The sequence below is a fragment of the Poecile atricapillus genome, chromosome W, assembly GCF_030490865.1.
Source record: "Poecile atricapillus isolate bPoeAtr1 chromosome W, bPoeAtr1.hap1, whole genome shotgun sequence".
Lineage (NCBI taxonomy): Eukaryota > Metazoa > Chordata > Aves > Passeriformes > Paridae > Poecile > Poecile atricapillus.
The window spans coordinates 76,344,958-76,416,106 of NC_081288.1; the positions used below are offsets into that span (position 1 = coordinate 76,344,958).

General features: G+C 47.0%; 2 long non-coding RNA genes across 2 annotated transcripts; both read right to left on the reverse strand.

The window, feature by feature from the left end:
* Nucleotides 1–38,360: 38,360 nt before the first annotated feature.
* LOC131591847 (uncharacterized) lies at nt 38,361–43,514 on the reverse strand. The gene is made up of 3 exons (XR_009280467.1): nt 43,469–43,514; nt 42,934–43,025; nt 38,361–38,444 (listed from the first exon to the last, which is right to left on the reverse strand). It is a non-coding gene; the product is annotated as an uncharacterized LOC131591847 (long non-coding RNA).
* A 6,612-nt stretch (nt 43,515–50,126) lies between these two features.
* Nucleotides 50,127–55,280, reverse strand: LOC131591848 (uncharacterized). The gene is made up of 3 exons (XR_009280468.1): nt 55,235–55,280; nt 54,700–54,791; nt 50,127–50,210 (listed from the first exon to the last, which is right to left on the reverse strand). It is a non-coding gene; the product is annotated as an uncharacterized LOC131591848 (long non-coding RNA).
* Nucleotides 55,281–71,149: the final 15,869 nt, after the last annotated feature.

Consider the following 71,149-nt stretch of genomic DNA (forward strand, 5'->3'; position numbering starts at 1 on the left):
TGAAAGCTTAGGAGAGTAGAGAAGAAAAGAAAAGTGCCAATAGCAGGGTGTGTGTTCATTGTTTGATGGGTGAAGCTGAAATTGTAGGCAGCAAAGAACTTTCTCTCTCCGCTGGCACATTTGTTGAGCGGATGTCTTTGAGTTTGTTACCGGACTCTGCGAGAGTGAAAATGTTTGTTAGGGCAGAGGATTTCGTGTTGCCCTTTGAGTGTGGTGCAAAAGTGTTTGCACACTTGGAGGGGGAAGATCAGCAAAGTCTTTTTTTCCTGGCACAGTTAATTTGAGAGCAGGGACGTTTCCAACTGGGCTCTGTCCTTTGGAGCTGGCCTTGGTGCGTTTCCTTCTTTTGTTAGTCGACAGCGCCATCGTGTGGTTATTTTGATGAGCGCTGGCAGACGGTGCCAGGGAAAAAGCCAAGCTGTTTGCGGCTCCGGCCTCATTGGTGTAGGAGCAGCGCAGGGAAGAGCTCCGCTGGGGGTCCTGGCTCTTAGAGACTGAGAGAATGTGATCCTGTATGTAGCACAGAAGGAAGTGGAATTGTTTCATTGTGGGCTGTGCAGTTTATAAGCTGCAAATGAAAAGGCAATTGCAGCGCAGCCTCTTCTTTTCTGTGTGATCAGCTGCTCAACATGTAACTCACACACACTGAACTGCATCCACCTCCCTGGAGTCATAAAATGTGTATATCACTTTCCTCAAACTCTATGTATTACCTTGCACTCTAGCAGATCCCAAACCGCTTCAAAACATCCAGCAGCTACTCAAAAACAAAAAGTCCAACAAAAAGCTAGTGCTGGCCTTTATAGTGCCTTTGCAGTCCGTAAAATAGACGAAACGCACTAGGGCTTTGAATGCTTCTTCCCAACTATATAAATTCTCTCCAAGTGGCAAAGTCCATCATTACAGCAAAATTTTTCAGCTGGAGTTCTGACTGAGAGATGTGCCAGGACAGAAGGCATTTGCTGACCTAGCCTTTTTCCCTGTGTAACTTGGTATTTGCAGTACAATTATTTTCAGTGTCGCTGTGTCCAAGCAGCTAGAGATTACACAGATAGAAGTGTCAAGAGAGATGCTGCTAAAGTACGCCCTTCTTATAGCAGCATTTAAATGGCACACGACGCCTTGCTGCTTTTTCTTTCCCAGAGAGACCTGCTGTCAATTTTTTCACTCTGGCTTCTTGATCAAAAATGTCCACCTGAAATGTCTTACAGAAATAGGCTCCAGGTGTAAAAACCAGTACGGGGCTACATTTTCTGCGTGCTCCACATAAGTCACATCAAACTCACTCATCAAACTTCACTCTCTCCTTCCATTCTCCACTGCCTCTACCATTGTGTTCTCTGGATCTCAGAGTCTAAAGGCAGGCGCAATAGTTTCCACTGAGGGGTTGGAAGAGGTGTACAAGCAGCACAAATAGCTTCTGCGCTGCGCAGGCCATTTCTCTGCATTTTAGAGTCTAAGGGAAAGCGCTAGTGTTCCTGCGGAGAGCTGCAACAGCTGCAGAATATGTGTTGTCTTGGCACATGTTTGCAATCCACCATGATGGATCCTTAGTGAAGCCAAACTGTGGTTCTGCTTCAAACATCTCACCCTGCTTGGCCACAAAGCTTTCGCTGACATGTCCCATTGCCTTTTTATTGCTGCGTTTCATTTTCAGAGTTTGTACGGAATCATTGCACTTTGCTTCTAAGCTGAACGTCGATACTGCTGGAGTCTCATATGTCCATTTTCTTCTCACACAAAAAAACTGCTTCCTTTAAAACATGCTGATGCGACCTGCTTTCTTGCTCAGCTGTAATTTTAGGGGTGTTCTCTGTCCCGCTTACAGTCTGAATCTAAACTAAGAAGTTTATGGGACACAGATGTGCCAAGACAAATAGTTTGCTTGGACCTTGCCACGTGTATTCAAAAGCATCCTTTCACTCCACCATCAAGTCTCTGCTTTACATCCTGCAAACTTCACACACACATACATACATACATACTGGAATGAGGCACTTTCTTTCTTTCTTTCTTTCTCAGCTACACTCACCTATCCCCCACGCTAACTTCTTTACCGCTTTTCTCTTGGCCTTGCTATGCATACTTTTCCTCTTAAGACACCCATTGTCTGGCCTACCCCTTCCCTACATTGCCTTGCCTTTCCTTTCCTATCCAACCTTGCATTTCTTTGTCATTTTATGGCCATTGCTTTCCTCTTCCTTCCTGACCCATCCATGTCTTTCCCTTGCCCTTCCTACCAGTCCAGTGCCTTGCACCACCCATCCCCCTTGCCACTTTGTTTGGTTTCCCTTCCCCTTTGTCCAGCTCCAATCTTTCATTTCCTTCTCCTTCTAGGACTCTCATTGCCTTGCTTGCCTCTCCTTTGTCTTGCCTGGCAAAGCCACCACTTTTCTTGGTGTTCCCTTTGAACCTCTCCTCTCCCTTGCCTTGCATTCCCTTGCTCACTCGTCCCCCACCTGGAATTCAATACGCCTCTTTTTGCTGCATTTCTTCATCTTGCCTTGCCCTGCCTGCTTCTCCTAGGACTCTCAAGGCTTTCACGTACCTCCAGCGTTTCAGGAGCATGTGAGAGGAAGCCCAAAAGAGGTCACGTGCAAGCACACCCATCTGTCCTGGCAGCTTGCTTCTGGCACCTATCCTTACATGTCTTGAATTTTGGACATAAAATTCACATTTCACCTTTGCGCTTCAGGACCAGAATGACAGTTCTTTTGTATACCAAGGAAAGCAGGTAATCCAAGTGTATTAGGTGCAGATTAGAGATGGCCCATGTGAGATCAAGGCCAGACAGAGAAGTCTGTCCTAGCCCCTTTTGTGTACCAGCAGTCTTTGAATGTACCTCTCATTTGTCTTGCCTTGGTGACCCAAAAGTTTCCTTGCCTTGCCCTGCCTTGCCTCCCTAGTCTTGCACTCCCTCCAGTGCCTACGCCCACACTTGACCTGCCTACTGCTTTCCTCCAGGGAAACCTAGCCTTGCCTAGCCCCTCCTGTTTCTGCCTGGCCTTCCTATGCCCATCCTTGCCTAGAAGTTCTGGGCCTTCTCTCACCTACCACTCCATTTGCTTGCCCCTCATGGCTCCAGCCTTGTCAGCTTCTCCCTTGACTTGCCTACAATTGCGCCTACACTTGGTTTGCATTGCAAAGAGCGGTAGGCAAGGCAAAGCAAAGCAAAGAAGGTCTTTCTAGGTCTTGCCAGGCAAGGCACACATAAGCAAGCAAGCAAAACAAGAGTAGACTAGCCACAGCATCAAAGGCAAGGCAAGGCCAAGTGACTCTGAGTGCCTTTCCTTGGCAAGTAAAAGATATAGTGACAATGTAATAGGGCAGGCGTTAAAGGTACCATGAGGAGGTATAGTCCAGCAAGATATTTATGTCGTAGACCCTTCTGTGCAGGAGCCATTGTTGGACATAGTACAGGACATGGCATACAGCTTGGCTTGGTAAGTTCCTGAAGGAGAATGGCAATGCTTTCTCATGGGAAGGAAAGCACGTAGCCCCAGAGTTGGAGGTGCAGATAAGAAGCTGTGTCGCGCAGCTCAAGGACGACAGCAGCTTCTTGTGCCGGCATATTTGGAAGCACTCCCTCAATTTGTACAGTCATTGAGTCAGTATCCATCTTTGGAAGGCTGTCTGCCTCTAGTAAGAGTGTTCTGCCACCATTGTATGGGATCAGTCACTGGATGTTTTGGATTTTGGAGGAGGGGATGCCATTTCTCTTGAAATGAGCTTCTTGTTCTTCTCTTTGGCAAAGAAATTAAGTTTGGATGGGCACTTTGGGTGGTCTCAGTGAATTTAAAGGTTTTTCCCAAGAGGTTTCCCTGTGGGTTAGAGCTGTTGAACTGACAGTGGGAATCTAGACACCAAGTTGTTGAGCTTTTTGTCCTTGTAGCTTTAGTGTGTGAGTAGTCCCTGTTGCCATGCTGCTTGGATCTTGACTCTGAGACTGAAAGCTTAGGAGAGTAGAGAAGAAAAGAAAAGTGCCAATAGCAGGGTGTGTGTTCATTGTTTGATGGGTGAAGCTGAAATTGTAGGCAGCAAAGAACTTTCTCTCTCCGCTGGCACATTTGTTGAGCGGATGTCTTTGAGTTTGTTACCGGACTCTGCGAGAGTGAAAATGTTTGTTAGGGCAGAGGATTTCGTGTTGCCCTTTGAGTGTGGTGCAAAAGTGTTTGCACACTTGGAGGGGGAAGATCAGCAAAGTCTTTTTTTCCTGGCACAGTTAATTTGAGAGCAGGGACGTTTCCAACTCGGCTCTGTCCTTTGGAGCTGGCCTCGGTGCGTTTCCTTCTTTTGTTAGTCGACAGCGCCATCGTGTGGTTATTTTGATGAGCGCTGGCAGACGGTGCCAGGGAAAAAGCCAAGCTGTTTGCGGCTCCGGCCTCATTGGTGTAGGAGCAGCGCAGGGAAGAGCTCCGCTGGGGGTCCTGGCTCTTAGAGACTGAGAGAATGTGATCCTGTATGTAGCACAGAAGGAAGTGGAATTGTTTCATTGTGGGCTGTGCAGTTTATAAGCTGCAAATGAAAAGGCAATTGCAGCGCAGCCTCTTCTTTTCTGTGTGATCAGCTGCTCAACATGTAACTCGCACACACTGAACTGCATCCACCTCCCTGGAGATATAAAATGTGTATATCACTTTGCTCAAACTCTATGTATTACCTTGCACTCTAGCAGATCCCAAACCGCTTCAAAACGTCCAGCAGCTACTCAAAAACAAAAAGTCCAACAAAAAGCTAGTGCTGGCCTTTAGAGTGCCTTTGCAGTCCATAAAATAGACGAAATGCACTAGGGCTTTGAATGCTTCTTCCCAACTATATAAATTCTCTCCAAGTGGCAAAGTCCATCATTACAGCAAAATTTTTCAGCTGGAGTTCTGACTGAGAGATGTGCCAGGACAGAAGGCATTTGCTGACCTAGCCTTTTTCCCTGTGTAACTTGGTATTTGCAGTACAATTATTTTCAGTGTCGCTGTGTCCAAGCAGCTAGAGATTACACAGATAGAAGTGTCAAGAGAGATGCTGCTAAAGTACGCCCTTCTTATAGCAGCATTTAAATGGCACACGACGCCTTGCTGCTTTTTCTTTCCCAGAGACACCTGCTGTCAATTTTTTCACTCTGGCTTCTTGATCAAAAATGTCCACCTGAAATGTCTTACAGAAATAGGCTCCAGGTGTAAAAACCAGTACGGGGCTACATTTTCTGCGTGCTCCACATAAGTCACATCAAACTCACTCATCAAACTTCACTCTCTCCTTCCATTCTCCACTGCCTCTACCATTGTGTTCTCTGGATCTCAGAGTCTAAAGGTAGGCGCAATAGTTTCCACTGAGGGGTTGGAAGAGGTGTACAAGCAGCACAAATAGCTTCTGCGCTTCACAGGCCATTTCTCTGCATTTTAGAGTCTAAGGGAAAGCGCTAGTGTTCCTGCGGAGAGCTGCAACAGCTGCAGAATATGTGTTGTCTTGGAACATGTTTGCAATCCACCATGATGGATCCTTAGTGAAACCAAACTGTGGTTCTGCTTCAAACATCTCACCCTGCTTGGCCACAAAGCTTTCGCTGACATGTCCCATTGCCTTTTTATTGCTGCGTTTCATTTTCAGAGTTTGTACGGAATCATTGCACTTTGCTTCTAAGCTGAACGTCGATACTGCTGGAGTCTCATATGTCCATTTTCTTCTCACACAAAAAAACTGCTTCCTTTAAAACATGCTGATGCGACCTGCTTTCTTGCTCAGCTGTAATTTTAGGGGTGTTCTCTGTCCCGCTTACAGTCTGAATCTAAACTAAGAAGTTTATGGGACACAGATGTGCCAAGACAAATAGTTTGCTTGGACCTTGCCACGTGTATTCAAAAGCATCCTTTCACTCCACCATCAAGTCTCTGCTTTACATCCTGCAAACTTCACACACACATACATACATACATACATACTGGAATGAGGCACTTTCTTTCTTTCTTTCTTTCTCAGCTACACTCACCTATCCCCCACGCTAACTTCTTTACCGCTTTTCTCTTGGCCTTGCTATGCATACTTTTCCTCTTAAGACACCCATTGTCTGGCCTACCCCTTCCCTACATTGCCTTGCCTTTCCTTTCCTATCCAACCTTGCATTTCTTTGTCATTCCTGGCCATTGTTTTCCTCTTCCTCCCTGAGCCATCCATGTCTTTCCCTTGCCCTTCCTACCAGTCCAGTGCCTTGCACCACCCATCCCCCTTGCCACTTTGTCCAGTTTCCCTTCCCCTTTGTCCAGCTCCAATCTTTCATTTCCTTCTCCTTCTAGGATTCTCATTGCCTTGCTTGCCTCTCCTTTGTCTTGCCTGGCAAAGCCACCACTTTTCTTGGCGTTACCTTTGAACCTCTCCTCTCCCTTGCCTTGCATTCCCTTGCTCACTCGTCCCCCACCTGGAATTCAATACGCCTCTTTTTGCTGCATTTCTTCATCTTGCCTTGCCCTGCCTGCTTCTCCTAGGACTCTCAAGGCTTTCACGTACCTCCAGCGTTTCAGGAGCATGTGAGAGGAAGCCCAAAAGAGGTCACGTGCAAGCACACCCATCTGTCCTGGCAGCTTGCTTCTGGCACCTATCCTTACATGTCTTGAATTTTGGACATAAAATTCACATTTCACCTTTGCGCTTCAGGACCAGAATGACAGTTCTTTTGTATACCAAGGAAAGCAGGTAATCCAAGTGTTTTAGGTGCCGATTAGAGATGGCCCATGTGAGATCAAGGCCAGCCAGAGAAGTCTGTCCTAGCCCCTTTTGTGTACCAGCAGTCTTTGAATGTACCTCTCATTTGTCTCGCCTTGGTGACCCCAAAGTTTCCTTGCCTTGCCCTGCCTTGCCTCCCTAGCCTTGCACTCCCTCCAGTGCCTACGCCCACACTTGACCTGCCTACTGCTTTCCTCCAGGGAAACCTAGCCTTGCCTAGGCCTTCCTGTTTCTGCCTGGCCTTCCTATGCCCATCCTTGCCTAGAAGTTCTGGGCCTTCTCTCACCTACCACTCCATTTGCTTGCCCCTCATGGCTCCAGCCTTGTCAGCTTCTCCCTTGACTTGCCTACAATTGCGCCTACACTTGGTTTGCATTGCAAAGAGCGGTAGGCAAGGCAAAGCAAAGCAAGAAAGGTCTTTCTAGGTCTTGCCAGGCAAGGCACACATAAGCAAGCAAGCAAAACAAGAGTAGACTAGCCACAGCATCAAAGGCAAGGCAAGGCCAAGTGACTCTGAGTGCCTTTCCTTGGCAAGTAAAAGATATAGTGACAATGTAATAGGGCAGGCGTTAAAGGTACCATGAGGAGGTATAGTCCAGCAAGATATTTATGTCGTAGACCCTTCTGTACAGGAGCCATTGTTGGACATAGTACAGGACATGGCATACAGTTTGGCTTGGTAAGTTCCTGAAGGAGAATGGCAATGCTTTCTCATGGGAAGGAAAGCACGTAGCCCCAGAGTTGGAGGTGCAGATAAGAAGCTGTGTCGCGCAGCTCAAGGACGACAGCAGCTTCTTGTGCCGGCATATTTGGAAGCACTCCCCCAATTTGTACAGTCATTGAGTCAGTATCCATCTTTGGAAGGCTGTCTGCCTCTAGTAAGAGTGTTCTGACACCATTGTATGGGATCAGTCACTGGATGTTTTGGATTTTGGAGGAGGGGATGCCCTTTCTCTTGAAATGAGCTTCTTGTTCTTCTCTTTGGCAAAGAAATTAAGTTTGGATGGGCACTTTGGGTGGTCTCAGTGAATTTAAAGGTTTTTCCCAAGAGGTTTCCCTGTGGGTTAGAGCTGTTGAACTGACAGTGGGAATCTAGACACCAAGTTGTTGAGCTTTTTGTCCTTGTAGCTTTAGTGTGTGAGTAGTCCCTGTTGCCATGCTGCTTGGATCTTGACTCTGAGACTGAAAGCTTAGGAGAGTAGAGAAGAAAAGAAAAGTGCCAATAGCAGGGTGTGTGTTCATTGTTTGATGGGTGAAGCTGAAATTGTAGGCAGCAAAGAACTTTCTCTCTCCGCTGGCACATTTGTTGAGCGGATGTCTTTGAGTTTGTTACCAGACTCTGCGAGAGTGAAAATGTTTGTTAGGGCAGAGGATTTCGTGTTGCCCTTTGAGTGTGGTGCAAAAGTGTTTGCACACTTGGAGGGGGAAGATCAGCAAAGTCTTTTTTTCCTGGCACAGTTAATTTGAGAGCAGGGACGTTTCCAACTCGGCTCTGTCCTTTGGAGCTGGCCTCGGTGCGTTTCCTTCTTTTGTTAGTCGACAGCGCCATCGTGTGGTTATTTTGATGAGCGCTGGCAGACGGTGCCAGGGAAAAAGCCAAGCTGTTTGCGGCTCCGGCCTCATTGGTGTAGGAGCAGCGCAGGGAAGAGCTCCGCTGGGGGTCCTGGCTCTTAGAGACTGAGAGAATGTGATCCTGTATGTAGCACAGAAGGAAGTGGAATTGTTTCATTGTGGGCTGTGCAGTTTATAAGCTGCAAATGAAAAGGCAATTGCAGCGCAGCCTCTTCTTTTCTGTGTGATCAGCTGCTCAACATGTAACTCACACACACTGAACTGCATCCACCTCCCTGGAGATATAAAATGTGTATATCACTTTCCTCAAACTCTATGTATTACCTTGCACTCTAGCAGATCCCAAACCGCTTCAAAACGTCCAGCAGCTACTCAAAAAGAAAAAGTCCAACAAAAAGCTAGTGCTGGCCTTTATAGTGCCTTTGCAGTCCGTAAAATAGACGAAATGCACTAGGGCTTTGAATGCTTCTTCCCAACTATATAAATTCTCTCCAAGTGGCAAAGTCCATCATTACAGCAAAATTTTTCAGCTGGAGTTCTGACTGAGAGATGTGCCAGGACAGAAGGCATTTGCTGACCTAGCCTTTTTCCCTGTGTAACTTGGTATTTGCAGTACAATTATTTTCAGTGTCGCTGTGTCCAAGCAGCTAGAGATTACACAGATAGAAGTGTCAAGAGAGATGCTGCTAAAGTACGCCCTTCTTATAGCAGCATTTAAATGGCACACGACGCCTTGCTGCTTTTTCTTTCCCAGAGAGACCTGCTGTCAATTTTTTCACTCTGGCTTCTTGATCAAAAATGTCCACCTGAAATGTCTTACAGAAATAGGCTCCAGGTGTAAAAACCAGTACGGGGCTACATTTTCTGCGTGCTCCACATAAGTCACATCAAACTCACTCGTCAAACTTCACTCTCTCCTTCCATTCTCCACTGCCTCTACCATTGTGTTCTCTGGATCTCAGAGTCTAAAGGCAGGCGCAATAGTTTCCACTGAGGGGTTGGAAGAGGTGTACAAGCAGCACAAATAGCTTCTGCGCTGCGCAGGCCATTTCTCTGCATTTTAGAGTCTAAGGGAAAGCGCTAGTGTTCCTGCGGAGAGCTGCAACAGCTGCAGAATATGTGTTGTCTTGGCACATGTTTGCAATCCACCATGATGGATCCTTAGTGAAACCAAACTGTGGTTCTGCTTCAAACATCTCACCCTGCTTGGCCACAAAGCTTTCGCTGACATGTCCCATTGCCTTTTTATTGCCGCGTTTCATTTTCAGAGTTTGTACGGAATCATTGCACTTTGCTTCTAAGCTGAACGTCGATACTGCTGGATACTGCTAATGTCTCATATGTCCATTTTCTTCTCACACAAAAAAACTGCTTCCTTTAAAACATGCTGATGCAACCTGCTTTCTTGCTCAGCTGTAATTTTAGGGGTGTTCTCTGTCCCGCTTACAGTCTGAATCTAAACTAAGAAGTTTATGGGACACAGATGTGCCAAGACAAATAGTTTGCTTGGACCTTGCCACGTGTATTCAAAAGCATCCTTTCACTCCACCATCAAGTCTCTGCTTTACATCCTGCAAACTTCACACACACATACATACATACATACTGGAATGAGGCACTTTCTTTCTTTCTTTCTTTCTCAGCTACACTCACCTATCCCCCACGCTAACTTCTTTACCGCTTTTCTCTTGGCCTTGCTATGCATACTTTTCCTCTTAAGACACCCATTGTCTGGCCTACCCCTTCCCTATGTCGTTCTAATTAGGAAAGGCGGAAAGAACGACACGGACTCTCAAAGGAGTCAGAACAGGAGAGAATCTCTCAGTTTATTGCTCCAGGCCTGTTTTTTAGACAGATACGTGGATAGTACGGAATGGAAACTTTTATTGGTTAGTAAACTACTACATCACCATCATTGGTCAGTGGGGCTCACCATCCCCCTGCCCTTCTCCTGCAAGGAAAACAAGGAGACCAAAACAACACCTGCAAGACTGTTTTGTTTCCTTGAGGATTGTTTTAATTCTTTCTCATGTTTTTCCCAGGCTACTTTCTCAGGCAAGCCTGAGGAGCTATGCGGCCTGTAATTTGTACAGGCACTCTGATTCAGATTTAGCATCCATAATTCACCCCTTTTGTTAAAAAAAAAATAAAAGGGCAGTGTTTGTCACGTCCTGCTGGGCCCTTGCAGGAGAGAGAACAAACACAGCACAAGAGGTTTATTTCAATAGAACTTGGAATGGATGCTGATTTAGAATCTTGACTTATGTTTTGATGTTTAAGGATTGTTCTCCTTGCAAGGATCTGATGGCTGACTCTAACAGAACCGGTTCAGTGAACTAACACACACGCACACACAACAAAAACTATTGTTAGTCTGTTCCAACTGACGGTCTAACTTATCGACAAGTAAGAATGTTCAGTCTCTGCTTGTAGAAGGACCATCTGAGTGATGATCGGTATCTTGGTCATCATCTGAGGGTCGCCTGTTGATTGCTTTCTGCCTTTGGTGTCGCAGATCAGGGCGGACGCACCTTGCGGGTACCCACCGTACCCCAGTGTCTGTGGAAATGCATGCATACCCGCGACCCCAAGCGATGAGTTCACACGGGCCTTGCCACTTGTTGGTGGTTAGGTCTTTCACCCAGACTTTCGCTCGGGGCAGGTGCACCTGGCCTGAGGACTGCAATGAAAGAAAATGATTCAAAATGACAGGGTTATCAGAATTTTTTTGCACTGTGAGGTGATTGATTGTATACAAGGCTTTCTCCAGCCGGCTGTGTGGAGTTTCTTCAACCATCCCCGTTTTTTGTTTTTCTAGAACACGTTTTAGGGTACCATGAGCGCGTTCGACAATAGCCTGCCCAGTGGGAGAATGTGGAATACCGAATGTGTGTGAAACTCCCCATAACTGTCTTCTGTGAGGTGTAGGCAGGGCCATTGTCAGTTTTCACAGAAGAAGGTATGCCCAAGACTGCAAATGCAATTTTCCAATGGGCAATAACATCACGACCTTTTTCCCCGGTGTGAGCAGATGCCCACATAGCAGATGAAAAGGTGTCAACAGACACATGCACATACTTAAGTCTGCCAAATTCCGCAATGTGAGTAACATCTGTCTGCCAAAGCTGTAGGGCTTTCAACCCTCTGGGGTTCACCCCCGCTGGCAGAGGTGCTGCAAGTCCATGACAGTCAGCACAAGAACTGACAATGTCACGAGCTTCGGTCGGTGTCAGGTGAAACTGTTTTTGCAAAGTATGTGCACTTTGGTGGAAAAAATCATGCGATGCCTTGGCTTGTGCAATTTTGTCAGGCTGAGGTGCTACCCATGCAGGGTTAGCTAACCTATCAGCCCTGGCATTACCTTCTGCTATGAAACCTGGTAGATTGGTATGACTCCGAATATGCAGGATATAATATGGGTGAACTCGAGCTTGGATTACACACCACAAAGACTTCAGCAGCTGAAATAGATGCTCATTATCAACTTCTTTCAGGAGCACACAATCTAAACGCTTAGCAAGATCTGCTACATAAGCAGAATCAGTAACTAGATTCAATGGTACCTGAGAAAACCGCTGGAATGCCATGGTTGCAGCCCTTAGTTCGACTAACTGGGCTGAGCCTGACTCATGGCCTTCCAGCACTTGCCACTCAGACTCATCCTTCCATGTAACAATGGCTTTTCCCGTCCTTCCTGAACCATCAGTGAAGACGGTGGGTCCCTGCACCGGCACCCGACTACTCTTTTGTCGAAAGGACAATTCAGCTGACCCTGCTAATTGCAACAGTTTGTGGCTGGGCAGATGATAAGCAACCTGCCCTGAAAAGTTTTGCAGCGCACTCTGTAAGGAGGCACTGTTAGTCAGACTCCATTCAAATTCCTCCCGCCGTATTGGGAGGATAATTTTCCCAGGGTCGGCTGCCATCAGCTGCAAACACCATTGACGGCATTTAATTATCAATTGAGCAACCAATTCAAATACCGTGGGCGCCGTCTTTTTCGGTTGATGGGGCAGAAAAATCCATTCCAAAATGTGCAAAGGATCAGACCATTGTTCACTCCATTGGCCAATGATACCTGTAGGATGAGACTCTGGACAAGTAATAAAAACAGTGATATCAATGGATGGATCCACCCGGTAAACCTGCCGAGCAGAAACAGCCTGTTGAACATCCTCCAGCGCTCGCTGCGCTTCAGGAGTCAGCTCCCGAGGGGAGTTCAGATCAGGGTCCCCCTTCAAAAGATTGAACAATGGGGACAACTGTGCCGTGGTCAGCCCTAAGTAAGGACGCAACCACGTGATGATACCCATCAATTTTTGGGCATCATTCAGAGTTTTGATAGAATCCACAAATTGCACCTCTTGATGGCAAATGGTTCGATCTAAGATTTTGACCCCTAGATATTTCCAAGGAGGATGCTGCTGAACCTTTTCCGGAGCTACCTGCAGGCCATGAGAACGCAGAGCTCCGAACAGCTGGGGCTGTATCCTCAGCAGTTCATCCTGGGTGGATGCTGCCACCAGGATGTCATCCATGTAATGATAACAATAAGCTTCAGGAAACTGCTCACGGACTCCTGATAAAGCCTGAGCCACATACCACTGACAAATAGTCGGGCTGTTCTTGCAGCCCTGTGGCAAAACCTTCCATTGATACCTCTGCACGGGTTCAGCGTTGTTGATCGCAGGCACTGTGAAAGCAAACTTGCATTTGTCCTCAGCATGCAACGGAATAGTAAAAAAACAATCCTTTAGATCAAGGATCAGGATTTTCCACCCCGTGGGAAGCATGGTAGGTGACGGCATGCCAGGCTGCAGTGCCCCCATGCTTTCCATGACTGCATTGATCTTGCGGAGATCCTGCAACAATCTCCATTTCCCAGACTTTTTCCTGATCACAAAAACGGGACTGTTCCAGGGACTAGTGGAAGGCTCAATGTGTCCCTGCTGTAACTGTTCTTGGACTAATTCACGAAGGGCAACCAATTTCTCTTTAGCCAGGGGCCACTGGTTTTCCCAGATGGGTTTGGTCACCAGCCACCGCAAAGGCAGCGTGGAAAACTGTGTGCCCTTCGTCACAGTGGCCCCTATCAAAAATGTGTCCCAATCCGCACTCCCCATGCTGCCAAGACATCCCGCCCCCAGAGGTTAAGTGGAGCTGCAGTGACATAAGGCCGGACCGTAGCTGTTTGCCCTTCTGGGTTTTTGATCAGCACGGGCCGCTGGCTCACAAATGTCTGCGTGGTACCTCCCAGTCCCTCAATGGCCGAACCCATAGGAGTCAAGGGCCAGGATGGAGGCCACGCAGAGAAGGAGACGATCGTCACATCTGCCCCGGTGTCGATGAGACCTCGAAGCTGAATTTGCGGCGGGCTGGCAGTCGGCAGACTCAGGGTGCACGTCATTTGAGGACGCTGAGTAGAGATACAGGCAGACCAAAGGACTTGGGGCAATCCGGTAGATCCAAAGCCACCATCCCCACGGGTCCGATCAGCAGTCCTAGGAACACAGGACTTAAAAGGCACAAGTTGAGCAATGCGAGTCTTCTCAGGGATGGTAACAGGGGGGGAAGGAGTAGAAACCAGGGCACAAATCTGTCCCATAAAGTCAGCATCAATGACTCCCGGGTGTACAAAAATTCCTTGTAGGGTCGCACTAGATCTTCCCACAAGCAGTGCACTCAAACCGTGACCCAGAGGACCAAAAGCATCCAGGGGAACCTTATGCACATGACTAGAATCTAATGTAACTGTTGTTGCGGTGTATACATCCACTCCTGCCGCCCCCTGGGTGCTGCCTCTAAGCTGGCTGAGTAGGCCTGTGGGGGGGCTGTGCCCTGGGAACTCACTTGTGTCAGAGCGCAGGTCCCCTGTGCGCTCCTGTACACGTTTCCCGAATCCCCCAAAGGCTGACCATTGGCATGATATCTAGATCTACATTGATCAGCAAAATGACCTGGCTTGTGACATCTAGCACACAAGAACTTTCCTTTCCCTTTATTATTCTGCTGCACCTGCCGAGCCTTGCCCTGAGCATTCTTTTGCTTCCTGGAACCACCCTGGCAGCCTGGTTGTTTTGATGCTAGAGCTGCTGCCAGAGCAGACATTTTGTGCCCGACAGAGCCCACCTTGGCACAGGCTCGGACCATTTCTGGTATGGAGGGGTCCCCTGGAAGAGCTTCTATGATCTTCCTACAGTCCTCATTAGCATTATCCCTTGCCAGCTGTTTACACAAGAGCTGTCTCAGGTTATCATCTTCAACCTGCTTCTCCAAGGCTGCAGCAATTTTTTCAACAAAGGGTAAGAAAGGTTCCTTTAGACCATGAGTAATCGTTACATATCGTGCCCTGGGAGCAGCCGCTTCTATAGTTTTTAGCAATGCTCCCATACCAATCTTCTGCCCTTGCTCAAGGACTCTGATGTCCCAACGGGCCTGGAGGTCAGGATTGGAAAAGTCACCAATACCCATAAGGGCCTCTACTCTGACCCCCTGTCTGGGATCATGTGCAGGCAGACGCGCATTCCCGTCTGCAGCCCTTTGAGCCATCTGCCTCCAATTGTCTTCAAAAACTTTAAACTGCACAGGCTGAAACAAGACTTGAGCCAGGTGCCTAATATCAAACGGAGCAAGCACATCAGTGTCTAACACCCTAATAATCTGCATAACCTCGGGAGATCCGAGCCCGTATTGTGCCACCTTACTCTGTATATCCTGCACCACTCTCCATGCTATCACATTATGCTTGTCGGCCTGTCCCGTATTCGGGGCGGCCTTAAACACAGGGAAGGCTTGGGCCGCCCCTTGGGGCGCCCCTTGGACGTCCCATCCCAGCTGGACCCAGTCATCAGGAGCCGAAGCGGTTTCCAGTCCTCCCGCCGTCTCCCCCGCTCCAGCCCCTACGGTGTTAAAAATCCCGGTCCCGGGTGTCCCCAGCCTCTCGAGCAACTCCCAATCCCCCACTTCCAAAGCTTGCTGTTTCACCACGTCCCAAAAATGCCCCCGATGCATCGGAGACGCGGTCACCGGACAGGGTGGGGATGGGCCGAGACGGTCCCAGGGCGGGCTCGCTGCCGGGTCGTTGCGGGCAGCAGAAGAGGTGGACGGGCCGGCCACGTCAGGCGGTGCAGATCTTCGCTCGGAGGCCAAAGCAGGTACAACAGCAGAACAGCCGCACCGGGCTCGAGGGAGGGGCGGCGCCGGCCCCGGCACGGGCCCCGCCGAAGGCAGCGGGGGGGCGGGAGAAGCACCCGCCGCCGCTGGCGGCAGAGCCCGCAGCGGCGGTCCTAGGGGGGGGGATTTCTGGCACGCAGCCCGCCTCCGCCCTCGGCCCAAATCTTCCGGGGACCCGGGCCGCTCCGAGGAAGCCCTACGCCACTCATCTTCCACCCTGGCCTCACTGTCCTCAGACTGGCTCTGTTCCAGCGCCTTAAAAAGCGCCCCCCAGGTGACTGCCAGGCTGCTAACACTGGTATCCCCATCAGTCAGTTCAGACCATAGACGGTCTCCTACCGACAGCCAAACCTCAAGATCAAAGGCATTATCCATAGTCACAGCAAAACCTTGCTCTTTTATCCACTGAAATAAGGCACGCATGGCATCTTCAGAAACACAGAGTCCCATACGGGGCAGGGCATCCTGCCAAGCGAGGTAGGCAAGCTGTTCATCAGCTGAATTACAGTTCCCCATTATGAGAACTTTATCTTGGTGGCTCCGCGAATGTAATTACACAACCGCTATCGGCTTGGACCCGGGATTTCAAGCTCTGCTTCACCAAGATAGGCCGTTCCAAGCCCGCTCTCTGGCAGGCTCCACTATCCCGTTGGTTAGAAACCAGCTTCCACTTGGGAAGCCCGGGAGAATTCCACTTTCCCCTCTAGGGGGAAGGGCTGGTGTTTTTCCCGCTCGCTGCTTACCCTCAGGGGTTCAGCGTCACGTAGGTTGTCTTCAGACCTCGGGGGTCAGTAGATACAGTTCACGTCGGGTTACCAGACTTCGCAGGGTCGGTTCATCCTCACGCGGGGTCACCAGATGTCGTTCTAATTAGGAACGGCGGAAAGAACGACACGGACTCTCAAAGGAGTCAGAACAGGAGAGAATCTCTCAGTTTATTCCTCCAGGCCTGTTTTATAGACAGATACGTGGAAAGTACAGAAAGGAAACTCTTATTGGTTAGTAAACTACTACATCACCATCATTGGTCAGTGGGGCTCACCATCCCCCTGACCTTCTCCTGCAAGGAAAACAAGGAGAGAAAAACAACACCTGCAAGACTGTTTTGTTTCCCTGAGGATTGTTTTAATTCTTTCTCATGTTTTTCCCAGGCTACTTTCTCAGGCAAGCCTGAGGAGCTATGCGGCCTGTAATTTGCACAGGCACTCTGATTCAGATTTAGCATCCATATCCCTACATTGCCTTGCCTTTCCTTTCCTATCCAACCTTGCATTTCTTTGTCATTCCTGGCCATTGCTTTCCTCTTCCTTCCTGACCCATCCATGTCTTTCCCTTGCCCTTCCTACCAGTCCAGTGCCTTGCACCACCCATCCCCCTTGCCACTTTGTTTGGTTTCCCTTCCCCTTTGTCCAGCTCCAATCTTTCATTTCCTTCTCCTTCTAGGACTCTCATTGCCTTGCTTGCCTCTCCTTTGTCTTGCCTGGCAAAGCCACCACTTTTCTTGGCGTTCCCTTTGAACCTCTCCTCTCCCTTGCCTTGCATTCCCTTGCTCACTCGTCCCCCACCTGGAATTCAATACGCCTCTTTTTGCTGCATTTCTTCATCTTGCCTTGCCCTGCCTGCTTCTCCTAGGACTCTCAAGGCTTTCACGTACCTCCAGCGTTTCAGGAGCATGTGAGAGGAAGCCCAAAAGAGGTCACGTGCAAGCACACCCATCTGTCCTGGCAGCTTGCTTCTGGCACCTATCCTTACATGTCTTGAATTTTGGACATAAAATTCACATTTCACCTTTGCGCTTCAGGACCAGAATGACAGTTCTTTTGTATACCAAGGAAAGCAGGTAATCCAAGTGTTTTAGGTGCCGATTAGAGATGGCCCATGTGAGATCAAGGCCAGCCAGAGAAGTCTGTCCTAGCCCCTTTTGTGTACCAGCAGTCTTTGAATGTACCTCTCATTTGTCTTGCCTTGGTGACCCAAAAGTTTCCTTGCCTTGCCCTGCCTTGCCTCCCTAGCCTTGCACTCCCTCCAGTGCCTACGCCCACACTTGACCTGCCTACTGCTTTCCTCCAGGGAAACCTAGCCTTGCCTAGGCCTTCCTGTTTCTGCCTGGCCTTCCTATGCCCATCCTTGCCTAGAAGTTCTGGGCCTTCTCTCACCTACCACTCCATTTGCTTGCCCCTCATGGCTCCAGCCTTGTCAGCTTCTCCCTTGACTTGCCTACAATTGCGCCTACACTTGGTTTGCATTGCAAAGAGCGGTAGGCAAGGCAAAGCAAAGCAAGAAAGGTCTTTCTAGGTCTTGCCAGGCAAGGCACACATAAGCAAGCAAGCAAAACAAGAGTAGACTAGCCACAGCATCAAAGGCAAGGCAAAGCCAAGTGACTCTGAGTGCCTTTCCTTGGCAAGTAAAAGATATAGTGACAATGTAATAGGGCAGGCGTTAAAGATACCATGAGGAGGTGTAGTCCAGAGAGATATTTATGTCGTAGACCCTTCTGTGCAGGAGCCATTGTTGGACATAGTACAGGACATGGCATACAGCTTGGCTTGGTAAGTTCCTGAAGGAGAATGGCAATGCTTTCTCATGGGAAAGAAAGCACGTAGCCCCAGAGTTGGAGGTGCAGATAAGAAGCTGTGTCGCGCAGCTCAAGGATGACAGCAGCTTCTTGTGCCGGCATATTTGGAAGCACTCCCTCAATTTGTACAGTCATTGAGTCAGTATCCATCTTTGGAAGGCTGTCTGCCTCTAGTAAGAGTGTTTTGACACCATTGTATGGGATCAGTCACTGGATGTTTTGGATTTTGGAGGAGGGGATGCCATTTCTCTTGAAATGAGCTTCTTGTTCTTCTCTTTGGCAAAGAAATTAAGTTTGGATGGGCACTTTGGGTGGTCTCAGTGAATTTAAAGGTTTTTCCCAAGAGGTTTCCCTGTGGGTTAGAGCTGTTGAACTGACAGTGGGAATCTAGACACCAAGTTGTTGAGCTTTTTGTCCTTGTAGCTTTAGTGTGTGAGTAGTCCCTGTTGCCGTGCTGCTTGGATCTTGACTCTGAGACTGAAAGCTTAGGAGCGTAGAGCTGAAAAGAAAAGTGCCAATAGCAGGGTGTGTGTTCATTGTTTGATGGGTGAAGTTGAAATTGTAGGCAGCAAAGAACTTTCTCTCTCCGCTGGCACATTTGTTGAGCGGATGTCTTTGAGTTTGTTACCGGACTCTGCGAGAGTGAAAATGTTTGTTAGGGCAGAGGATTTCGTGTTGCCCTTTGAGTGTGGTGCAAAAGTGTTTGCACACTTGGAGGGGGAAGATCAGCAAAGTCTTTTTTTCCTGGCACAGTTAATTTGAGAGCAGGGACGTTTCCAACTCGGCTCTGTCCTTTGGAGCTGGCCTCGGTGCGTTTCCTTCTTTTGTTAGTCGACAGCGCCATCGTGTGGTTATTTTGATGAGCGCTGGCAGACGGTGCCAGGGAAAAAGCCAAGCTGTTTGCGGCTCCAGCCTCATTGGTGTAGGAGCAGCGCAGGGAAGAGCTCCGCTGGGGGTCCTGGCTCTTAGAGACTGAGGGAATGGGATCCTGTATGTAGCACAGAAGGAAGTGGAATTGTTTCATTGTGGGCTGTGCAGTTTATAAGCTGCAAATGAAAAGGCAATTGCAGCGCAGCCTCTTCTTTTCTGTGTGATCAGCTGCTCAACATGTAACTCGCACACACTGAACTGCATCCACCTCCCTGGAGATATAAAATGTGTATATCACTTTCCTCAAACTCTATGTATTACCTTGCACTCTAGCAGATCCCAAACCGCTTCAAAACGTCCAGCAGCTACTCAAAAAGAAAAAGTCCAACAAAAAGCTAGTGCTGGCCTTTATAGTGCCTTTGCAGTCCGTAAAATAGACGAAATGCACTAGGGCTTTGAATGCTTCTTCCCAACTATATAAATTCTCTCCAAGTGGCAAAGTCCATCATTACAGCAAAATTTTTCAGCTGGAGTTCTTACTGAGAGATGTGCCAGGACAGAAGGCATTTGCTGACCTAGCCTTTTTCCCTGTGTAACTTGGTATTTGCAGTACAATTATTTTCAGTGTCGCTGTGTCCAAGCAGCTAGAGATTACACAGATAGAAGTGTCAAGAGAGATGCTGCTAAAGTACGCCCTTCTTATAGCAGCATTTAAATGGCACACGACGCCTTGCTGCTTTTTCTTTCCCAGAGACACCTGCTGTCAATTTTTTCACTCTGGCTTCTTGATCAAACATGTCCACCTGAAATGTCTTACAGAAATAGGCTCCAGGTGTAAAAACCAGTACGGGGCTACATTTTCTGCGTGCTCCACATAAGTCACATCAAACTCACTCATCAAACTTCACTCTCTCCTTCCATTCTCCACTGCCTCTACCATTGTGTTCTCTGGATCTCAGAGTCTAAAGGCAGGCGCAATAGTTTCCACTGAGGGGTTGGAAGAGGTGTACAAGCAGCACAAATAGCTTCTGCGCTGCGCAGGCCATTTCTCTGCATTTTAGAGTCTAAGGGAAAGCGCTAGTGTTCCTGCGGAGAGCTGCAACAGCTGCAGAATATGTGTTGTCTTGGAACATGTTTGCAATCCACCATGATGGATCCTTAGTGAAACCAAACTGTGGTTCTGCTTCAAACATCTCACCCTGCTTGGCCACAAAGCTTTCGCTGACATGTCCCATTGCCTTTTTATTGCTGCGTTTCATTTTCAGAGTTTGTACGGAATCATTGCACTTTGCTTCTAAGCTGAACGTCGATACTGCTGGAGTCTCATATGTCCATTTTCTTCTCACACAAAAAAACTGCTTCCTTTAAAACATGCTGATGCGACCTGCTTTCTTGCTCAGCTGTAATTTTAGGGGTGTTCTCTGTCCCGCTTACAGTCTGAATCTAAACTAAGAAGTTTATGGGACACAGATGTGCCAAGACAAATAGTTTGCTTGGACCTTGCCACGTGTATTCAAAAGCATCCTTTCACTCCACCATCAAGTCTCTGCTTTACATCCTGCAAACTTCACACACACATACATACATACATACATACTGGAATGAGGCACTTTCTTTCTTTCTTTCTCAGCTACACTCACCTATCCCCCACGCTAACTTCTTTACCGCTTTTCTCTTGGCCTTGCTATGCATACTTTTCCTCTTAAGACACCCATTGTCTGGCCTACCCCTTCCCTACATTGCCTTGCCTTTCCTTTCCTATCCAACCTTGCATTTCTTTGTCATTCCTGGCCATTGTTTCCCTCTTCCTTCCTGACCCATCCATGTCTTTCCCTTGCCCTTCCTACCAGTCCAGTGCCTTGCACCACCCATCCCCCTTGCCACTTTGTCCAGTTTCCCTTCCCCTTTGTCCAGCTCCAATCTTTCATTTCCTTCTCCTTCTAGGATTCTCATTGCCTTGCTTGCCTCTCCTTTGTCTTGCCTGGCAAAGCCACCACTTTTCTTGGCGTTACCTTTGAACCTCTCCTCTCCCTTGCCTTGCATTCCCTTGCTCACTCGTCCCCCACCTGGAATTCAATACGCCTCTTTTTGCTGCATTTCTTCATCTTGCCTTGCCCTGCCTGCTTCTCCTAGGACTCTCAAGGCTTTCACGTACCTCCAGCGTTTCAGGAGCATGTGAGAGGAAGCCCAAAAGAGGTCACGTGCAAGCACACCCATCTGTCCTGGCAGCTTGCTTCTGGCACCTATCCTTACATGTCTTGAATTTTGGACATAAAATTCACATTTCACCTTTGCGCTTCAGGACCAGAATGACAGTTCTTTTGTATACCAAGGAAAGCAGGTAATCCAAGTGTTTTAGGTGCCGATTAGAGATGGCCCATGTGAGATCAAGGCCAGACAGAGAAGTCTGTCCTAGCCCCTTTTGTGTACCAGCAGTCTTTGAATGTACCTCTCATTTGTCTCGCCTTGGTGACCCCAAAGTTTCCTTGCCTTGCCCTGCCTTGCCTCCCTAGCCTTGCACTCCCTCCAGTGCCTACGCCCACACTTGACCTGCCTACTGCTTTCCTCCAGGGAAACCTAGCCTTGCCTAGGCCTTCCTGTTTCTGCCTGGCCTTCCTATGCCCATCCTTGCCTAGAAGTTCTGGGCCTTCTCTCACCTACCACTCCATTTGCTTGCCCCTCATGGCTCCAGCCTTGTCAGCTTCTCCCTTGACTTGCCTACAATTGCGCCTACACTTGGTTTGCATTGCAAAGAGCGGTAGGCAAGGCAAAGCAAAGCAAGAAAGGTCTTTCTAGGTCTTGCCAGGCAAGGCACACATAAGCAAGCAAGCAAAACAAGAGTAGACTAGCCACAGCATCAAAGGCAAGGCAAGGCCAAGTGACTCTGAGTGCCTTTCCTTGGCAAGTAAAAGATATAGTGACAATGTAATAGGGCAGGCGTTAAAGGTACCATGAGGAGGTATAGTCCAGCAAGATATTTATGTCGTAGACCCTTCTGTACAGGAGCCATTGTTGGACATAGTACAGGACATGGCATACAGTTTGGCTTGGTAAGTTCCTGAAGGAGAATGGCAATGCTTTCTCATGGGAAGGAAAGCACGTAGCCCCAGAGTTGGAGGTGCAGATAAGAAGCTGTGTCGCGCAGCTCAAGGACGACAGCAGCTTCTTGTGCCGGCATATTTGGAAGCACTCCCCCAATTTGTACAGTCATTGAGTCAGTATCCATCTTTGGAAGGCTGTCTGCCTCTAGTAAGAGTGTTCTGACACCATTGTATGGGATCAGTCACTGGATGTTTTGGATTTTGGAGGAGGGGATGCCATTTCTCTTGAAATGAGCTTCTTGTTCTTCTCTTTGGCAAAGAAATTAAGTTTGGATGGGCACTTTGGGTGGTCTCAGTGAATTTAAAGGTTTTTCCCAAGAGGTTTCCCTGTGGGTTAGAGCTGTTGAACTGACAGTGGGAATCTAGACACCAAGTTGTTGAGCTTTTTGTCCTTGTAGCTTTAGTGTGTGAGTAGTCCCTGTTGCCATGCTGCTTGGATCTTGACTCTGAGACTGAAAGCTTAGGAGCGCAGAGCTGAAAAGAAAAGTGCCAATAGCAGGGTGTGTGTTCATTGTTTGATGGGTGAAGTTGAAATTGTAGGCAGCAAAGAACTTTCTCTCTCCGCTGGCACATTTGTTGAGCGGATGTCTTTGAGTTTGTTACCAGACTCTGCGAGAGTGAAAATGTTTGTTAGGGCAGAGGATTTCGTGTTGCCCTTTGAGTGTGGTGCAAAAGTGTTTGCACACTTGGAGGGGGAAGATCAGCAAAGTCTTTTTTTCCTGGCACAGTTAATTTGAGAGCAGGGACGTTTCCAACTCGGCTCTGTCCTTTGGAGCTGGCCTCGGTGCGTTTCCTTCTTTTGTTAGTCGACAGCGCCATCGTGTGGTTATTTTGATGAGCGCTGGCAGACGGTGCCAGGGAAAAAGCCAAGCTGTTTGCGGCTCCGGCCTCATTGGTGTAGGAGCAGCGCAGGGAAGAGCTCCGCTGGGGGTCCTGGCTCTTAGAGACTGAGAGAATGGGATCCTGTATGTAGCACAGAAAGAAGTGGAATTGTTTCATTGTGGGCTGTGCAGTTTATAAGCTGCAAATGAAAAGGCAATTGCAGCGCAGCCTCTTCTTTTCTGTGTGATCAGCTGCTCAACATGTAACTCACACACACTGAACTGCATCCACCTCCCTGGAGATATAAAATGTGTATATCACTTTCCTCAAACTCTATGTATTACCTTGCACTCTAGCAGATCCCAAACCGCTTCAAAACGTCCAGCAGCTACTCAAAAAGAAAAAGTCCAACAAAAAGCTAGTGCTGGCCTTTATAGTGCCTTTGCAGTCCGTAAAATAGACGAAATGCACTAGGGCTTTGAATGCTTCTTCCCAACTATATAAATTCTCTCCAAGTGGCAAAGTCCATCATTACAGCAAAATTTTTCAGCTGGAGTTCTGACTGAGAGATGTGCCAGGACAGAAGGCATTTGCTGACCTAGCCTTTTTCCCTGTGTAACTTGGTATTTGCAGTACAATTATTTTCAGTGTCGCTGTGTCCAAGCAGCTAGAGATTACACAGATAGAAGTGTCAAGAGAGATGCTGCTAAAGTACGCCCTTCTTATAGCAGCATTTAAATGGCACACGACGCCTTGCTGCTTTTTCTTTCCCAGAGAGACCTGCTGTCAATTTTTTCACTCTGGCTTCTTGATCAAAAATGTCCACCTGAAATGTCTTACAGAAATAGGCTCCAGGTGTAAAAACCAGTACGGGGCTACATTTTCTGCGTGCTCCACATAAGTCACATCAAACTCACTCGTCAAACTTCACTCTCTCCTTCCATTCTCCACTGCCTCTACCATTGTGTTCTCTGGATCTCAGAGTCTAAAGGCAGGCGCAATAGTTTCCACTGAGGGGTTGGAAGAGGTGTACAAGCAGCACAAATAGCTTCTGCGCTGCGCAGGCCATTTCTCTGCATTTTAGAGTCTAAGGGAAAGCGCTAGTGTTCCTGCGGAGAGCTGCAACAGCTGCAGAATATGTGTTGTCTTGGCACATGTTTGCAATCCACCATGATGGATCCTTAGTGAAACCAAACTGTGGTTCTGCTTCAAACATCTCACCCTGCTTGGCCACAAAGCTTTCGCTGACATGTCCCATTGCCTTTTTATTGCCGCGTTTCATTTTCAGAGTTTGTACGGAATCATTGCACTTTGCTTCTAAGCTGAACGTCGATACTGCTGGATACTGCTAATGTCTCATATGTCCATTTTCTTCTCACACAAAAAAACTGCTTCCTTTAAAACATGCTGATGCAACCTGCTTTCTTGCTCAGCTGTAATTTTAGGGGTGTTCTCTGTCCCGCTTACAGTCTGAATCTAAACTAAGAAGTTTATGGGACACAGATGTGCCAAGACAAATAGTTTGCTTGGACCTTGCCACGTGTATTCAAAAGCATCCTTTCACTCCACCATCAAGTCTCTGCTTTCTTCTGCTTTACATCCTGCAAACTTCACACACACATACATACATACAAACTGGAATGAGGCATTTTCTTTCTTTCTCAGCTACACTCACCTATCCCCCACGCTAACTTCTTTACCGCTTTTCTCTTGGCCTTGCTATGCATACTTTTCCTCTTAAGACACCCATTGTCTGGCCTACCCCTTCCCTACATTGCCTTTCCTTTCCTTTCCTATCCAACCTTGCATTTCTTTGTCATTCCTGGCCATTGTTTTCCTCTTCCTTCCTGACCTATCCATGTCTTTCCCTTGCCCTTCCTACCAGTCCAGTGCCTTGCACCACCCATCCCCCTTGCCACTTTGTCCAGTTTCCCTTCCCCTTTGTCCAGCTCCAATCTTTCATTTCCTTCTCCTTCTAGGACTCTCATTGCCTTGCTTGCCTCTCCTTTGTCTTGCCTGGAAAAGCCACCACTTTTCTTGGCGTTACCTTTGAACCTCTCCTCTCCCTTGCCTTGCATTCCCTTGCTCACTCGTCCCCCACCTGGAATTCAATACCCCTCTTTTTGCGGAATTTCTTCATCTTGCCTTGCCCTGCCTGCTTCTCCTAGGACTCTCAAGGCTTTCACGTACCTCCAGCGTTTCAGGAGCATGTGAGAGGAAGCCTAAAAGAGGTCACGTGCAAGCACACCCATCTGTCCTGGCAGCTTGCTTCTGGCACCTATCCTTACATGTCTTGAATTTTGGACATAAAATTCACATTTCACCTTTGCGCTTCAGGACCAGAATGACAGTTCTTTTGTATACCAAGGAAAGCAGGTAATCCAAGTGTATTAGGTGCAGATTAGAGATGGCCCATATGAGATCAAGGCCAGACAGAGAAGTCTGTCCTAGCCCCTTTTGTGTACCAGCAGTCTTTGAATGTACCTCTCATTTGTCTCGCCTTGGTGACCCCAAAGTTTCTTTGCCTTGCCCTGCCTTGCCTCCCTAGCCTTGCACTCCCTCCAGTGCCTACGCCCACACTTGACCTGCCCACACTTGACTGCTTTCCTCCAGGGAAACCTAGCCTTGTCTAGGCCTTCCTGTTTCTGCCTGGCCTTCCTATGCCCATCCTTGCCTAGAAGTTCTGGGCCTTCTCTCACCTACCACTCCATTTGCTTGCCCCTCATGGCTCCAGCCTTGTCAGCTTCTCCCTTGACTCGCCTACAATTGCGCCTACACTTGGTTTGCATTGCAAAGAGCGGTAGGCAAGGCAAAGCAAAGCAAGGAAGGTCTTTCTAGGTCTAGCCAGGCAAGGCACACATAAGCAAGCAAGCAAAACAAGAGTAGACTAGCCACAGCATCAAAGGCAAGGCAAGGCCAAGTGACTCTGAGTGCCTTTCCTTGGCAAGTAAAAGATATAGTGACAATGTAATAGGGCAGGCGTTAAAGGTACCATGAGGAGGTATAGTCCAGCAAGATATTTATGTCGTAGACCCTTCTGTGCAGGAGCCATTGTTGGACATAGTACAGGACATGGCATACAGTTTGGCTTGGTAAGTTCCTGAAGGAGAATGGCAATGCTTTCTCATGGGAAGGAAAGCACGTAGCCCCAGAGTTGGAGGTGCAGATAAGAAGCTGTGTCGCGCAGCTCAAGGACGACAGCAGCTTCTTGTGCCGGCATATTTGGAAGCACTCCCTCAATTTGTACAATCATTGAGTCAGTATCCATCTTTGGAAGGCTGTCTGCCTCTAGTAAGAGTGTTCTGACACCATTGTATGGGATCAGTCACTGGATGTTTTGGATTTTGGAGGAGGGGACGCCATTTCTCTTGAAATGAGCTTCTTGTTATTCGCTTTGGCAAAGAAATTAAGTTTGGATGGGCACTTTGGGTGGTCTCAGTGAATTTAAAGGTTTTTCCCAAGAGGTTTCCCTGTGGGTTAGAGCTGTTGAACTGACAGTGGGAATCTAGACACCAAGTTGTTGAGCTTTTTGTCCTTGTAGCTTTAGTGTGTGAGTAGTCCCTGTTGCCATGCTGCTTGGATCTTGACTCTGAGACTGAAAGCTTAGGAGCGTAGAGCAGAAAAGAAAAGTGCTAATAGCAGGGTGTGTGTTCATTGTTTGATGGGTGAAGTTGAAATTGTAGGCAGCAAAGAACTTTCTCTCTCAGCTGGCACATTTGTTGAGCGGATGTCTTTGAGTTTGTTACCGGACTCTGCGAGAGTGAAAATGTTTGTTAGGGCAGAGGATTTTGTGTTGCCCTTTGAGTGTGGTGCAAAAGTGTTTGCACACTTGGAGGGGGAAGATCAGCAAAGTCTTTTTTTCCTGGCACAGTTAATTTGAGAGCAGGGACGTTTCCAACTCGGCTCTGTCCTTTGGAGCTGGCCTTGGTGCGTTTCCTTCTTTTGTTAGTCGACAGCGCCATCGTGTGGTTATTTTGATGAGCGCTGGCAGCCGGTGCCAGGGAAAAAGCCAAGCTGTTTGCGGCTCCGGCCTCATTGGTGTAGGAGCAGCGCAGGGAAGAGCTCCGCTGGGGGTCCTGGCTCTTAGAGACTGAGAGAATGTGATCCTGTATGTAGCACAGAAGGAAGTGGAATTGTTTCATTGTGGGCTGTGCAGTTTATAAGCTGCAAATGAAAAGGCAATTGCAGCGCAGCCTCATCTTTTCTGTGTGATCAGCTGCTCAACATGTAACTCGCACACAGTGAACTACATCCACCTCCCTGGAGATATAAAATGTGTATATCACTTTCCTCAAACTCTATGTATTACCTTGCACTCTAGCAGATCCCAAACCGCTTCAAAACGTCCAGCAGCTACTCAAAAAGAAAAAGTCCAACAAAAAGCTAGGGCTGGCCTTCATAGTGCCTTTGCAGTCCGTAAAATAGACGAAATGCACTAGGGCTTTGAATGTTTCTTCCCAACTATATAAATTCTCTCCAAGTGGCAAAGTCCATCATTACAGCAAAATTTTTCAGCTGGAGTTCTGACTGAGAGATGTGCCAGGACAGAAGGCATTTGCTGACCTAGCCTTTTTCCCTGTGTAACTTGGTATTTGCAGTACAATTATTTTCAGTGTCGCTGTGTCCAAGCAGCTAGAGATTACACAGATAGAAGTGTCAAGAGAGATGCTGCTAAAGTATGCCCTTCTTATAGCAGCATTTAAATGGCACACGACGCCTTGCTGCTTTTTCTTTCCCAGAGAGACCTGCTGTCAATTTTTTCACTCTGGCTTCTTGATCAAAAATGTCCACCTGAAATGTCTTACAGAAATAGGCTCCAGGTGTAAAAACCAGTACGGGGCTACATTTTCTGCGTGCTCCACATAAGTCACATCAAACTCACTCATCAAACTTCACTCTCTCCTTCCATTCTCCACTGCCTCTACCATTGTGTTCTCTGGATCTCAGAGTCTAAAGGCAGGCGCAATAGTTTCCACTGAGGGGTTGGAAGTGGTGTACAAGCAGCACAAATAGCTTCTGCGCTGCGCAGGCCATTTCTCTGCATTTTAGAGTCTAAGGGAAAGCGCTAGTGTTCCTGCGGAGAGCTGCAACAGCTGCAGAATATGTGTTGTCTTGGCACATGTTTGCAATCCACCATGATGGATCCTTAGTGAAACCAAACTGTGGTTCTGCTTCAAACATCTCACCCTGCTTGGCCACAAAGCTTTCGCTGACATGTCCCATTGCCTTTTTATTGCTGCGTTTCATTTTCAGAGTTTGTACGGAATCATTGCACTTTGCTTCTAAGTTGAACGTCGATACTGCTGGAGTCTCATATGTCCATTTTCTTCTCACACAAAAAAACTGCTTCCTTTAAAACATGCTGATGCGACCTGCTTTCTTGCTCAGCTGTAATTTTAGGGGTGTTCTCTGTCCCGCTTACAGTCTGAATCTAAACTAAGAAGTTTATGGGACACAGATGTGCCAAGACAAATAGTTTGCTTGGACCTTGCCACGTGTATTCAAAAGCATCCATTCACTCCACCATCAAGTCACTGCTTTCTTCTGCTTTACATCCTGCAAACTTCACACACACATACATACATACAAACTGGAATGAGGCATTTTCTTTCTTTCTCAGCTACACTCACCTATCCCCCACGCTAACTTCTTTACCGCTTTTCTCTTGGCCTTGCTATGCATACTTTTCCTCTTAAGACACCCATTGTCTGGCCTACCCCTTCCCTACATTGCCTTGCCTTTCCTTTCCTATCCAACCTTGCATTTCTTTGTCATTCCTGGCCATTGTTTTCCTCTTCCTTCCTGACCTATCCATGTCTTTCCCTTGCCCTTCCTACCAGTCCAGTGCCTTGCACCACCCATCCCCCTTGCCACTTTGTCCAGTTTCCCTTCCCCTTTGTCCAGCTCCAATATTTCATTTCCTTCTCCTTCTAGGACTCTCATTGCCTTGCTTGCCTCTCCTTTGTCTTGCCTGGAAAAGCCACCACTTTTCTTGGCGTTACCTTTGAACCTCTCCTCTCCCTTGCCTTGCATTCCCTTGCTCACTCGTCCCCCACCTGGAATTCAATACCCCTCTTTTTGCGGAATTTCTTCATCTTGCCTTGCCCTGCCTGCTTCTCCTAGGACTCTCAAGGCTTTCACGTACCTCCAGCGTTTCAGGAGCATGTGAGAGGAAGCCCAAAAGAGGTCACGTGCAAGCACACCCATCTGTCCTGGCAGCTTGCTTCTGGCACCTATCCTTACATGTCTTGAATTTTGGACATAAAATTCACATTTCACCTTTGCGCTTCAGGACCAGAATGACAGTTCTTTTGTATACCAAGGAAAGCAGGTAATCCAAGTGTATTAGGTGCAGATTAGAGATGGCCCATATGAGATCAAGGCCAGACAGAGAAGTCTGTCCTAGCCCCTTTTGTGTACCAGCAGTCTTTGAATGTACCTCTCATTTGTCTTGCCTTGGTGACCCCAAAGTTTCCTTGCCTTGCCCTGCCTTGCCTCCCTAGCCTTGCACTCCCTCCAGTGCCTACGCCCACACTTGACCTGCCCACACTTGACTGCTTTCCTCCAGGGAAACCTAGCCTTGTCTAGGCCTTCCTGTTTCTGCCTGGCCTTCCTATGCCCATCCTTGCCTAGAAGTTCTGGGCCTTCTCTCACCTACCACTCCATTTGCTTGCCCCTCATGGCTCCAGCCTTGTCAGCTTCTCCCTTGACTTGCCTACAATTGCGCCTACACTTGGTTTGCATTGCAAAGAGCGGTAGGCAAGGCAAAGCAAAGCAAGGAAGGTCTTTCTAGGTCTTGCCAGGCAAGGCACACATAAGCAAGCAAGCAAAACAAGAGTAGACTAGCCACAGCATCAAAGGCAAGGCAAGGCCAAGTGACTCTGAGTGCCTTTCCTTGGCAAGTAAAAGATATAGTGACAATGTAATAGGGCAGGCGTTAAAGGTACCATGAGGAGGTATAGTCCAGCAAGATATTTATGTCGTAGACCCTTCTGTGCAGGAGCCATTGTTGGACATAGTACAGGACATGGCATACAGTTTGGCTTGGTAAGTTCCTGAAGGAGAATGGCAATGCTTTCTCATGGGAAGGAAAGCACGTAGCCCCAGAGTTGGAGGTGCAGATAAGAAGCTGTGTCGCGCAGCTCAAGGACGACAGCAGCTTCTTGTGCCGGCATATTTGGAAGCACTCCCTCAATTTGTACAGTCATTGAGTCAGTATCCATCTTTGGAAGGCTGTCTGCCTCTAGTAAGAGTGTTCTGACACAATTGTATGGGATCAGTCACTGGATGTTTTGGATTTTGGAGGAGGGGACTCCATTTCTCCTGAAATGAGCTTCTTGTTATTCGCTTTGGCAAAGAAATTAAGTTTGGATGGGCACTTTGGGTGGTCTCAGTGAATTTAAAGGTTTTTCCCAAGAGGTTTCCCTGTGGGTTAGAGCTGTTGAACTGACAGTGGGAATCTAGACAGCAAGTTGTTGAGCTTTTTGTCCTTGTAGCTTTAGTGTGTGAGTAGTCCCTGTTGCCATGCTGCTTGGATCTTGACTCTGAGACTGAAAGCTTAGGAGCGTAGAGCAGAAAAGAAAAGTGCTAATAGCAGGGTGTGTGTTCATTGTTTGATGGGTGAAGTTGAAATTGTAGGCAGCAAAGAACTTTCTCTCTCAGCTGGCACATTTGTTGAGCGGATGTCTTTGAGTTTGTTACCGGACTCTGCGAGAGTGAAAATGTTTGTTAGGGCAGAGGATTTCGTGTTGCCCTTTGAGTGTGGTGCAAAAGTGTTTGCACACTTGGAGGGGGAAGATCAGCAAAGTCTTTTTTTCCTGGCACAGTTAATTTGAGAGCAGGGACGTTTCCAACTCGGCTCTGTCCTTTGGAGCTGGCCTTGGTGCGTTTCCTTCTTTTGTTAGTCGACAGCGCCATCGTGTGGTTATTTTGATGAGCGCTGGCAGCCGGTGCCAGGGAAAAAGCCAAGCTGTTTGCGGCTCCGGCCTCATTGGTGTAGGAGCAGCGCAGGGAAGAGCTCCGCTGGGGGTCCTGGCTCTTAGAGACTGAGAGAATGTGATCCTGTATGTAGCACAGAAGGAAGTGGAATTGTTTCATTGTGGGCTGTGCAGTTTATAAGCTGCAAATGAAAAGGCAATTGCAGCGCAGCCTCTTCTTTTCTGTGTGATCAGCTGCTCAACATGTAACTCGCACACACTGAACTACATCCACCTCCCTGGAGATATAAAATGTGTATATCACTTTCCTCAAACTCTATGTATTACCTTGCACTCTAGCAGATCCCAAACCGCTTCAAAACGTCCAGCAGCTACTCAAAAAGAAAAAGTCCAACAAAAAGCTAGGGCTGGCCTTCATAGTGCCTTTGCAGTCCGTAAAATAGACGAAATGCACTAGGGCTTTGAATGTTTCTTCCCAACTATATAAATTCTCTCCAAGTGGCAAAGTCCATCATTACAGCAAAATTTTTCAGCTGGAGTTCTGACTGAGAGATGTGCCAGGACAGAAGGCATTTGCTGACCTACCCTTTTTCCCTGTGTAACTTGGTATTTGCAGTACAATTATTTTCAGTGTCGCTGTGTCCAAGCAGCTAGAGATTACACAGATAGAAGTGTCAAGAGAGATGCTGCTAAAGTATGCCCTTCTTATAGCAGCATTTAAATGGCACACGACGCCTTGCTGCTTTTTCTTTCCCAGAGAGACCTGCTGTCAATTTTTTCACTCTGGCTTCTTGATCAAAAATGTCCACCTGAAATGTCTTACAGAAATAGGCTCCAGGTGTAAAAACCAGTACGGGGCTACATTTTCTGCGTGCTCCACATAAGTCACATCAAACTCACTCATCAAACTTCACTCTCTCCTTCCATTCTCCACTGCCTCTACCATTGTGTTCTCTGGATCTCAGAGTCTAAAGGCAGGCGCAATAGTTTCCACTGAGGGGTTGGAAGAGGTGTACAAGCAGCACAAATAGCTTCTGCGCTGCGCAGGCCATTTCTCTGCATTTTAGAGTCTAAGGGAAAGCGGAGAGCTGCAACAGCTGCAGAATATGTGTTGTCTTGGCACATGTTTGCAATCCACCATGATGGATCCTTAGTGAAACCAAACTGTGGTTCTGCTTCAAACATCTCACCCTGCTTGGCCACAAAGCTTTCGCTGACATGTCCCATTGCCTTTTTATTGCTGCGTTTCATTTTCAGAGTTTGTACGGAATCATTGCACTTTGCTTCTAAGCTGAACGTCGATACTGCTGGAGTCTCATATGTCCATTTTCTTCTCACACAAAAAAACTGCTTCCTTTAAAACATGCTGATGCGACCTGCTTTCTTGCTCAGCTGTAATTTTAGGGGTGTTCTCTGTCCCGCTTACAGTCTGAATCTAAACTAAGAAGTTTATGGGACACAGATGTGCCAAGACAAATAGTTTGCTTGGACCTTGCCACGTGTATTCAAAAGCATCCATTCACTCCACCATCAAGTCACTGCTTTCTTCTGCTTTACATCCTGCAAACTTCACACACACATACATACATACAAACTGGAATGAGGCATTTTCTTTCTTTCTCAGCTACACTCACCTATCCCCCACGCTAACATCTTTACCGCTTTTCTCTTGGCCTTGCTATGCATACTTTTCCTCTTAAGACACCCATTGTCTGGCCTACCCCTTCCCTACATTGCCTTGCCTTTCCTTTCCTATCCAACCTTGCATTTCTTTGTCATTCCTGGCCATTGTTTTCCTCTTCCTTCCTGACCTATCCATGTCTTTCCCTTGCCCTTCCTACCAGTCCAGTGCCTTGCACCACCCATCCCCCTTGCCACTTTGTCCAGTTTCCCTTCCCCTTTGTCCAGCTCCAATCTTTCATTTCCTTCTCCTTCTAGGACTCTCATTGCCTTGCTTGCCTCTCCTTTGTCTTGCCTGGAAAAGCCACCACTTTTCTTGGCGTTACCTTTGAACCTCTCCTCTCCCTTGCCTTGCATTCCCTTGCTCACTCGTCCCCCACCTGGAATACAATACCCCTCTTTTTGCGGAATTTCTTCATCTTGCCTTGCCCTGCCTGCTTCTCCTAGGACTCTCAAGGCTTTCACGTACCTCCAGCGTTTCAGGAGCATGTGAGAGGAAGCCCAAAAGAGGTCACGTGCAAGCACACCCATCTGTCCTGGCAGCTTGCTTCTGGCACCTATCCTTACATGTCTTGAATTTTGGACATAAAATTCACATTTCACCTTTGCGCTTCAGGACCAGAATGACAGTTCTTTTGTATACCAAGGAAAGCAGGTAATCCAAGTGTATTAGGTGCAGATTAGAGATGGCCCATATGAGATCAAGGCCAGACAGAGAAGTCTGTCCTAGCCCCTTTTGTGTACCAGCAGTCTTTGAATGTACCTCTCATTTGTCTTGCCTTGGTGACCCCAAAGTTTCCTTGCCTTGCCCTGCCTTGCCTCCCTAGCCTTGCACTCCCTCCAGTGCCTACGCCCACACTTGACCTGCCCACACTTGACTGCTTTCCTCCAGGGAAACCTAGCCTTGCCTAGGCCTTCCTGTTTCTGCCTGGCCTTCCTATGCCCATCCTTGCCTAGAAGTTCTGGGCCTTCTCTCACCTACCACTCCATTTGCTTGCCCCTCATGGCTCCAGCCTTGTCAGTTTCTCCCTTGACTCGCCTACAATTGCGCCTACACTTGGTTTGCATTGCAAAGAGCGGTAGGCAAGGCAAAGCAAAGCAAGGAAGGTCTTTCTAGGTCTTGCCAGGCAAGGCACACATAAGCAAGCAAGCAAAACAAGAGTAGACTAGCCACAGCATCAAAGGCAAGGCAAGGCCAAGTGACTCTGAGTGCCTTTCCTTGGCAAGTAAAAGATATAGTGACAATGTAATAGGGCAGGCGTTAAAGGTACCATGAGGAGGTATAGTCCAGCAAGATATTTATGTCGTAGACCCTTCTGTGCAGGAGCCATTGTTGGACATAGTACAGGACATGGCATACAGCTTGGCTTGGTAAGTTCCTGAAGGAGAATGGCAATGCTTTCTCATGGGAAGGAAAGCACGTAGCCCCAGAGTTGGAGGTGCAGATAAGAAGCTGTGTCGCGCAGCTCAAGGACGACAGCAGCTTCTTGTGCCGGCATATTTGGAAGCACTCCCTCAATTTGTACAGTCATTGAGTCAGTATCCATCTTTGGAAGGCTGTCTGCCTCTAGTAAGAGTGTTCTGACACCATTGTATGGGATCAGTCACTGGATGTTTTGGATTTTGGAGGAGGGGATGCCATTTCTCTTGAAATGAGCTTCTTGTTATTCGCTTTGGCAAAGAAATTAAGTTTGGATGGGCACTTTGGGTGGTCTCAGTGAATTTAAAGGTTTTTCCCAAGAGGTTTCCCTGTGGGTTAGAGCTGTTGAACTGACAGTGGGAATCTAGACACCAAGTTGTTGAGCTTTTTGTCCTTGTAGCTTTAGTGTGTGAGTAGTCCCTGTTGCCATGCTGCTTGGATCTTGACTCTGAGACTGAAAGCTTAGGAGCGTAGAGCAGAAAAGAAAAGTGCTAATAGCAGGGTGTGTGTTCATTGTTTGATGGGTGAAGTTGAAATTGTAGGCAGCAAAGAACTTTCTCTCTCAGCTGGCACATTTGTTGAGCGGATGTCTTTGAGTTTGTTACCGGACTCTGCGAGAGTGAAAATGTTTGTTAGGGCAGAGGATTTCGTGTTGCCCTTTGAGTGTGGTGCAAAAGTGTTTGCACACTTGGAGGGGGAAGATCAGCAAAGTCTTTTTTTCCTGGCACAGTTAATTTGAGAGCAGGGACGTTTCCAACTCGGCTCTGTCCTTTGGAGCTGGCCTCGGTGTGTTTCCTTCTTTTGTTAGTCGACAGCGCCATCGTGTGGTTATTTTGATGAGCGCTGGCAGCCGGTGCCAGGGAAAAAGCCAAGCTGTTTGCGGCTCCGGCCTCATTGGTGTAGGAGCAGCGCAGGGAAGAGCTCCGCTGGGGGTCCTGGCTCTTAGAGACTGAGAGAATGTGATCCTGTATGTAGCACAGAAGGAAGTGGAATTGTTTCATTGTGGGCTGTGCAGTTTATAAGCTGCAAATGAAAAGGCAATTGCAGCGCAGCCTCTTCTTTTCTGTGTGATCAGCTGCTCAACATGTAACTCGCACACACTGAACTACATCCACCTCCCTGGAGATATAAAATGTGTATATCACTTTCCTCAAACTCTATGTATTACCTTGCACTCTAGCAGATCCCAAACCGCTTCAAAACGTCCAGCAGCTACTCAAAAAGAAAAAGTCCAACAAAAAGCTAGGGCTGGCCTTCATAGTGCCTTTGCAGTCCGTAAAATAGACGAAATGCACTAGGGCTTTGAATGTTTCTTCCCAACTATATAAATTCTCTCCAAGTGGCAAAGTCCATCATTACAGCAAAATTTTTCAGCTGGAGTTCTGACTGAGAGATGTGCCAGGACAGAAGGCATTTGCTGACCTAGCCTTTTTCCCTGTGTAACTTGGTATTTGCAGTACAATTATTTTCAGTGTCGCTGTGTCCAAGCAGCTAGAGATTACACAGATAGAAGTGTCAAGAGAGATGCTGCTAAAGTATGCCCTTCTTATAGCAGCATTTAAATGGCACACGACGCCTTGCTGCTTTTTCTTTCCCAGAGAGACCTGCTGTCAATTTTTTCACTCTGGCTTCTTGATCAAAAATGTCCACCTGAAATGTCTTACAGAAATAGGCTCCAGGTGTAAAAACCAGTACGGGGCTACATTTTCTGCGTGCTCCACATAAGTCACATCAAACTCACTCATCAAACTTCACTCTCTCCTTCCATTCTCCACTGCCTCTACCATTGTGTTCTCTGGATCTCAGAGTCTAAAGGCAGGCGCAATAGTTTCCACTGAGGGGTTGGAAGAGGTGTACAAGCAGCACAAATAGCTTCTGCGCTGCGCAGGCCATTTCTCTGCATTTTAGAGTCTAAGGGAAAGCGGAGAGCTGCAACAGCTGCAGAATATGTGTTGTCTTGGCACATGTTTGCAATCCACCATGATGGATCCTTAGTGAAACCAAACTGTGGTTCTGCTTCAAACATCTCACCCTGCTTGGCCACAAAGCTTTCGCTGACATGTCCCATTGCCTTTTTATTGCTGCGTTTCATTTTCAGAGTTTGTACGGAATCATTGCACTTTGCTTCTAAGCTGAACGTCGATACTGCTGGAGTCTCATATGTCCATTTTCTTCTCACACAAAAAAACTGCTTCCTTTAAAACATGCTGATGCGACCTGCTTTCTTGCTCAGCTGTAATTTTAGGGGTGTTCTCTGTCCCGCTTACAGTCTGAATCTAAACTAAGAAGTTTATGGGACACAGATGTGCCAAGACAAATAGTTTGCTTGGACCTTGCCACGTGTATTCAAAAGCATCCATTCACTCCACCATCAAGTCACTGCTTTCTTCTGCTTTACATCCTGCAAACTTCACACACACATACATACATACAAACTGGAATGAGGCATTTTCTTTCTTTCTCAGCTACACTCACCTATCCCCCACGCTAACTTCTTTACCGCTTTTCTCTTGGCCTTGCTATGCATACTTTTCCTCTTATGATGCCGAATTTTTCCCCAAAAGGCGATAAATAACTGTCTAAGAGACGCAGTTTAAGTCAGATAGACAGGAGGTATTTTATTAGCAACGTGCACGTTGGGGAAATCTCTAAAGGGAGTTTTCCAAAGTCTTACAACAAAAGCATGCCTTTTATACAGTTTAGGTTTGGAATTACATCATATCAATGCATATTCATATGGGGCGTGCCGTAGGCGGGGCGTGGGCGGAAACTTCTATTTTGAGGATCTTTTCGGGGGTCGTTCCGGTCGGCCTTCATCGTGGGCGAGGGTCTCCGAGGAGTCTTCCTCCTTAAACTTTTGAACTTCTTTCCAAATTTGGTCCTTTCCCGGTGTAGTTGGCCGAGTTCCCAACCTCCTAGGGCCAACTTATCATATTGACATTAGGCATGCTTTAGCTTCGGCTTAAATTACGCTTAGTCCGGTGATTTTTTTATCCTTCTCTTTCCCTCCTGTCGTTGTGTTTATTACTTCCAGATGTTCCCTTCATATTCTATGTTTTAACCCATTATTTCTCGAAGGCTATCTATTTTATGGCTTCATTCCCCCCTTTTCTTATGACTTACGAATTCTTTCGTCAAGGTCTGATCCTAAGAGTGCTGATGTCTAATCCTAAGAGCGCTGATGCGCTCGTACCATAGCCCAAACCATTTGGGTCCTTTTCATTATGATCCTTAGCTTCCACCACATAAAAATATTTGTAAAAGTTAAAACCAACAAGGCTCTAACTACCAATATCATTGGGGGCACCAGGTAATTGAAAACCTGTGTGGCTGTTGGGGAAAATCCTGTGAAGATATCCCACCAATGATGCTGGCCTACTTGTTCTACTTCGGTGAGGACATTCTTTATTCTTTCTGAATCATGTTCTACCTGCCATACCATCCGTGTAGTTGTTTGATTCACTCTTTGCACCAATTCCTTTACTTTGGGGTGTGCGAGCATTGCTTTGAGAATTTTGACATCCATCCCTATTTGCAATTCTGGTATTTCTCGATACAGGTTAAAATCTGTGTTAATTAGCTGTTGAGTAGTTATTGGGACAGTATAATGAAAATCGCAACCCACTATTTTGGTAAAGTTGCATACACAAAAGTTAGTATTGTTAGTTTCCTCTTGGCAATTATCTATAGTGACATTGTCACAGGCTGTCCGTACGCAAGCACACCCATTCCCTATATAGTAAACTTGTGACTGTGTTCGATTACGCAAAAGCACTTCAAAGGTGCACACTCTATTCTCAGCATCTAAGCATAAATCTTCTGCCTCTACTACAGCGTTTTCGCAAACATAACCTAGCTGTCCTCTAGGAATACATGCTTCTGTGCTAACCGATTGCCACTTATTTTTGATATAATCATAACTGGCCCAAACATTGTTTGCATTCCGCTGGTGGAGTGGTTTCTTGGGGCAAGTCTTTGGGGCTGTGATCCGGTTGGATCTTCCCGGAAATCACTCCACCGACATGAAATTGGGCCCTTTTGCTGCCTCCAAATAGTGGGCTTACCCATTTTTACCGGACTAAAGGTAATTAAGTTATGTTCGGATGCTGACTTCCCCAAGGATCGAATTGTCAATACTAGCTGCTTTGTTCTTCCTTCCACTGAGTCAAGCTCTCGACACCCAATTTGGATTTGGTCTCCCTTGTATGCTACCATGGAAGATTGATGCCATAATTTACTTGCGTATGGCTGATTGTTACGTAGGGCATATACCTCGAAATAGGGTCCCTTCTCTCCCCATTCCGGGTGGATACACTGGTGTGCGTGAGACTATGGATCTATCGGGTCAGAGTCTCGGGGAAGAGCTATACTTATCGAGAGTCCAATGATCAGGGTTGAAAGGGCTTGAGGTGAAGTCAAGGTCATGATGTCCGTTCCTCTTGTTTACTCTCTGGAGCTTTCTTGACCCGCGAGTAATGAATCCACGTAGGTCGCTCCTTGATCCGGACCGCGGTGAAGGTAGTCAGCAGCACTTGGAAAGGTCCTTCCCACTTCTCTTGTAGGGGTTTTCCTAAAAGATTCTTAACATACACCCAATCACCGGGGTTAAACGGATGCAATTTACAATCAGGTTATTTAGGTTGGTGCTCTATTACCACGGTAGCATTCTTATCCAATTGTTTCCCCACTGTAATTACATAATCATAAATGTACTGGTTACCGATTTGGCCTATGGCATCCCCGTTTACAACTTGCATAGCATAAGGTCTACCATACAGGATTTCGAATGGGCTTAGCTTCTCTTTTGACCTTGGTTTGACTCTCAGCCTCAGCAGAGCAATAGGCAAGGCTTGATACCATAATGCTTTGCTTATTGCTCTCACCACTTTCGCACAGAAGTGTGTACCCCTATCCGAGGAAATACTCTTCGGTACCCCAAACCGCGGAATGATTTCATTCAACAGTATTTCGGTCACTTCTCTTTCCTTGTTTGTCCTGCAAGGGAATGCTTCAGGCCACCCAGAAAATGTATCAGTTAATACCAACAAATATCGGAGCCCCCCCTTTTCTTGGGAGCTCAGAAAAATCAATTTGCCATACTTCACCTGGGAATTTACCTCGACTTATGGCTCCTTGGTGTATCTTGGTTCCCGTATTCGGGTTATTTCTCAGGCACCGTTCGCACTGGGATGTTACGTGCTTTATAGTAGTAAATAATTTCGGTCCTGCTATCCTGGTTTGCAAATATTGGTAAAGCGGATCCAAACCCCAATGGGCCTTCTCATGTTCTGCTTTTACAAACTGCCACATCACATTTCCTGGTACTACTAACTGTCCTGTTTCAAATTGACCCCAACCATTTTCTAATATTTTGCCCTTATTTCTTTGAATCCATTTATGGTCTGATTCCTGGTAATCTGGCTTGATACTGATATCCAGGTCTCCTGGTATTAGGGCCATTATTCCCACTTCCCTAGACTTTGTGGCAGCCAATTTGGCCTCTGTATCTGCCTTTCTATTTCCTATTTCTGGAATAGTATTGCCTTTCAGATGTCCCTTACAATGCATTATGGCCACTTGAGCTGGGAGTTGGACCGCCTCTAGCAATCGCAGAACCTCCTCTGCATGTTTAACTGTTTTTTCTTGTGTAGTCAACAGTCCTCTTTCTTTCCAGATGGCCCCATGAGCATGTACAACAGAAAAGGCATATTTAGAGTCTGTCCATATATTGATTTGCATGTTCTCTGCCAATTCCAGAGCTCGAGTCAGAGCTATCAGTTCTGCCTTCTGGGCTGAAGTTCCTGTGGGTAAGGGGTTCGACTCAATTACCCTTTCTGTAGTAGTGACCGCATAACCAGCCATTCTTACTCCTTGCTTCACGAAGCTGCTGCCATCCGAGAACCAGTTGTCCGCATCTTCGAACGGCTCTTCTTTGAGGTCCGGGCGACTGGAATAGACAGCTTCAATTGTCTCCAGGTAGTCGTGTTCGATGGGTTCTGCCGGGGCTCTTCCTTCTAGAAATGAAGCTGGGTTCACAATGTTAGTTACCTGAATGGTTACGTCATCTGATTCAGCCAGAACGGCCTGGTATTTTAGGAATCTGGAAGGCGACAACCAATGGTTGCCTTTCTGTTCCAGCACAGCTGACACGGTGTGGGATACTAGTACAGTCACCTTTTGGCCCAGCGTGAGCTTCCTGGCCTCTTCTATGTTAGAGAAGTAGGCCACAGCTCTCTTGTGCGGTCCCAGCTGCTGTGCTAGGACTCCTAAGGCCATCCCTTGTCGTTCGTGGGAGAACAGCCAGAATGGTTTTGATACGTCTGGGAGACCTAAGGCTGGTGCTCTCATTAGTTCCATCTTCAGCTTCTTGAAGGCTTCTTCTGCCTCGGGAGTCCAAACTAGGATGCTCTTAGCCTCCTTCAACAAATCATACAGTGGTTTAGCGAGTATCCCGTACTGGTAGATCCATAACCGACACCAACCTGTCATCCCCAAAAAGGCGCGCAGATCTCTCACCGTCTCTGGTTTGGGCATCTGGCAGATGGCCTCTTTCCTAGCTGCTCCCAGGGATCGCTGTCCTCTGGAGACTTCGTATCCCAGGTACACCACTTGTGTCTGTACCAGCTGTGCTTTCTGTCGAGAGACTCGATATCCACTTAAACCCAGGAAATTCAGCAAGGAAATGGTCCATTCAATGCATTCTTCCTCTGTCACTGTTGCTATTAGGAGGTCGTCTACGTACTGCAGAAGGGTGCCATCTCCCAGCGGCCTTTCCCACTGTTCTAGTTCCTTGGCTAACTGATTCCCAAAAATCGTAGGGGAATTGCACCACCCTTGGGGCAACACTGTCCAGGTGAGTTGGGTCTTTCTTCCACTATCTACAGATTCCCACTCAAAGGCAAAAATCTTTTGACTCTCGAGAGCTAAGGGGAGGCAAAAGAACGCGTCTTTTAAATCTAATACGGTGAACCAGGCCAAATTCTCCTTCAGTCTGGTCAAAAGCGTGTATGGGTTAGCAACTACCGGATGCAATGCCTTAGTTATTTCATTTACTGCTCTCAGATCCTGGACTAACCTATAGGTTCCATTAGGTTTCTTGACTGGCAGGATTGGTGTATTAAAATCTGATTCGCATTCTACCAATAACCCCAGTTCCATAAACCTTCTGATTGTGGGCTCAATCCCTTTCCTATCTTCTATCCTCAGAGGGTATTGTTTCTTTCTCACCGGTTTTGTCCCAGCTTTAAGTTCAACGACAATCGGTGCTGCTTGTTTTGATTTTCCAGGTATATCAGTAGCCCACACCAATGGGTACATCTTGCTCAGGATTTGCTCGAAATTGTGGCTTTCAGGTTTAGGCTCCACACAACTGATCGTTAGGCTTAGAGCTGTAATCAGTTGTTCTTCATTTACTTGAAACTCCAATTGGTCTTTGTTAAACTTTATTACGGCCCCCAAGTTCTCCAATAAGTCTCTCCCTAGTAGGGGTTTTGGTGAATTTGGTAAATACAGGAACTGATGAATTCCCATTTGCTTCCCAATTTTGTATTTAATGGGTTTCAAAAGTAAGCCTTTTCTGGTTGGCCTGTTGCTCCCACAACTTGCACAAATTCATCACTTTTAGGTACAAATTCTTGATTTAAAACCGAAAAGGTTGCTCCCGTATCAATCAAAAAGTCTAATTCCTTTTTACCCTCCCCTAGCTCTATACTGCACTAGCCGTTGATAGTGTTCCGCGTTGCCCGGGTCCCACTCTGGTTTACTGCTGGGAAAATTATCTTCTAGTCTCCCCGATAATAGTTGGGCATGTCGCCTCCCCGTTTCCAATACGAGTTCCCTTTCCGTATCTGTCAACTCTGACAACATCACTTCTATATCCTCCCAATCAATATCTAAGTTCTTTGCCATTAGTTCAAACCTCTTTGCTACTCCCTCTGGATTCCTCCTGAAGTTCCTTGCCTCATCCCTCCAATTGTTCAAATCACTCGTCGAGAATGGCACCTTTACTCTAGTCTTTTCCCCTACTATTGGCATAACTTGTCGGAGAGGAGCTATCGTGCGATTCCCTTTCTCCCCTTGCTTTGCTTCCCCCCGTGCCACAGATCTGGTGTAATACGAGTGACTGGTCCCCTCCCCGGGATTTTCTTCCTGTGCCTCAATGCTTTCCCTATTCTTTCTCTTCTCTTTCTTCTTTCCCCCTTCTTGCTCTTCATTTTCCTCTCCTATCTCTATCACACAATCCATCCGATTCTCATCCTGCGTCTGTCGCCTCTTTTGTATCTGCCAGCTCTTATCCTGTCCCGGGCTGCGGTTCCTCTCATCCTCTACTCCCCCTCCACTTCTCTTATCCTCTATCTGAATTACTATGTTCAGTTTCTGTGAGTTACTCTCTGCCTCCCTTTCGCATGCCTCATTATCATTCTTCTTGCTGTATCTCAATTTAGGGACGTCGCCTCCCGGTGAATTGCTTTTATCCCCAGTCCTTGGTGCACTGGTTTCCATTCTACAGACGCCTCCATTTCTGGAGGTGTTGCTATCTCCATATGGACTGAGCTCGGGTATGCTACGTGTCTCCCTTCGGCTCTCTGCTTCTGACCCACTGCCTTCCTCCCCCTCAACCTCCAGTGTGGGTGGGCTGTCAGCATTCATGTAGCTCCCTGACCCCTGTGGACTATCTAGTCCCTGAGGGCTGTTTTTTTTTCTCCCGTCAATCTCTGATTTTAATGGGCTGCCCTCCTTCCAACCCCGGACTCCCTCCCAGGTCCTTCCAATGCTTTAGGATGCACCCTAAGGGGGTTTTCATATTTACGTCCTTACTCTGTTGACCTCCCATGACTATCCCCTGTATCTGCGTTTTCTGTTAACCGAAACAGTCCCTCTCTCGCAACCACGATATGCTGATATATTTTAACACTTCATGCACACAATCTCAATCGCTTAGTCCGTTTCCGACCTGGCTTCTCGCGAAGAACAGGAAATGCGGAGCAGGACTCCCTCTCGCTTCGCAGCTACGCTGCGTCTCACTCACCCTCACATACAACACACACTTATAAAATAAAATTGTTTTACCAGGTTTTGTCACAAAAAAAAGTCGCCCTCAAACTGTGAAGTACCGGCTTCCCAAATTCAAGGCACGTAGACAGCACAATGCGCGTTTCAATCTATTACATAAAGAGTGACAAGATGTCTCCTATAAAACTTTGCAACAAACACATAAAACGAACACACAAAACACATACAAACACCAATGGTACCAAAACCTATGATGTCCGAGATATCGAACACAAATGGTACCAATTAGGGACAAACACCAATAGTACCAAAACCTATGATGTCCGAGATATCGAACACAAATGGTACCAATTAGGGACAAACACCAATAGTACCAAAACCTATGATGTCCGAGATATCGAACACAAATGGTACCAATTAGGGACAAACACCAATAGTACCAAAACCTATGATGTCCGAGATATCGAACACAAATGGTACCAATTAGGGATTTTTACCAGGGCGTCCCCTGGTTTACCCTTCGGTGGTCACGTCTGACCCCCGTGTCCCAATAAAGCGCTTTAAACCAAAACCAATAAACAATTAAAAATACCTCTTAATTGGAGCAGGAGATGCAGGGAATCCTTCCTCTGCCGAAGAGCGCTGGTCCGGGAGGGGAGTCTCTTCTGACAAAAATCCGTCAGGGGCCCCAGAGGGTCCCGGCCCCGGACCGGCTCTTCGGAGGGAACCCCTCAAAGTCTGAGTCTCCTGTTTCGTCCCATCTGGGTCGCCAGAACTGATGCCGAATTTTGCCCCAAAAGGCGATAAATAACTGTCTAAGAGACGCAGTTTAAGTCAGATAGACAGGAGGTATTTTATTAGCAACGTGCACGTTGGGGAAATCTCTAAAGGGAGTTTTCCAAAGTCTTACAACAAAAGCATGCCTTTTATACAGTTTAGGTTTGGAATTACATCATATCAATGCATATTCATATGGGGCGTGCCGTAGGCGGGGCGTGGGCGGAAACTTCTATTTTGAGGATCTTTTCGGGGGTCGTTCCGGTCGGCCTTCATCGTGGGCGAGGGTCTCCGAGGAGTCTTCCTCCTTAAACTTTTGAACTTCTTTCCAAATTTGGTCCTTTCCCGGTGTAGTTGGCCGAGTTCCCAACCTCCTAGGGCCAACTTATCATATTGACATTAGGCATGCTTTAGCTTCGGCTTAAATTACGCTTAGTCCGGTGATTTTTTTATCCTTCTCTTTCCCTCCTGTCGTTGTGTTTATTACTTCCAGATGTTCCCTTCATATTCTATGTTTTAACCCATTATTTCTCGAAGGCTATCTATTTTATGGCTTCACTTAAGACACCCATTGTCTGGCCTACCCCTTCCCTACATTGCCTTGCCTTTCCTTTCCTATCCAACCTTGCATTTCTTTGTCATTCCTGGCCATTGTTTTCCTCTTCCTTCCTGACCTATCCATGTCTTTCCCTTGCCCTTCCTACCAGTCCAGTGCCTTGCACCACCCATCCCCCTTGCCACTTTGTCCAGTTTCCCTTCCCCTTTGTCCAGCTCCAATCTTTCATTTCCTTCTCCTTCTAGGACTCTCATTGCCTTGCTTGCCTCTCCTTTGTCTTGCCTGGCAAAGCCACCACTTTTCTTGGCGTTCCCTTTGAACCTCTCCTCTCCCTTGCCTTGCATTCCCTTGCTCACTCGTCCCCCACCTGGAATTCAATACCCCTCTTTTTGCTGCATTTCTTCATCGTGCCTTGCCCTGCCTGCTTTTCCTAGGACTCTCAAGGCTTTCACGTACCTCCAGCATTTCAGGAGCATGTGAGAGGAAGCCCAAAAGAGGTCACGTGCAAGCACACCCATCTGTCCTGGCAGCTTGCTTCTGGCACCTATCCTTACATGTCTTGAATTTTGGACATAAAATTCACATTTCACCTTTGCGCTTCAGGACCAGAATGACAGTTCTTTTGTATACCAAGGAAAGCAGGTAATCCAAGTGTATTAGGTGCAGATTAGAGATGGCCCATATGAGATCAAGGCCAGACAGAGAAGTCTGTCCTAGCCCCTTTTGTGTACCAGCAGTCTTTGAATGTACCTCTCATTTGTCTTGCCTTGGTGACCCCAAAGTTTCCTTGCCTTGCCCTGCCTTGCCTCCCTAGCCTTGCACTCCCTCCAGTGCCTACGTCCACACTTGACCTGCCCACACTTGACTGCTTTCCTCCAGGGAAACCTAGCCTTGCCTAGGCCTTCCTGTTTCTGCCTGGCCTTCCTATGCCCATCCTTGCCTAGAAGTTCTGGGCCTTCTCTCACCTACCACTCCATTTGCTTGCCCCTCATGGCTCCAGCCTTGTCAGTTTCTCCCTTGACTCGCCTACAATTGCGCCTACACTTGGTTTGCATTGCAAAGAGCGGTAGGCAAGGCAAAGCAAAGCAAGGAAGGTCTTTCTAGGTCTTGCCAGGCAAGGCACACATAAGCAAGCAAGCAAAACAAGAGTAGACTAGCCACAGCATCAAAGGCAAGGCAAGGCCAAGTGACTCTGAGTGCCTTTCCTTGGCAAGTAAAAGATATAGTGACAATGTAATAGGGCAGGCGTTAAAGGTACCATGAGGAGGTATAGTCCAGCAAGATATTTATGTCGTAGACCCTTCTGTGCAGGAGCCATTGTTGGACATAGTACAGGACATGGCATACAGCTTGGCTTGGTAAGTTCCTGAAGGAGAATGGCAATGCTTTCTCATGGGAAGGAAAGCACGTAGCCCCAGAGTTGGAGGTGCAGATAAGAAGCTGTGTCGCGCAGCTCAAGGACGACAGCAGCTTCTTGTGCCGGCATATTTGGAAGCACTCCCTCAATTTGTACAGTCATTGAGTCAGTATCCATCTTTGGAAGGCTGTCTGCCTCTAGTAAGAGTGTTCTGCCACCATTGTATGGGATCAGTCACTGGATGTTTTGGATTTTGGAGGAGGGGATGCCATTTCTCTTGAAATGAGCTTCTTGTTCTTCTCTTTGGCAAAGAAATTAAGTTTGGATGGGCACTTTGGGTGGTCTCAGTGAATTTAAAGGTTTTTCCCAAGAGGTTTCCCTGTGGGTTAGAGCTGTTGAACTGACAGTGGGAATCTAGACACCAAGTTGTTGAGCTTTTTGTCCTTGTAGCTTTAGTGTGTGAGTAGTCCCTGTTGCCATGCTGCTTGGATCTTGACTCTGAGACTGAAAGCTTAGGAGCGTAGAGCAGAAAAGAAAAGTGCTAATAGCAGGGTGTGTGTTCATTGTTTGATGGGTGAAGTTGAAATTGTAGGCAGCAAAGAACTTTCTCTCTCAGCTGGCACATTTGTTGAGCGGATGTCTTTGAGTTTGTTACCGGACTCTGCGAGAGTGAAAATGTTTGTTAGGGCAGAGGATTTTGTGTTGCCCTTTGAGTGTGGTGCAAAAGTGTTTGCACACTTGGAGGGGGAAGATCAGCAAAGTCTTTTTTTCCTGGCACAGTTAATTTGAGAGCAGGGACGTTTCCAACTCGGCTCTGTCCTTTGGAGCTGGCCTCGGTGTGTTTCCTTCTTTTGTTAGTCGACAGCGCCATCGTGTGGTTATTTTGATGAGCGCTGGCAGCCGGTGCCAGGGAAAAAGCCAAGCTGTTTGCGGCTCCGGCCTCATTGGTGTAGGAGCAGCGCAGGGAAGAGCTCCGCTGGGGGTCCTGGCTCTTAGAGACTGAGAGAATGTGATCCTGTATGTAGCACAGAAGGAAGTGGAATTGTTTCATTGTGGGCTGTGCAGTTTATAAGCTGCAAATGAAAAGGCAATTGCAGCGCAGCCTCTTCTTTTCTGTGTGATCAGCTGCTCAACATGTAACTCGCACACACTGAACTACATCCACCTCCCTGGAGATATAAAATGTGTATATCACTTTCCTCAAACTCTATGTATTACCTTGCACTCTAGCAGATCCCAAACCGCTTCAAAACGTCCAGCAGCTACTCAAAAAGAAAAAGTCCAACAAAAAGCTAGGGCTGGCCTTCATAGTGCCTTTGCAGTCCGTAAAATAGACGAAATGCACTAGGGCTTTGAATGTTTCTTCCCAACTATATAAATTCTCTCCAAGTGGCAAAGTCCATCATTACAGCAAAATTTTTCAGCTGGAGTTCTGACTGAGAGATGTGCCAGGACAGAAGGCATTTGCTGACCTAGCCTTTTTCCCTGTGTAACTTGGTATTTGCAGTACAATTATTTTCAGTGTCGCTGTGTCCAAGCAGCTAGAGATTACACAGATAGAAGTGTCAAGAGAGATGCTGCTAAAGTATGCCCTTCTTATAGCAGCATTTAAATGGCACACGACGCCTTGCTGCTTTTTCTTTCCCAGAGAGACCTGCTGTCAATTTTTTCACTCTGGCTTCTTGATCAAAAATGTCCACCTGAAATGTCTTACAGAAATAGGCTCCAGGTGTAAAAACCAGTACGGGGCTACATTTTCTGCGTGCTCCACATAAGTCACATCAAACTCACTCATCAAACTTCACTCTCTCCTTCCATTCTCCACTGCCTCTACCATTGTGTTCTCTGGATCTCAGAGTCTAAAGGCAGGCGCAATAGTTTCCACTGAGGGGTTGGAAGAGGTGTACAAGCAGCACAAATAGCTTCTGCGCTGCGCAGGCCATTTCTCTGCATTTTAGAGTCTAAGGGAAAGCGCTAGTGTTCCTGCGGAGAGCTGCAACAGCTGCAGAATATGTGTTGTCTTGGCACATGTTTGCAATCCACCATGATGGATCCTTAGTGAAACCAAACTGTGGTTCTGCTTCAAACATCTCACCCTGCTTGGCCACAAAGCTTTCGCTGACATGTCCCATTGCCTTTTTATTGCTGCGTTTCATTTTCAGAGTTTGTACGGAATCATTGCACTTTGCTTCTAAGCTGAACGTCGATACTGCTGGAGTCTCATATGTCCATTTTCTTCTCACACAAAAAAACTGCTTCCTTTAAAACATGCTGATGCGACCTGCTTTCTTGCTCAGCTGTAATTTTAGGGGTGTTCTCTGTCCCGCTTACAGTCTGAATCTAAACTAAGAAGTTTATGGGACACAGATGTGCCAAGACAAATAGTTTGCTTGGACCTTGCCACGTGTATTCAAAAGCATCCATTCACTCCACCATCAAGTCACTGCTTTCTTCTGCTTTACATCCTGCAAACTTCACACACACATACATACATACAAACTGGAATGAGGCATTTTCTTTCTTTCTCAGCTACACTCACCTATCCCCCACGCTAACTTCTTTACCGCTTTTCTCTTGGCCTTGCTATGCATACTTTTCCTCTTATGATGCCGAATTTTTCCCCAAAAGGCGATAAATAACTGTCTAAGAGACGCAGTTTAAGTCAGATAGACAGGAGGTATTTTATTAGCAACGTGCACGTTGGGGAAATCTCTAAAGGGAGTTTTCCAAAGTCTTACAACAAAAGCATGCCTTTTATACAGTTTAGGTTTGGAATTACATCATATCAATGCATATTCATATGGGGCGTGCCGTAGGCGGGGCGTGGGCGGAAACTTCTATTTTGAGGATCTTTTCGGGGGTCGTTCCGGTCGGCCTTCATCGTGGGCGAGGGTCTCCGAGGAGTCTTCCTCCTTAAACTTTTGAACTTCTTTCCAAATTTGGTCCTTTCCCGGTGTAGTTGGCCGAGTTCCCAACCTCCTAGGGCCAACTTATCATATTGACATTAGGCATGCTTTAGCTTCGGCTTAAATTACGCTTAGTCCGGTGATTTTTTTATCCTTCTCTTTCCCTCCTGTCGTTGTGTTTATTACTTCCAGATGTTCCCTTCATATTCTATGTTTTAACCCATTATTTCTCGAAGGCTATCTATTTTATGGCTTCATTCCCCCCTTTTCTTATGACTTACGAATTCTTTCGTCAAGGTCTGATCCTAAGAGTGCTGATGTCTAATCCTAAGAGCGCTGATGCGCTCGTACCATAGCCCAAACCATTTGGGTCCTTTTCATTATGATCCTTAGCTTCCACCACATAAAAATATTTGTAAAAGTTAAAACCAACAAGGCTCTAACTACCAATATCATTGGGGGCACCAGGTAATTGAAAACCTGTGTGGCTGTTGGGGAAAATCCTGTGAAGATATCCCACCAATGATGCTGGCCTACTTGTTCTACTTCGGTGAGGACATTCTTTATTCTTTCTGAATCATGTTCTACCTGCCATACCATCCGTGTAGTTGTTTGATTCACTCTTTGCACCAATTCCTTTACTTTGGGGTGTGCGAGCATTGCTTTGAGAATTTTGACATCCATCCCTATTTGCAATTCTGGTATTTCTCGATACAGGTTAAAATCTGTGTTAATTAGCTGTTGAGTAGTTATTGGGACAGTATAATGAAAATCGCAACCCACTATTTTGGTAAAGTTGCATACACAAAAGTTAGTATTGTTAGTTTCCTCTTGGCAATTATCTATAGTGACATTGTCACAGGCTGTCCGTACGCAAGCACACCCATTCCCTATATAGTAAACTTGTGACTGTGTTCGATTACGCAAAAGCACTTCAAAGGTGCACACTCTATTCTCAGCATCTAAGCATAAATCTTCTGCCTCTACTACAGCGTTTTCGCAAACATAACCTAGCTGTCCTCTAGGAATACATGCTTCTGTGCTAACCGATTGCCACTTATTTTTGATATAATCATAACTGGCCCAAACATTGTTTGCATTCCGCTGGTGGAGTGGTTTCTTGGGGCAAGTCTTTGGGGCTGTGATCCGGTTGGATCTTCCCGGAAATCACTCCACCGACATGAAATTGGGCCCTTTTGCTGCCTCCAAATAGTGGGCTTACCCATTTTTACCGGACTAAAGGTAATTAAGTTATGTTCGGATGCTGACTTCCCCAAGGATCGAATTGTCAATACTAGCTGCTTTGTTCTTCCTTCCACTGAGTCAAGCTCTCGACACCCAATTTGGATTTGGTCTCCCTTGTATGCTACCATGGAAGATTGATGCCATAATTTACTTGCGTATGGCTGATTGTTACGTAGGGCATATACCTCGAAATAGGGTCCCTTCTCTCCCCATTCCGGGTGGATACACTGGTGTGCGTGAGACTATGGATCTATCGGGTCAGAGTCTCGGGGAAGAGCTATACTTATCGAGAGTCCAATGATCAGGGTTGAAAGGGCTTGAGGTGAAGTCAAGGTCATGATGTCCGTTCCTCTTGTTTACTCTCTGGAGCTTTCTTGACCCGCGAGTAATGAATCCACGTAGGTCGCTCCTTGATCCGGACCGCGGTGAAGGTAGTCAGCAGCACTTGGAAAGGTCCTTCCCACTTCTCTTGTAGGGGTTTTCCTAAAAGATTCTTAACATACACCCAATCACCGGGGTTAAACGGATGCAATTTACAATCAGGTTATTTAGGTTGGTGCTCTATTACCACGGTAGCATTCTTATCCAATTGTTTCCCCACTGTAATTACATAATCATAAATGTACTGGTTACCGATTTGGCCTATGGCATCCCCGTTTACAACTTGCATAGCATAAGGTCTACCATACAGGATTTCGAATGGGCTTAGCTTCTCTTTTGACCTTGGTTTGACTCTCAGCCTCAGCAGAGCAATAGGCAAGGCTTGATACCATAATGCTTTGCTTATTGCTCTCACCACTTTCGCACAGAAGTGTGTACCCCTATCCGAGGAAATACTCTTCGGTACCCCAAACCGCGGAATGATTTCATTCAACAGTATTTCGGTCACTTCTCTTTCCTTGTTTGTCCTGCAAGGGAATGCTTCAGGCCACCCAGAAAATGTATCAGTTAATACCAACAAATATCGGAGCCCCCCCTTTTCTTGGGAGCTCAGAAAAATCAATTTGCCATACTTCACCTGGGAATTTACCTCGACTTATGGCTCCTTGGTGTATCTTGGTTCCCGTATTCGGGTTATTTCTCAGGCACCGTTCGCACTGGGATGTTACGTGCTTTATAGTAGTAAATAATTTCGGTCCTGCTATCCTGGTTTGCAAATATTGGTAAAGCGGATCCAAACCCCAATGGGCCTTCTCATGTTCTGCTTTTACAAACTGCCACATCACATTTCCTGGTACTACTAACTGTCCTGTTTCAAATTGACCCCAACCATTTTCTAATATTTTGCCCTTATTTCTTTGAATCCATTTATGGTCTGATTCCTGGTAATCTGGCTTGATACTGATATCCAGGTCTCCTGGTATTAGGGCCATTATTCCCACTTCCCTAGACTTTGTGGCAGCCAATTTGGCCTCTGTATCTGCCTTTCTATTTCCTATTTCTGGAATAGTATTGCCTTTCAGATGTCCCTTACAATGCATTATGGCCACTTGAGCTGGGAGTTGGACCGCCTCTAGCAATCGCAGAACCTCCTCTGCATGTTTAACTGTTTTTTCTTGTGTAGTCAACAGTCCTCTTTCTTTCCAGATGGCCCCATGAGCATGTACAACAGAAAAGGCATATTTAGAGTCTGTCCATATATTGATTTGCATGTTCTCTGCCAATTCCAGAGCTCGAGTCAGAGCTATCAGTTCTGCCTTCTGGGCTGAAGTTCCTGTGGGTAAGGGGTTCGACTCAATTACCCTTTCTGTAGTAGTGACCGCATAACCAGCCATTCTTACTCCTTGCTTCACGAAGCTGCTGCCATCCGAGAACCAGTTGTCCGCATCTTCGAACGGCTCTTCTTTGAGGTCCGGGCGACTGGAATAGACAGCTTCAATTGTCTCCAGGTAGTCGTGTTCGATGGGTTCTGCCGGGGCTCTTCCTTCTAGAAATGAAGCTGGGTTCACAATGTTAGTTACCTGAATGGTTACGTCATCTGATTCAGCCAGAACGGCCTGGTATTTTAGGAATCTGGAAGGCGACAACCAATGGTTGCCTTTCTGTTCCAGCACAGCTGACACGGTGTGGGATACTAGTACAGTCACCTTTTGGCCCAGCGTGAGCTTCCTGGCCTCTTCTATGTTAGAGAAGTAGGCCACAGCTCTCTTGTGCGGTCCCAGCTGCTGTGCTAGGACTCCTAAGGCCATCCCTTGTCGTTCGTGGGAGAACAGCCAGAATGGTTTTGATACGTCTGGGAGACCTAAGGCTGGTGCTCTCATTAGTTCCATCTTCAGCTTCTTGAAGGCTTCTTCTGCCTCGGGAGTCCAAACTAGGATGCTCTTAGCCTCCTTCAACAAATCATACAGTGGTTTAGCGAGTATCCCGTACTGGTAGATCCATAACCGACACCAACCTGTCATCCCCAAAAAGGCGCGCAGATCTCTCACCGTCTCTGGTTTGGGCATCTGGCAGATGGCCTCTTTCCTAGCTGCTCCCAGGGATCGCTGTCCTCTGGAGACTTCGTATCCCAGGTACACCACTTGTGTCTGTACCAGCTGTGCTTTCTGTCGAGAGACTCGATATCCACTTAAACCCAGGAAATTCAGCAAGGAAATGGTCCATTCAATGCATTCTTCCTCTGTCACTGTTGCTATTAGGAGGTCGTCTACGTACTGCAGAAGGGTGCCATCTCCCAGCGGCCTTTCCCACTGTTCTAGTTCCTTGGCTAACTGATTCCCAAAAATCGTAGGGGAATTGCACCACCCTTGGGGCAACACTGTCCAGGTGAGTTGGGTCTTTCTTCCACTATCTACAGATTCCCACTCAAAGGCAAAAATCTTTTGACTCTCGAGAGCTAAGGGGAGGCAAAAGAACGCGTCTTTTAAATCTAATACGGTGAACCAGGCCAAATTCTCCTTCAGTCTGGTCAAAAGCGTGTATGGGTTAGCAACTACCGGATGCAATGCCTTAGTTATTTCATTTACTGCTCTCAGATCCTGGACTAACCTATAGGTTCCATTAGGTTTCTTGACTGGCAGGATTGGTGTATTAAAATCTGATTCGCATTCTACCAATAACCCCAGTTCCATAAACCTTCTGATTGTGGGCTCAATCCCTTTCCTATCTTCTATCCTCAGAGGGTATTGTTTCTTTCTCACCGGTTTTGTCCCAGCTTTAAGTTCAACGACAATCGGTGCTGCTTGTTTTGATTTTCCAGGTATATCAGTAGCCCACACCAATGGGTACATCTTGCTCAGGATTTGCTCGAAATTGTGGCTTTCAGGTTTAGGCTCCACACAACTGATCGTTAGGCTTAGAGCTGTAATCAGTTGTTCTTCATTTACTTGAAACTCCAATTGGTCTTTGTTAAACTTTATTACGGCCCCCAAGTTCTCCAATAAGTCTCTCCCTAGTAGGGGTTTTGGTGAATTTGGTAAATACAGGAACTGATGAATTCCCATTTGCTTCCCAATTTTGTATTTAATGGGTTTCAAAAGTAAGCCTTTTCTGGTTGGCCTGTTGCTCCCACAACTTGCACAAATTCATCACTTTTAGGTACAAATTCTTGATTTAAAACCGAAAAGGTTGCTCCCGTATCAATCAAAAAGTCTAATTCCTTTTTACCCTCCCCTAGCTCTATACTGCACTAGCCGTTGATAGTGTTCCGCGTTGCCCGGGTCCCACTCTGGTTTACTGCTGGGAAAATTATCTTCTAGTCTCCCCGATAATAGTTGGGCATGTCGCCTCCCCGTTTCCAATACGAGTTCCCTTTCCGTATCTGTCAACTCTGACAACATCACTTCTATATCCTCCCAATCAATATCTAAGTTCTTTGCCATTAGTTCAAACCTCTTTGCTACTCCCTCTGGATTCCTCCTGAAGTTCCTTGCCTCATCCCTCCAATTGTTCAAATCACTCGTCGAGAATGGCACCTTTACTCTAGTCTTTTCCCCTACTATTGGCATAACTTGTCGGAGAGGAGCTATCGTGCGATTCCCTTTCTCCCCTTGCTTTGCTTCCCCCCGTGCCACAGATCTGGTGTAATACGAGTGACTGGTCCCCTCCCCGGGATTTTCTTCCTGTGCCTCAATGCTTTCCCTATTCTTTCTCTTCTCTTTCTTCTTTCCCCCTTCTTGCTCTTCATTTTCCTCTCCTATCTCTATCACACAATCCATCCGATTCTCATCCTGCGTCTGTCGCCTCTTTTGTATCTGCCAGCTCTTATCCTGTCCCGGGCTGCGGTTCCTCTCATCCTCTACTCCCCCTCCACTTCTCTTATCCTCTATCTGAATTACTATGTTCAGTTTCTGTGAGTTACTCTCTGCCTCCCTTTCGCATGCCTCATTATCATTCTTCTTGCTGTATCTCAATTTAGGGACGTCGCCTCCCGGTGAATTGCTTTTATCCCCAGTCCTTGGTGCACTGGTTTCCATTCTACAGACGCCTCCATTTCTGGAGGTGTTGCTATCTCCATATGGACTGAGCTCGGGTATGCTACGTGTCTCCCTTCGGCTCTCTGCTTCTGACCCACTGCCTTCCTCCCCCTCAACCTCCAGTGTGGGTGGGCTGTCAGCATTCATGTAGCTCCCTGACCCCTGTGGACTATCTAGTCCCTGAGGGCTGTTTTTTTTTCTCCCGTCAATCTCTGATTTTAATGGGCTGCCCTCCTTCCAACCCCGGACTCCCTCCCAGGTCCTTCCAATGCTTTAGGATGCACCCTAAGGGGGTTTTCATATTTACGTCCTTACTCTGTTGACCTCCCATGACTATCCCCTGTATCTGCGTTTTCTGTTAACCGAAACAGTCCCTCTCTCGCAACCACGATATGCTGATATATTTTAACACTTCATGCACACAATCTCAATCGCTTAGTCCGTTTCCGACCTGGCTTCTCGCGAAGAACAGGAAATGCGGAGCAGGACTCCCTCTCGCTTCGCAGCTACGCTGCGTCTCACTCACCCTCACATACAACACACACTTATAAAATAAAATTGTTTTACCAGGTTTTGTCACAAAAAAAAGTCGCCCTCAAACTGTGAAGTACCGGCTTCCCAAATTCAAGGCACGTAGACAGCACAATGCGCGTTTCAATCTATTACATAAAGAGTGACAAGATGTCTCCTATAAAACTTTGCAACAAACACATAAAACGAACACACAAAACACATACAAACACCAATGGTACCAAAACCTATGATGTCCGAGATATCGAACACAAATGGTACCAATTAGGGACAAACACCAATAGTACCAAAACCTATGATGTCCGAGATATCGAACACAAATGGTACCAATTAGGGACAAACACCAATAGTACCAAAACCTATGATGTCCGAGATATCGAACACAAATGGTACCAATTAGGGACAAACACCAATAGTACCAAAACCTATGATGTCCGAGATATCGAACACAAATGGTACCAATTAGGGATTTTTACCAGGGCGTCCCCTGGTTTACCCTTCGGTGGTCACGTCTGACCCCCGTGTCCCAATAAAGCGCTTTAAACCAAAACCAATAAACAATTAAAAATACCTCTTAATTGGAGCAGGAGATGCAGGGAATCCTTCCTCTGCCGAAGAGCGCTGGTCCGGGAGGGGAGTCTCTTCTGACAAAAATCCGTCAGGGGCCCCAGAGGGTCCCGGCCCCGGACCGGCTCTTCGGAGGGAACCCCTCAAAGTCTGAGTCTCCTGTTTCGTCCCATCTGGGTCGCCAGAACTGATGCCGAATTTTGCCCCAAAAGGCGATAAATAACTGTCTAAGAGACGCAGTTTAAGTCAGATAGACAGGAGGTATTTTATTAGCAACGTGCACGTTGGGGAAATCTCTAAAGGGAGTTTTCCAAAGTCTTACAACAAAAGCATGCCTTTTATACAGTTTAGGTTTGGAATTACATCATATCAATGCATATTCATATGGGGCGTGCCGTAGGCGGGGCGTGGGCGGAAACTTCTATTTTGAGGATCTTTTCGGGGGTCGTTCCGGTCGGCCTTCATCGTGGGCGAGGGTCTCCGAGGAGTCTTCCTCCTTAAACTTTTGAACTTCTTTCCAAATTTGGTCCTTTCCCGGTGTAGTTGGCCGAGTTCCCAACCTCCTAGGGCCAACTTATCATATTGACATTAGGCATGCTTTAGCTTCGGCTTAAATTACGCTTAGTCCGGTGATTTTTTTATCCTTCTCTTTCCCTCCTGTCGTTGTGTTTATTACTTCCAGATGTTCCCTTCATATTCTATGTTTTAACCCATTATTTCTCGAAGGCTATCTATTTTATGGCTTCACTTAAGACACCCATTGTCTGGCCTACCCCTTCCCTACATTGCCTTGCCTTTCCTTTCCTATCCAACCTTGCATTTCTTTGTCATTCCTGGCCATTGTTTTCCTCTTCCTTCCTGACCTATCCATGTCTTTCCCTTGCCCTTCCTACCAGTCCAGTGCCTTGCACCACCCATCCCCCTTGCCACTTTGTCCAGTTTCCCTTCCCCTTTGTCCAGCTCCAATCTTTCATTTCCTTCTCCTTCTAGGACTCTCATTGCCTTGCTTGCCTCTCCTTTGTCTTGCCTGGCAAAGCCACCACTTTTCTTGGCGTTCCCTTTGAACCTCTCCTCTCCCTTGCCTTGCATTCCCTTGCTCACTCGTCCCCCACCTGGAATTCAATACCCCTCTTTTTGCTGCATTTCTTCATCGTGCCTTGCCCTGCCTGCTTTTCCTAGGACTCTCAAGGCTTTCACGTACCTCCAGCATTTCAGGAGCATGTGAGAGGAAGCCCAAAAGAGGTCACGTGCAAGCACACCCATCTGTCCTGGCAGCTTGCTTCTGGCACCTATCCTTACATGTCTTGAATTTTGGACATAAAATTCACATTTCACCTTTGCGCTTCAGGACCAGAATGACAGTTCTTTTGTATACCAAGGAAAGCAGGTAATCCAAGTGTATTAGGTGCAGATTAGAGATGGCCCATATGAGATCAAGGCCAGACAGAGAAGTCTGTCCTAGCCCCTTTTGTGTACCAGCAGTCTTTGAATGTACCTCTCATTTGTCTTGCCTTGGTGACCCCAAAGTTTCCTTGCCTTGCCCTGCCTTGCCTCCCTAGCCTTGCACTCCCTCCAGTGCCTACGTCCACACTTGACCTGCCCACACTTGACTGCTTTCCTCCAGGGAAACCTAGCCTTGCCTAGGCCTTCCTGTTTCTGCCTGGCCTTCCTATGCCCATCCTTGCCTAGAAGTTCTGGGCCTTCTCTCACCTACCACTCCATTTGCTTGCCCCTCATGGCTCCAGCCTTGTCAGTTTCTCCCTTGACTCGCCTACAATTGCGCCTACACTTGGTTTGCATTGCAAAGAGCGGTAGGCAAGGCAAAGCAAAGCAAGGAAGGTCTTTCTAGGTCTTGCCAGGCAAGGCACACATAAGCAAGCAAGCAAAACAAGAGTAGACTAGCCACAGCATCAAAGGCAAGGCAAGGCCAAGTGACTCTGAGTGCCTTTCCTTGGCAAGTAAAAGATATAGTGACAATGTAATAGGGCAGGCGTTAAAGGTACCATGAGGAGGTATAGTCCAGCAAGATATTTATGTCGTAGACCCTTCTGTGCAGGAGCCATTGTTGGACATAGTACAGGACATGGCATACAGCTTGGCTTGGTAAGTTCCTGAAGGAGAATGGCAATGCTTTCTCATGGGAAGGAAAGCACGTAGCCCCAGAGTTGGAGGTGCAGATAAGAAGCTGTGTCGCGCAGCTCAAGGACGACAGCAGCTTCTTGTGCCGGCATATTTGGAAGCACTCCCTCAATTTGTACAGTCATTGAGTCAGTATCCATCTTTGGAAGGCTGTCTGCCTCTAGTAAGAGTGTTCTGCCACCATTGTATGGGATCAGTCACTGGATGTTTTGGATTTTGGAGGAGGGGATGCCATTTCTCTTGAAATGAGCTTCTTGTTCTTCTCTTTGGCAAAGAAATTAAGTTTGGATGGGCACTTTGGGTGGTCTCAGTGAATTTAAAGGTTTTTCCCAAGAGGTTTCCCTGTGGGTTAGAGCTGTTGAACTGACAGTGGGAATCTAGACACCAAGTTGTTGAGCTTTTTGTCCTTGTAGCTTTAGTGTGTGAGTAGTCCCTGTTGCCATGCTGCTTGGATCTTGACTCTGAGACTGAAAGCTTAGGAGCGTAGAGCAGAAAAGAAAAGTGCTAATAGCAGGGTGTGTGTTCATTGTTTGATGGGTGAAGTTGAAATTGTAGGCAGCAAAGAACTTTCTCTCTCAGCTGGCACATTTGTTGAGCGGATGTCTTTGAGTTTGTTACCGGACTCTGCGAGAGTGAAAATGTTTGTTAGGGCAGAGGATTTTGTGTTGCCCTTTGAGTGTGGTGCAAAAGTGTTTGCACACTTGGAGGGGGAAGATCAGCAAAGTCTTTTTTTCCTGGCACAGTTAATTTGAGAGCAGGGACGTTTCCAACTCGGCTCTGTCCTTTGGAGCTGGCCTCGGTGTGTTTCCTTCTTTTGTTAGTCGACAGCGCCATCGTGTGGTTATTTTGATGAGCGCTGGCAGCCGGTGCCAGGGAAAAAGCCAAGCTGTTTGCGGCTCCGGCCTCATTGGTGTAGGAGCAGCGCAGGGAAGAGCTCCGCTGGGGGTCCTGGCTCTTAGAGACTGAGAGAATGTGATCCTGTATGTAGCACAGAAGGAAGTGGAATTGTTTCATTGTGGGCTGTGCAGTTTATAAGCTGCAAATGAAAAGGCAATTGCAGCGCAGCCTCTTCTTTTCTGTGTGATCAGCTGCTCAACATGTAACTCGCACACACTGAACTACATCCACCTCCCTGGAGATATAAAATGTGTATATCACTTTCCTCAAACTCTATGTATTACCTTGCACTCTAGCAGATCCCAAACCGCTTCAAAACGTCCAGCAGCTACTCAAAAAGAAAAAGTCCAACAAAAAGCTAGGGCTGGCCTTCATAGTGCCTTTGCAGTCCGTAAAATAGACGAAATGCACTAGGGCTTTGAATGTTTCTTCCCAACTATATAAATTCTCTCCAAGTGGCAAAGTCCATCATTACAGCAAAATTTTTCAGCTGGAGTTCTGACTGAGAGATGTGCCAGGACAGAAGGCATTTGCTGACCTAGCCTTTTTCCCTGTGTAACTTGGTATTTGCAGTACAATTATTTTCAGTGTCGCTGTGTCCAAGCAGCTAGAGATTACACAGATAGAAGTGTCAAGAGAGATGCTGCTAAAGTATGCCCTTCTTATAGCAGCATTTAAATGGCACACGACGCCTTGCTGCTTTTTCTTTCCCAGAGAGACCTGCTGTCAATTTTTTCACTCTGGCTTCTTGATCAAAAATGTCCACCTGAAATGTCTTACAGAAATAGGCTCCAGGTGTAAAAACCAGTACGGGGCTACATTTTCTGCGTGCTCCACATAAGTCACATCAAACTCACTCATCAAACTTCACTCTCTCCTTCCATTCTCCACTGCCTCTACCATTGTGTTCTCTGGATCTCAGAGTCTAAAGGCAGGCGCAATAGTTTCCACTGAGGGGTTGGAAGAGGTGTACAAGCAGCACAAATAGCTTCTGCGCTGCGCAGGCCATTTCTCTGCATTTTAGAGTCTAAGGGAAAGCGCTAGTGTTCCTGCGGAGAGCTGCAACAGCTGCAGAATATGTGTTGTCTTGGCACATGTTTGCAATCCACCATGATGGATCCTTAGTGAAACCAAACTGTGGTTCTGCTTCAAACATCTCACCCTGCTTGGCCACAAAGCTTTCGCTGACATGTCCCATTGCCTTTTTATTGCTGCGTTTCATTTTCAGAGTTTGTACGGAATCATTGCACTTTGCTTCTAAGCTGAACGTCGATACTGCTGGAGTCTCATATGTCCATTTTCTTCTCACACAAAAAAACTGCTTCCTTTAAAACATGCTGATGCGACCTGCTTTCTTGCTCAGCTGTAATTTTAGGGGTGTTCTCTGTCCCGCTTACAGTCTGAATCTAAACTAAGAAGTTTATGGGACACAGATGTGCCAAGACAAATAGTTTGCTTGGACCTTGCCACGTGTATTCAAAAGCATCCATTCACTCCACCATCAAGTCACTGCTTTCTTCTGCTTTACATCCTGCAAACTTCACACACACATACATACATACAAACTGGAATGAGGCATTTTCTTTCTTTCTCAGCTACACTCACCTATCCCCCACGCTAACTTCTTTACCGCTTTTCTCTTGGCCTTGCTATGCATACTTTTCCTCTTAAGACACCCATTGTCTGGCCTACCCCTTCCCTACATTGCCTTGCCTTTCCTTTCCTATCCAACCTTGCATTTCTTTGTCATTCCTGGCCATTGTTTTCCTCTTCCTTCCTGACCTATCCATGTCTTTCCCTTGCCCTTCCTACCAGTCCAGTGCCTTGCACCACCCATCCCCCTTGCCACTTTGTCCAGTTTCCCTTCCCCTTTGTCCAGCTCCAATCTTTCATTTCCTTCTCCTTCTAGGACTCTCATTGCCTTGCTTGCCTCTCCTTTGTCTTGCCTGGCAAAGCCACCACTTTTCTTGGCGTTCCCTTTGAACCTCTCCTCTCCCTTGCCTTGCATTCCCTTGCTCACTCGTCCCCCACCTGGAATTCAATACCCCTCTTTTTGCTGCATTTCTTCATCGTGCCCTGCCCTGCCTGCTTTTCCTAGGACTCTCAAGGCTTTCACGTACCTCCAGCATTTCAGGAGCATGTGAGAGGAAGCCCAAAAGAGGTCACGTGCAAGCACACCCATCTGTCCTGGCAGCTTGCTTCTGGCACCTATCCTTACATGTCTTGAATTTTGGACATAAAATTCACATTTCACCTTTGCGCTTCAGGACCAGAATGACAGTTCTTTTGTATACCAAGGAAAGCAGGTAATCCAAGTGTATTAGGTGCAGATTAGAGATGGCCCATATGAGATCAAGGCCAGACAGAGAAGTCTGTCCTAGCCCCTTTTGTGTACCAGCAGTCTTTGAATGTACCTCTCATTTGTCTTGCCTTGGTGACCCCAAAGTTTCCTTGCCTTGCCCTGCCTTGCCTCCCTAGCCTTGCACTCCCTCCAGTGCCTACGTCCACACTTGACCTGCCCACACTTGACTGCTTTCCTCCAGGGAAACCTAGCCTTGCCTAGGCCTTCCTGTTTCTGCCTGGCCTTCCTATGCCCATCCTTGCCTAGAAGTTCTGGGCCTTCTCTCACCTACCACTCCATTTGCTTGCCCCTCATGGCTCCAGCCTTGTCAGTTTCTCCCTTGACTCGCCTACAATTGCGCCTACACTTGGTTTGCATTGCAAAGAGCGGTAGGCAAGGCAAAGCAAAGCAAGGAAGGTCTTTCTAGGTCTTGCCAGGCAAGGCACACATAAGCAAGCAAGCAAAACAAGAGTAGACTAGCCACAGCATCAAAGGCAAGGCAAGGCCAAGTGACTCTGAGTGCCTTTCCTTGGCAAGTAAAAGATATAGTGACAATGTAATAGGGCAGGCGTTAAAGGTACCATGAGGAGGTATAGTCCAGCAAGATATTTATGTCGTAGACCCTTCTGTGCAGGAGCCATTGTTGGACATAGTACAGGACATGGCATACAGCTTGGCTTGGTAAGTTCCTGAAGGAGAATGGCAATGCTTTCTCATGGGAAGGAAAGCACGTAGCCCCAGAGTTGGAGGTGCAGATAAGAAGCTGTGTCGCGCAGCTCAAGGACGACAGCAGCTTCTTGTGCCGGCATATTTGGAAGCACTCCCTCAATTTGTACAGTCATTGAGTCAGTATCCATCTTTGGAAGGCTGTCTGCCTCTAGTAAGAGTGTTCTGCCACCATTGTATGGGATCAGTCACTGGATGTTTTGGATTTTGGAGGAGGGGATGCCATTTCTCTTGAAATGAGCTTCTTGTTCTTCTCTTTGGCAAAGAAATTAAGTTTGGATGGGCACTTTGGGTGGTCTCAGTGAATTTAAAGGTTTTTCCCAAGAGGTTTCCCTGTGGGTTAGAGCTGTTGAACTGACAGTGGGAATCTAGACACCAAGTTGTTGAGCTTTTTGTCCTTGTAGCTTTAGTGTGTGAGTAGTCCCTGTTGCCATGCTGCTTGGATCTTGACTCTGAGACTGAAAGCTTAGGAGCGTAGAGCAGAAAAGAAAAGTGCTAATAGCAGGGTGTGTGTTCATTGTTTGATGGGTGAAGTTGAAATTGTAGGCAGCAAAGAACTTTCTCTCTCAGCTGGCACATTTGTTGAGCGGATGTCTTTGAGTTTGTTACCGGACTCTGCGAGAGTGAAAATGTTTGTTAGGGCAGAGGATTTCGTGTTGCCCTTTGAGTGTGGTGCAAAAGTGTTTGCACACTTGGAGGGGGAAGATCAGCAAAGTCTTTTTTTCCTGGCACAGTTAATTTGAGAGCAGGGACGTTTCCAACTCGGCTCTGTCCTTTGGAGCTGGCCTCGGTGCGTTTCCTTCTTTTGTTAGTCGACAGCGCCATCGTGTGGTTATTTTGATGAGCGCTGGCAGCCGGTGCCAGGGAAAAAGCCAAGCTGTTTGCGGCTCCGGCCTCATTGGTGTAGGAGCAGCGCAGGGAAGAGCTCCGCTGGGGGTCCTGGCTCTTAGAGACTGAGAGAATGTGATCCTGTATGTAGCACAGAAGGAAGTGGAATTGTTTCATTGTGGGCTGTGCAGTTTATAAGCTGCAAATGAAAAGGCAATTGCAGCGCAGCCTCTTCTTTTCTGTGTGATCAGCTGCTCAACATGTAACTCGCACACACTGAACTACATCCACCTCCCTGGAGATATAAAATGTGTATATCACTTTCCTCAAACTCTATGTATTACCTTGCACTCTAGCAGATCCCAAACCGCTTCAAAACGTCCAGCAGCTACTCAAAAAGAAAAAGTCCAACAAAAAGCTAGGGCTGGCCTTCATAGTGCCTTTGCAGTCCGTAAAATAGACGAAATGCACTAGGGCTTTGAATGTTTCTTCCCAACTATATAAATTCTCTCCAAGTGGCAAAGTCCATCATTACAGCAAAATTTTTCAGCTGGAGTTCTGACTGAGAGATGTGCCAGGACAGAAGGCATTTGCTGACCTACCCTTTTTCCCTGTGTAACTTGGTATTTGCAGTACAATTATTTTCAGTGTCGCTGTGTCCAAGCAGCTAGAGATTACACAGATAGAAGTGTCAAGAGAGATGCTGCTAAAGTACGCCCTTCTTATAGCAGCATTTAAATGGCACACGACGCCTTGCTGCTTTTTCTTTCCCAGAGAGACCTGCTGTCAATTTTTTCACTCTGGCTTCTTGATCAAAAATGTCCACCTGAAATGTCTTACAGAAATAGGCTCCAGGTGTAAAAACCAGTACGGGGCTACATTTTCTGCGTACTCCACATAAGTCACATCAAACTCACTCATCAAACTTCACTCTCTCCTTCCATTCTCCACTGCCTCTACCATTGTGTTCTCTGGATCTCAGAGTCTAAAGGCAGGCGCAATAGTTTCCACTGAGGGGTTGGAAGAGGTGTACAAGCAGCACAAATAGCTTCTGCGCTGCGCAGGCCATTTCTCTGCATTTTAGAGTCTAAGGGAAAGCGCTAGTGTTCCTGCGGAGAGCTGCAACAGCTGCAGAATATGTGTTGTCTTGGCACATGTTTGCAATCCACCATGATGGATCCTTAGTGAAACCAAACTGTGGTTCTGCTTTAAACATCTCACCCTGCTTGGCCACAAAGCTTTCGCTGACATGTCCCATTGCCTTTTTATTGCTGCGTTTCATTTTCAGAGTTTGTACGGAATCATTGCACTTTGCTTCTAAGCTGAACGTCGATACTGCTGGAGTCTCATATGTCCATTTTCTTCTCACACAAAAAAACTGCTTCCTTTAAAACATGCTGATGCGACCTGCTTTCTTGCTCAGCTGTAATTTTAGGGGTGTTCTCTGTCCCGCTTACAGTCTGAATCTAAACTAAGAAGTTTATGGGACACAGATGTGCCAAGACAAATAGTTTGCTTGGACCTTGCCACGTGTATTCAAAAGCATCCATTCACTCCACCATCAAGTCACTGCTTTCTTCTGCTTTACATCCTGCAAACTTCACACACACATACATACATACAAACTGGAATGAGGCACTTTCTTTCTTTCTCAGCTACACTCACCTATCCCCCACGCTAACTTCTTTACCGCTTTTCTCTTGGCCTTGCTATGCATACTTTTCCTCTTAAGACACCCATTGTCTGGCCTACCCCTTCCCTACATTGCCTTGCCTTTCCTTTCCTATCCAACCTTGCATTTCTTTGTCATTCCTGGCCATTGTTTTCCTCTTCCTTCCTGACCCATCCATGTCTTTCCCTTGCCCTTCCTACCAGTCCAGTGCCTTGCACCACCCATCCCCCTTGCCACTTTGTCCAGTTTCCCTTCCCCTTTGTCCAGCTCCAATCTTTCATTTCCTTCTCCTTCTAGGACTCTCATTGCCTTGCTTGCCTCTCCTTTGTCTTGCCTGGCAAAGCCACCACTTTTCTTGGCGTTACCTTTGAACCTCTCCTCTCCCTTGCCTTGCATTCCCTTGCTCACTCGTCCCCCACCTGGAATTCAATACCCCTCTTTTTGCTGCATTTCTTCATCTTGCCTTGCCCTGCCTGCTTCTCCTAGGACTCTCAAGGCTTTCACGTACCTCCAGCGTTTCAGGAGCATGTGAGAGGAAGCCCAAAAGAGGTCACGTGCAAGCACACCCATCTGTCCTGGCAGCTTGCTTCTGGCACCTATCCTTACATGTCTTGAATTTTGGACATAAAATTCACATTTCACCTTTGCGCTTCAGGACCAGAATGACAGTTCTTTTGTATACCAAGGAAAGCAGGTAATCCAAGTGTATTAGGTGCAGATTAGAGATGGCCCATATGAGATCAAGGCCAGACAGAGAAGTCTGTCCTAGCCCCTTTTGTGTACCAGCAGTTATTGAATGTACCTCTCATTTGTCTCGCCTTGGTGACCCCAAAGTTTCCTTGCCTTGCCCTGCCTTGCCTCCCTAGCCTTGCACTCCCTCCAGTGCCTACGTCCACACTTGACCTGCCCACACTTGACTGCTTTCCTCCAGGGAAACCTAGCCTTGTCTAGGCCTTCCTGTTTCTGCCTGGCCTTCCTATGCCCATCCTTGCCTAGAAGTTCTGGGCCTTCTCTCACCTACCACTCCATTTGCTTGCCCCTCATGGCTCCAGCCTTGTCAGTTTCTCCCTTGACTCGCCTACAATTGCGCCTACACTTGGTTTGCATTGCAAAGAGCGGTAGGCAAGGCAAAGCAAAGCAAGGAAGGTCTTTCTAGGTCTTGCCAGGCAAGGCACACATAAGCAAGCAAGCAAAACAAGAGTAGACTAGCCACAGCATCAAAGGCAAGGCAAGGCCAAGTGACTCTGAGTGCCTTTCCTTGGCAAGTAAAAGATATAGTGACAATGTAATAGGGCAGGCGTTAAAGGTACCATGAGGAGGTATAGTCCAGCAAGATATTTATGTCGTAGACCCTTCTGTGCAGGAGCCATTGTTGGACATAGTACAGGACATGGCGTACAGTTTGGCTTGGTAAGTTCCTGAAGGAGAATGGCAATGCTTTCTCATGGGAAGGAAAGCACGTAGCCCCAGAGTTGGAGGTGCAGATAAGAAGCTGTGTCGCGCAGCTCAAGGACGACAGCAGCTTCTTGTGCCGGCATATTTGGAAGCACTCCCTCAATTTGTACAGTCATTGAGTCAGTATCCATCTTTGGAAGGCTGTCTGCCTCTAGTAAGAGTGTTCTGACACCATTGTATGGGATCAGTCACTGGATGTTTTGGATTTTGGAGGAGGGGATGCCATTTCTCTTGAAATGAGCTTCTTGTTATTCGCTTTGGCAAAGAAATTAAGTTTGGATGGGCACTTTGGGTGGTCTCAGTGAATTTAAAGGTTTTTCCCAAGAGGTTTCCCTGTGGGTTAGAGCTGTTGAACTGACAGTGGGAATCTAGACACCAAGTTGTTGAGCTTTTTGTCCTTGTAGCTTTAGTGTGTGAGTAGTCCCTGTTGCCATGCTGCTTGGATCTTGACTCTGAGACTGAAAGCTTAGGAGCGTAGAGCAGAAAAGAAAAGTGCTAATAGCAGGGTGTGTGTTCATTGTTTGATGGGTGAAGTTGAAATTGTAGGCAGCAAAGAACTTTCTCTCTCAGCTGGCACATTTGTTGAGCGGATGTCTTTGAGTTTGTTACCGGACTCTGCGAGAGTGAAAATGTTTGTTAGGGCAGAGGATTTCGTGTTGCCCTTTGAGTGTGGTGCAAAAGTGTTTGCACACTTGGAGGGGGAAGATCAGCAAAGTCTTTTTTTCCTGGCACAGTTAATTTGAGAGCAGGGACGTTTCCAACTCGGCTCTGTCCTTTGGAGCTGGCCTCGGTGCGTTTCCTTCTTTTGTTAGTCGACAGCGCCATCGTGTGGTTATTTTGATGAGCGCTGGCAGCCGGTGCCAGGGAAAAAGCCAAGCTGTTTGCGGCTCCGGCCTCATTGGTGTAGGAGCAGCGCAGGGAAGAGCTCCGCTGGGGGTCCTGGCTCTTAGAGACTGAGAGAATGTGATCCTGTATGTAGCACAGAAGGAAGTGGAATTGTTTCATTGTGGGCTGTGCAGTTTATAAGCTGCAAATGAAAAGGCAATTGCAGCGCAGCCTCTTCTTTTCTGTGTGATCAGCTGCTCAACATGTAACTCGCACACACTGAACTACATCCACCTCCCTGGAGATATAAAATGTGTATATCACTTTCCTCAAACTCTATGTATTACCTTGCACTCTAGCAGATCCCAAACCGCTTCAAAACGTCCAGCAGCTACTCAAAAAGAAAAAGTCCAACAAAAAGCTAGGGCTGGCCTTCATAGTGCCTTTGCAGTCCGTAAAATAGACGAAATGCACTAGGGCTTTGAATGTTTCTTCCCAACTATATAAATTCTCTCCAAGTGGCAAAGTCCATCATTACAGCAAAATTTTTCAGCTGGAGTTCTGACTGAGAGATGTGCCAGGACAGAAGGCATTTGCTGACCTACCCTTTTTCCCTGTGTAACTTGGTATTTGCAGTACAATTATTTTCAGTGTCGCTGTGTCCAAGCAGCTAGAGATTACACAGATAGAAGTGTCAAGAGAGATGCTGCTAAAGTACGCCCTTCTTATAGCAGCATTTAAATGGCACACGACGCCTTGCTGCTTTTTCTTTCCCAGAGAGACCTGCTGTCAATTTTTTCACTCTGGCTTCTTGATCAAAAATGTCCACCTGAAATGTCTTACAGAAATAGGCTCCAGGTGTAAAAACCAGTACGGGGCTACATTTTCTGCGTACTCCACATAAGTCACATCAAACTCACTCATCAAACTTCACTCTCTCCTTCCATTCTCCACTGCCTCTACCATTGTGTTCTCTGGATCTCAGAGTCTAAAGGCAGGCGCAATAGTTTCCACTGAGGGGTTGGAAGAGGTGTACAAGCAGCACAAATAGCTTCTGCGCTGCGCAGGCCATTTCTCTGCATTTTAGAGTCTAAGGGAAAGCGCTAGTGTTCCTGCGGAGAGCTGCAACAGCTGCAGAATATGTGTTGTCTTGGCACATGTTTGCAATCCACCATGATGGATCCTTAGTGAAACCAAACTGTGGTTCTGCTTTAAACATCTCACCCTGCTTGGCCACAAAGCTTTCGCTGACATGTCCCATTGCCTTTTTATTGCTGCGTTTCATTTTCAGAGTTTGTACGGAATCATTGCACTTTGCTTCTAAGCTGAACGTCGATACTGCTGGAGTCTCATATGTCCATTTTCTTCTCACACAAAAAAACTGCTTCCTTTAAAACATGCTGATGCGACCTGCTTTCTTGCTCAGCTGTAATTTTAGGGGTGTTCTCTGTCCCGCTTACAGTCTGAATCTAAACTAAGAAGTTTATGGGACACAGATGTGCCAAGACAAATAGTTTGCTTGGACCTTGCCACGTGTATTCAAAAGCATCCATTCACTCCACCATCAAGTCACTGCTTTCTTCTGCTTTACATCCTGCAAACTTCACACACACATACATACATACAAACTGGAATGAGGCATTTTCTTTCTTTCTCAGCTACACTCACCTATCCCCCACGCTAACTTCTTTACCGCTTTTCTCTTGGCCTTGCTATGCATACTTTTCCTCTTAAGACACCCATTGTCTGGCCTACCCCTTCCCTACATTGCCTTGCCTTTCCTTTCCTATCCAACCTTGCATTTCTTTGTCATTCCTGGCCATTGTTTTCCTCTTCCTTCCTGACCTATCCATGTCTTTCCCTTGCCCTTCCTACCAGTCCAGTGCCTTGCACCACCCATCCCCCTTGCCACTTTGTCCAGTTTCCCTTCCCCTTTGTCCAGCTCCAATCTTTCATTTCCTTCTCCTTCTAGGACTCTCATTGCCTTGCTTGCCTCTCCTTTGTCTTGCCTGGCAAAGCCACCACTTTTCTTGGCGTTCCCTTTGAACCTCTCCTCTCCCTTGCCTTGCATTCCCTTGCTCACTCGTCCCCCACCTGGAATTCAATACCCCTCTTTTTGCTGCATTTCTTCATCTTGCCTTGCCCTGCCTGCTTCTCCTAGGACTCTCAAGGCTTTCACGTACCTCCAGCATTTCAGGAGCATGTGAGAGGAAGCCCAAAAGAGGTCACGTGCAAGCACACCCATCTGTCCTGGCAGCTTGCTTCTGGCACCTATCCTTACATGTCTTGAATTTTGGACATAAAATTCACATTTCACCTTTGCGCTTCAGGACCAGAATGACAGTTCTTTTGTATACCAAGGAAAGCAGGTAATCCAAGTGTATTAGGTGCAGATTAGAGATGGCCCATATGAGATCAAGGCCAGACAGAGAAGTCTGTCCTAGCCCCTTTTGTGTACCAGCAGTCTTTGAATGTACCTCTCATTTGTCTTGCCTTGGTGACCCCAAAGTTTCCTTGCCTTGCCCTGCCTTGCCTCCCTAGCCTTGCACTCCCTCCAGTGCCTACGTCCACACTTGACCTGCCCACACTTGACTGCTTTCCTCCAGGGAAACCTAGCCTTGCCTAGGCCTTCCTGTTTCTGCCTGGCCTTCCTATGCCCATCCTTGCCTAGAAGTTCTGGGCCTTCTCTCACCTACCACTCCATTTGCTTGCCCCTCATGGCTCCAGCCTTGTCAGCTTCTCCCTTGACTTGCCTACAATTGCGCCTACACTTGGTTTGCATTGCAAAGAGCGGTAGGCAAGGCAAAGCAAAGCAAGGAAGGTCTTTCTAGGTCTTGCCAGGCAAGGCACACATAAGCAAGCAAGCAAAACAAGAGTAGACTAGCCACAGCATCAAAGGCAAGGCAAGGCCAAGTGACTCTGAGTGCCTTTCCTTGGCAAGTAAAAGATATAGTGACAATGTAATAGGGCAGGCGTTAAAGGTACCATGAGGAGGTATAGTCCAGCAAGATATTTATGTCGTAGACCCTTCTGTGCAGGAGCCATTGTTGGACATAGTACAGGACATGGCGTACAGTTTGGCTTGGTAAGTTCCTGAAGGAGAATGGCAATGCTTTCTCATGGGAAGGAAAGCACGTAGCCCCAGAGTTGGAGGTGCAGATAAGAAGCTGTGTCGCGCAGCTCAAGGACGACAGCAGCTTCTTGTGCCGGCATATTTGGAAGCACTCCCTCAATTTGTACAGTCATTGAGTCAGTATCCATCTTTGGAAGGCTGTCTGCCTCTAGTAAGAGTGTTCTGACACCATTGTATGGGATCAGTCACTGGATGTTTTGGATTTTGGAGGAGGGGATGCCATTTCTCTTGAAATGAGCTTCTTGTTATTCGCTTTGGCAAAGAAATTAAGTTTGGATGGGCACTTTGGGTGGTCTCAGTGAATTTAAAGGTTTTTCCCAAGAGGTTTCCCTGTGGGTTAGAGCTGTTGAACTGACAGTGGGAATCTAGACAGCAAGTTGTTGAGCTTTTTGTCCTTGTAGCTTTAGTGTGTGAGTAGTCCCTGTTGCCATGCTGCTTGGATCTTGACTCTGAGACTGAAAGCTTAGGAGCGTAGAGCAGAAAAGAAAAGTGCTAATAGCAGGGTGTGTGTTCATTGTTTGATGGGTGAAGTTGAAATTGTAGGCAGCAAAGAACTTTCTCTCTCAGCTGGCACATTTGTTGAGCGGATGTCTTTGAGTTTGTTACCGGACTCTGCGAGAGTGAAAATGTTTGTTAGGGCAGAGGATTTCGTGTTGCCCTTTGAGTGTGGTGCAAAAGTGTTTGCACACTTGGAGGGGGAAGATCAGCAAAGTCTTTTTTTCCTGGCACAGTTAATTTGAGAGCAGGGACGTTTCCAACTCGGCTCTGTCCTTTGGAGCTGGCCTCGGTGCGTTTCCTTCTTTTGTTAGTCGACAGCGCCATCGTGTGGTTATTTTGATGAGCGCTGGCAGCCGGTGCCAGGGAAAAAGCCAAGCTGTTTGCGGCTCCGGCCTCATTGGTGTAGGAGCAGCGCAGGGAAGAGCTCCGCTGGGGGTCCTGGCTCTTAGAGACTGAGAGAATGTGATCCTGTATGTAGCACAGAAGGAAGTGGAATTGTTTCATTGTGGGCTGTGCAGTTTATAAGCTGCAAATGAAAAGGCAATTGCAGCGCAGCCTCTTCTTTTCTGTGTGATCAGCTGCTCAACATGTAACTCGCACACACTGAACTACATCCACCTCCCTGGAGATATAAAATGTGTATATCACTTTCCTCAAACTCTATGTATTACCTTGCACTCTAGCAGATCCCAAACCGCTTCAAAACGTCCAGCAGCTACTCAAAAAGAAAAAGTCCAACAAAAAGCTAGGGCTGGCCTTCATAGTGCCTTTGCAGTCCGTAAAATAGACGAAATGCACTAGGGCTTTGAATGTTTCTTCCCAACTATATAAATTCTCTCCAAGTGGCAAAGTCCATCATTACAGCAAAATTTTTCAGCTGGAGTTCTGACTGAGAGATGTGCCAGGACAGAAGGCATTTGCTGACCTACCCTTTTTCCCTGTGTAACTTGGTATTTGCAGTACAATTATTTTCAGTGTCGCTGTGTCCAAGCAGCTAGAGATTACACAGATAGAAGTGTCAAGAGAGATGCTGCTAAAGTATGCCCTTCTTATAGCAGCATTTAAATGGCACACGACGCCTTGCTGCTTTTTCTTTCCCAGAGAGACCTGCTGTCAATTTTTTCACTCTGGCTTCTTGATCAAAAATGTCCACCTGAAATGTCTTACAGAAATAGGCTCCAGGTGTAAAAACCAGTACGGGGCTACATTTTCTGCGTGCTCCACATAAGTCACATCAAACTCACTCATCAAACTTCACTCTCTCCTTCCATTCTCCACTGCCTCTACCATTGTGTTCTCTGGATCTCAGAGTCTAAAGGCAGGCGCAATAGTTTCCACTGAGGGGTTGGAAGAGGTGTACAAGCAGCACAAATAGCTTCTGCGCTGCGCAGGCCATTTCTCTGCA